Source organism: Haliotis cracherodii, unplaced genomic scaffold, assembly GCF_022045235.1.
Source record: "Haliotis cracherodii isolate W230 unplaced genomic scaffold, xgHalCrac1.p SCAF_19, whole genome shotgun sequence".
Classification (NCBI taxonomy): domain Eukaryota; kingdom Metazoa; phylum Mollusca; class Gastropoda; order Lepetellida; family Haliotidae; genus Haliotis; species Haliotis cracherodii.
Genome location: NW_027266274.1, coordinates 13422187 through 13494275, shown reverse-complemented (window position 1 = coordinate 13494275; position 72089 = coordinate 13422187). Strand labels below are relative to the sequence as shown.

Genomic DNA, 72089 nt, shown 5'->3' with positions numbered 1-72089 from the left:
ACTTACCGTGTGACGTAATAAATATTAATGCGCGCATTCCAGGAAAACTCACAATGTTTCGTTAATATTTGTGAGAGAGGGAAAGCGATTTTGAAGCACAGAATTAAAGAATGACATTATATGATAAAGAGGTTATCACGCTTGTGTGTTTAGGGACGAAAATATCGTCAAGGCTCGCTAAATACAATGTTTATTCCTAATGCAGGATATTTACCATCCCCAAGCATACTCGCGTGATAATCTCTATATACACGTTTATTAGTAATTTTCAACCATTATGCTCTTCATTTAATAACTTTGTTTTCACAATATACATGTAGTGTTACCCGACCCGTCTGTAATACATAATTAAGGGGCAGTACATGTACTCTGGTGTTACTGAGGGAAGCTTATTGGTTATGGAGTTATACCCTGTTTTTCCCCTAGTAATCCTGTTATAACCTGGTGACGAAAAGGCCGCAATTTACCTGGGTATCTTGTATAACCATTCGCGGCACTGGCTACCTGAAGAGGATCATAGTTGCTAATCTATCTCCAAATACCGTCCCGCTGAAGATGACTTTTCTTGATCATAAATCCATAACACTGTTTAAAGCAGCGTTAAACCAAACTGACTCACTGACTCACACACTCACTCACTGACTCACATTATTGAGATCTGTAACTGAAGTTTATCGTAATTTTCTTGAACTTCTTAATTCCGTTGTAAAATTCCGGTCTGCCTCTCACTCTATGATGTTTAGACAGAGGAAATCTATTGTGTTATAAGAATCTCTGTTTACTGATATTTAAGATGCACATATTGTAAAATATTTCCGATATTTTAACGTGTAACTGGACGTATGCAATGCTACGCGAGTATGAGATCGGATGCATGAGGGCGGATATAGTTATAGTTCGATGGATGTTCGGGGGGCGCATGGATCCACGAGGGCCGACGTAGACATAGTGAGATGGTTGCAGTGATATGTTGGGAAAAGGTGAATACGATGCGTGTGTGCGTGGGGATACGAGGGTTGGCGTACATGTAATGTGATGATTGTGTAAGTAAGTTAAGTGGTTGAGGATGTAGTATATGAGTATGGATACATGCAGATTTGGGGTTCACAGCCTGGGTGTGCATATACTGATGTCTTTTTAATGACTTTAGTGTCTCATAGGTCATGATGGCCGGGCACTCTACATATCTACCCGAACTACATAGCATTTGTAATGATGTACAATTCTTCTTATCCACACACACACACACGCACGCAGGCGCGCACAACTTTCTCCTCTTCCTTTGTGGAATAATGTTTTACATTTGGAAAATGATTGCTCTTATCTGTCTGTTCCATCAACTAACTTCCCTCATCCCCTGCAGTTTTCCGTCCCATATTGCCAAGCAGGTCACCCATAAGGAACCATGTGGTTGCTGATGAGCGAGGGGAAGGGTCGCCTGCCCTCGCACAGTTCAGTTGTATACTGTGCCTAGCATAACATGTTGTGAATGAGTAGCCTAGCTGTGGCCAAACATTTTGTAACAATTTAGCAAACAGCAAGTATAATTCAGTTTTATGCCATCTTAATATATTAGTTGAATCCTAGTTGACCAGTGAAGATCTGGTTTAAAGTAGGTCTTTAACAACCCATGGTTGCTTATGGAGTCGTCCATGCTTGTCGTAAGAGGCGACCAACAGGAACGGGTGGTCAGGCTCACTGACTTGGTTGAGGCATGTCATCGTATCCAAATTGCGTAGGTCGATGCTCTTATTGTCAATAACTGGATTGTCTTGTCCAGACTTGATTATTTACAAACCACGGTCATATAGCTGGAATAATGCTGCATGCGGCGTTTAACAACAAACAATAAAACAAAATCACACTGAACACATTCCAACAATGAAAAATTAAAGATAGATATCGTAGCTCTGAACGATCTGGTTTACGATAGTTTCGAAAATCTATCTTATCTTAACCTTAAGATATCTTATCTTTGAACATAAGTTGTTAAGATTTATCTTAGCTACGATCGTTTCGAAATTCTAGTCCCTGATCGATAATGCATAGAACCGACCGGGAGCCATAAACCCTTAGGGCGCTATCTTGTGCCCTAAGCGCTAACGTCTTAACAGCCGCGTGTTGTATTGTTTTTTGGGGGGCACAAAGGCGACTTTCCTTTGCTTACGTTTGCACGCGCGACACTTGGAACATGCCATTGCTACTAACATCTATATTTTAATTCAGATATACTCAAAAAAGGAAACGCAATACGGATATTTTTGGCTATAAAAGCAAAATTAGAAATGAAGAGGTTTAAAGTGTTATAGTATAAGTGACAATTTTTCCTGATCAAAATGATCACAACAGAGGCATGCAAACCATTAGTCGAGAAACACGTACGATTGTGGAAAAAACGCACCCAGTGCATAAACAAAGGGCCTTGGAGCTGCACGTAATGTACGTGCATCGGCACTTTGAATGGTATTAAAGTGCAGGGTTTTTGATTGCCTGGCATCTGCGTCAATTGAACAGCGACAGTTCAACAACATGCCAAGATTAACAGAAGTGCTATGAACCAACGTTATTGGCCGCTTGCAGACAGAGGAAATCCGATCAGCTGTAGCGCTCAGCACCATCACAAGGCCATAGGATCGGTTTCAACAGCATGGGTCAACACGTGATAGGCCAAGGTCGGGACGACCAAGCGTAACCATCCCCGCCAAAGATCGCTACATCCGACTGCGCCAACTTCGTGAAAGGACGACCGAAACCCACGAGCACGGGTATGGTGCTGACAAACCTAGAAACATAATCAGGGCGAACCGGGATTCGAATCCACAATCATAGGTTTCTGGCTTTGTCCAAAGGACGCAACTCTGCACAGCGAATTGCGGCGCCTTAGACGACTGGGCCACGCGTGCCCCCCTACAAGCAAGAGATCCTGTTGGACGCGTCATATTGAGTCGACAACATCATCAACAACGCGACGAATCAAGATTTCTCCTCCGTCGAGGGTATGTAACAGCACGGGTCTACAGACGTCGGGGAGAGCGTTACGCCGGAAACTGCTTACAAAACTAGACAGGTTTGATTGGGGTAGCCTTATGATGTGGGCGGGTATCTCTCATCATGGCAGGGCAGGTTTGGTCCATATCCATGGCAGTCTTACGGCGGTACATCAACGACATTCTCCTACCACACGTCCTCCAAATTGCAACCAACGGCAACGTGTATTCCAGCAAGACAACGCTCAACCGCATACAGAACGGATCACAAGAGCCTGTCTACACAACAACAACCTTGATGTTCTCCCTTGATCCTCCAGATCACTGGATTTTAACCAAACAGAGCACCTATCCTGTGGGCTGAATTAGAAATACGGCTACGCCAACGTCTACCACAACCCCAGACGTTGCAACGGTTGGCTTTTGGGTTGCAGGCCAAGTGGGCTACCATTCCCCATGCTGTGATTCGCATACTCTTCTCTCACATGAACAGGAGATGTCAGGCCGCTATCTATTCCAACGGGGGAAAACGCATTATTGATGGTAGCTGACCTTCACCTTGGACTTTTCTTGTGTGCCGATAACTGAGATGACTACAATAACCACATGTTCCGTCCACAACATTTTGGTTCAATACCGTGTACGGTGTCTCGTTTAAATGTATTTCCCTGCCTCACAAACATCTGGCTTTGCTTTTCTTTTTTGAAGAGTATTTATAATTTACTGAAATTATATTCATATTCGAGATTTCTTCCCACGCTCGATGGTGTTTTCATTTATACAATCGGTAATCTAAAGGCAGGAGAAGTTTATTGTATTGGAGATGCGGGATGCCCTACCAAACATTGAAAAGGAACCTTCAGACCTGTCAGGGACTTACCGACGCTACAGGGAGCAAACCATGCATGCCACTTTATGAGCAGTGTTACATATTCACCACGACTGCTGTTATTGTACGTGTCTCGCGATGTGCCTCAAATCACTTGAGCACTTTAATTAAAAACATTAAAAGATTCGCAAAATATCTTTTGACACCCAGTTGGCGGTAAACTTGCTTTACAAATCTTTCAGCCATGAATTTACAAATTGTGAGCTGCAGTTTCTCGAGATTGAATGAATCAGTGTTGTTCAAGAGGATTGATTCTATACCCCAGATTTCACTATTATATAGGATTGTTGGCTCGAATAATGTTTTGAATATTTTGCATATCTTGCATTTTGGTATATCTTGGTAAAGAATGGAGACTGAAGCTTGTGGTAGGCCTCAGGGCCTTTTTCAGGAGATGTTTAGCACAAGTTTAATATTTGCTTCAAAATGTAATTCCTATGTAATTATATCTGTCCGTAACTAGTGATTTTCTATCACCAACATTTGTTTTGACAGCATTGACCTTTAGGTATATTTTTTGCCCAAAATACATTCAGACCATCAAGAAACGCTTGTTTTTTTTTTATGGAATCGGCAAAGTACTGAGTCATCGGGAAACAACAAACGGCAAATGTTTAAACCATTAAGTGTTATATTATAACTTTTAAATTTGATATAAAGTGGAAATCATTGAGGAATATATTACATAATATGGGAGACAAATATCTTTCCACGATGTTGGAGTTAAAGGATTGCGAAATGCCCTTGTCAGTTTTCACTTCATAAAAGATAAAGTGAAGACATTATTTTAATACATTTCCTCAGATTTTATTTGATAATATCTTTGTTAGGAGTAGTGATCTGTCAACTGAATCAAAGGCCTATTGAAAGTCTACAAAGCAACTTATGTTCTTTTCGTTTTACATTTTGTAGTATATATTACTGTTTAAAGAACAAATACATTATTTGATGTTCGTCATCCCCTACCAAATCTGACTGAGAGTGGTCTTGTTATAGAGTTTTTTTCCACGTGTTCCATGTGTTCTATTATTATTTCATTAATGTCAATTATATGAAAACATATATTCAAAACACTTAATGCAGAATAGAACATATGAATATTATGACTGTACTCTCAATAGATATTTTAACTTTTCATATGTGTCATTCACATTGTGAATATATCCTATAACTACCATTCTTTCTTCTCCTCACTTTGTTTAAAAAAGGCAAACCCAACTCGTTGAGCATCTTACTCTGTGCTGACCACCAGCATAAATGTAAACCATGTGGTCTAATGAAGGCTGACAGTCACTGGTGCTCTACATGGTCCAGCTATGCAGTGTGGGTGATATGGCAGGAGATATCATATTACCTGATTGTGATGGTATCGCTACATTTTCTAGAAAGTAAATACTTGACTTTTAACAAACGGTTACGTCAGTGAGTTGCCTCGATCTATGGTTACCTATTCACACACACACAGATTAAAATGATTTGTTTGTACTATGCTTTCTTATTTTAGTTTATTTAATTCATATTAAGCAATGAGTAATAATTCGCTTGTAAAAAAAGAAATTAAAAAAAATAAAATATTCAAAGAGCGACAATAATGCGACAAATGGCCAAAAAGTCGCATTGTCGCGCTTTCGTTAATTCTGACACGTTTTGCTTGTTTTTTGAAAGGTGACAATGTGAAATGTCCCTTCTAGGATTCCATAGTAATCCGCGCAACTAACACTGAGTGAGTGAGTGAGTTAATATTTAACGTCACATCGGCAGTATTTCAGCCATATCGTGACGAGAACTGACATGAAATACAAATATATGAATGGAAGAAATATCTGTCATCGAAGGACAGTAAAAAGAACTAGAGTATCACAGTGTTGATTTTAAAACTAGTTTAGAACATTAAAAAGAATACATTTTCAATCAACAATACAATATAAAAATGGGCTAGAGATCACCAGCAACCAAAGTTAGGCCACCTTACTGGGGACCGTGGGGACTTACAATACTTTTGCTACCTGCACGGCTCCCCAGCAGGATTTACACCATCCCTTCAGCCACTGGTGATTATATGCAATTTAGCCAACACTTAAAAGAAACAAATATTCTACGTCTAAAACTGTGGCAAGAATAAATGTACTTTGAATGATGTGGTCTTACATATCCTCTCAGGGGGACAATAATTTTACGTTACTTCAACCCCCTTCAAGGATACAGCCACTAACAATCTCAGTCATCAAATTGATTTTACCAATTATAAAAACTATATTATATACAAAACATATCAATCAAAATTTATGTAACAATTCAATTTCTTTTAAAAAGGCAATAATTAAACGAGCATTGATACTAAAAAGATCCTTTAAGGATGAAACTTTGAAATATGCATCCCTTGTGATGGAAAAATCAACACAATCAAGCAGGACATGCTTGACGGTGATTCTCTCATCACAAGGGATGCAAAATGGAGGATCGTCACCATTTAAAATATATTCGTGGGTATACCTACTATGGCCAATACGACATCGTCGCATAATGACCTCCTCAAATCTGGACTGACAACCCAAGTAGGTGTAACCGATGTTTGGTGTAATTTCATGTAATTTATTGATACCTACTTGGGTGTCCCACTTCTTTTGCCTTAGATCTCGGATGTACGATCTAATCAAGGGTTTAAGATCACTGTAGGGGATAAGAAGTGGTGTCACAGATTTGTTGAGTGCTGCTTTTGCAGCAGCATCAGCCATTGTGTTACCAATGATTCCAACATGGCTGGGTAACCAACAGAAAGCGATGTCGTATTGGCCAGTAGCGAGAACATTATACAATTCGACAATTTCGAGTAAAAGTGGATGTGCACTGGACATGTTGTGAATAGCCTGAAGACACGAAAGAGAGTCTGAAAATATTACGAACTGCTTATGCTTAGGTTGATTTTGAATGTATTTAAGAGCTGTTAAGATGGCGTGTGATTCTGCCGTGAAAATTGAACTATCATGTGGCAACCTGAACGATATTGTTCTGGATCCAATGATAGTAGCGCTAGCAACTGCGTCACCATCCTTGGATCCATCTGTAAAAATAGATTTGTATGTATCATATTTAGTTCTCAGTTGATGGTATTCTTTTTGATAAATTAGTGGATTAGTTTGAGATTTCTTTAGTTGTGTGAGTGTCAGGTCTACGTCTGGCTTTATCAGTTGCCAAGGAGGCGAAGACAGAAGGCGGTAAGGAGAAATATTTTCAAGGTGTAAATTCGCATCAGAAATTGCAGTTTTCAACCTTATTCCAAGAGGGGGAATAAGAGAAGATTTCTTTTGGTAGAGGTCCTCATATAGGGGGCGAAAAACGCAATCATATGCAGGGTTTGACTGATGTGAAGATAATTTGGTAATATACTGTAAAGATAATTTTAGACGTCTGAGTTTTAGTGATGGTTCATCGGCCTCTACATATAAACTGTTAATGGGAGAAGTTCTGAAGGATCCAAGGCAGAGCTGTAGTCCTTGGTGATGTATAGAATCCAGAATTTTTAGATTGCTTTTGCATGCACCTCCATAAACGATGGAGCCATAATCCAGTTTTGAACGTATGAGAGATCTATATAGCTGGAGGAGGGTCTTCTGATCACCTCCCCACTTTGAATTGGAAACGACTTTTAACAAATTGAGTGCCTTCAGGCATTTAGCTTTAAGGTATTTGATATGGGGTTTAAATGTCAAATGGCTATCAAAAATAAGTCCTAGGAATTTGGCTTCCTTTACAATTTTGATAGGTGTGCCATCCAAATACAGTACAGGGTCATGATGTGGTTTATATTTGCGACAAAAATGTATACAATTTGTCTTGGCTTTAGAAAATTTAAAGCCATTTTCCAGTGACCATCTTTGAATTTTATTAAGACATAATTGCAATTGCCTCTCAATTGAATGCATATTTTTACCACGACAAGATATGTTAAAATCATCAACGAAAAGCGACCCATCTATGGAATCATTTAAAACCTTAGACAGGCTATTTATCTTAATACTAAATAGTGTAACAGACAAGATACTGCCTTGTGGGACACCCTGATCCTGATTATAATGATCAGACAGGGTTGAGCCCACACGGACTTGAAATTGTCTGTCAGTTAAAAATTTGGATATAAATTGAGGCAAACGGCCTCTCAATCCAAAATCGTGTAAGTCCTTTAAAATACCATGTTTCCATGTAGTGTCGTAAGCTTTTTCTAGATCGAAAAAGATAGACACTGCATGTTGATTGTTTATAATTGCATTTTTAACAAATGACTCTAATCTAACTAAATGGTCAACAGTACTCCGGTTCTTACGAAAACCACATTGAATATTTGAGATTAAATTATTTGATTCCAAGTACCATGTTAATCTATTGTTGACCATGCGTTCCATGGTTTTGCAAACGCAACTGGTCAATGAAATTGGTCTATAATTTGAGGGATCACTGTGATCCCGTCCAGGTTTCGGTATTGGTATTACTATGGCATCACGCCAGGAAGAAGGAAACTTACCTGATGTCCATATATCATCAAAAATCAACAAAAGGGTTTCTAAACACGGTTCTGGTAAGTGCTTCAGGAGTTGATAGTGTACATTATCAGCTCCTGTAGCAGTATCATGAGCTTGACCAAGAGCTGTATGAAGTTCATGGATCGAAAATATTTCATTATAATCTTCCCCATTATCTGATTTAAAATTTATAGTTTTCTTTTCCTGCTGTTTTTGAAATTTTTGGAATTGAGGGACATAATTTGAGGAAGAAGAATGTTTAGCTAACGTTTCACCTAGTTTATTTGCAATATCCGATTTATTAGTTAATAGTTCATCCCCATTCTTAAGATGGTGGACACTACATTTAGAACCCTTACCTTTAATTTTTTGTATCATGTTCCATACCTTGGACATGGGCGTTCGTGAGTTTATCTTGGAAACATAATGTTGCCAAGATTGCCGTTTATTTAGTTTAAACGTACGCCTGGCTTTAGCATTTAAGATTTTATATTTATTCAAATTATGGACCATGGGATGGCGACGGAAATAGTGTTCAGCCTTTTTCCGTGCCTTCCTAGCTTGTTTGCAGTCAGTATTGAACCATGGTTTACGGATATGTGGATTTGTAGAGGACTTAGGAATACATTCATCTGCTATTTTGTTTAATTCATCTGAAAATAATTGTACCGGATCAGGCGCATCAATAAATAGATCAGGTTTTAATTTATTGGATGCAAGCATTTCAAATAAAGTCCAGTTGGCTTTAGTGAAGTTCCATCTTGTTGAAGGAGGAACATCTGAAGGTAAGACAGGCTTTAAAATAGTTGGGAAATGATCACTGCCACAGAGGTCTTCGTGGACGGACCATTCAAATTCGTTTAATAAATCAGAGTGAGTGAGTGATAAATCCAGAGCAGAGTAGGTACCTGTACCGGGATGTAGATATGTGTTTGAGCCATCGTTATAGATACATATGTCATTGTTGGAAATGAAATCTTCCAAAAGTTTCCCCTTATTATTTGTCTGTACACTTCCCCAAATCGGATTGTGCCCATTTAGATCACCCATAATGATACAGGGCTTTGGGAGTTGATCATAGAGAGCTTGAAGTTCAGACTGACGGAGAGAATAAGATGGTGGGATATATAGCGAGCACAATGTAAAAACAATGTGCAAAGTCACACGGATTGCAACAGCCTGAAGGGGAGTAGTAAATTGAACGGGGCTATGGATGACGCCGTGTTTCATTAGAATTGAAGAACCCCCAGTGGCTTTAGCACCAGGAGGTGAAAAGACATTGTAGGAGGTATAACCTCTAATATCAAATTTGTCAGTATCCTTATAATATGTTTCCTGTAAACATATGGCAGATGGCTTAAAATCCTGAATTAAGAGTTGTAACTCATTATAATTAGTCCTAAGTCCTCTACAGTTCCATTGAATTAAATTTGATGAGTGAGTCATGGTGGCTCAATTGGTGATCTCTCACGGGAATGTGAGGAAGAAGAACTCCTACCACTAATGTGAGACGATGGAGTAATCTCCATGTCAAGTACATCGAAGGAGTTGTGGAGAGATATCTCGGACGAAGTTTGAGGATTGGGCATTTGACTTCTGTTCAACTTTTTCTTTTCTTTTTTCTTCAAGTTTCGGTCAGGTCTGTGTGGAGACTGAGGTGGAGACTGAGACTGAGTCTGAGTCTGAGCCTGCGAGGTCAGAGGTGATGCTTCTGAAACAGTTGCTTGAAGGACAGATGAAGTTTTGACAGGATGATCAGATCCGACCCATGTCAAATCTGTCTGACACAGGACAGATGAAGTTTTAACAGGATTGGCTAGTGCAGCAGAGTAAGTCAGATTTGAAGGAGTTGTGGACTGACTGGCAACAAGTTGTTTAGCGTCAGCAAATGAAATGTTTTTTTCGCACTTTAATTTCATGATTTTGGTTTCTGTTTGCCAAATAGGGCAGGATTTGGACGAGGCCATGTGTTGGCCATTACAGTTGCAACATTTCAGAACCTCATGACAATCCATGCTCTCATGGTTGGCACCACAGCGCTGACAAACCACAGGGCGATTACAGGTTTTTGAACCATGTCCAAACTTTTGGCATCTATAGCACCGGAGTGGATTGGGGACATACACATCCACCCCGATGTTAACATAACCAGCTTTAATCGATTTTGGAATTGACGCACGGGCAAAAGTGAATAGATAAGTATTTGTAGGGATAATGTTTGATTTGTCATCTTTGCGAGTAAAACGTTTTACAGATTGGACAGCTTGATTCTGCAGTTCAGAGACAATTTCCTCCTCTGACATATCTGCTAAGGAACGAGTCCAGTCACGGACAATGCCACGAGAAGAGTTCAGTGTTCTGTGTTCAGAAACAATAACGTCAATATTGGCAAATTGATTGATTGATAAAAGATTGAGTGATTGTTGTTTCCGAGCACATTCAACCAGAAGAGATCCAGAACGGAGTCGGGTGACATTTTGAACTTCTCCACAATGCCCTTGTATTGCTTTAGAGATAGCAAAGGGATTTAACTTGATGGGTAGGTGATTTGAAGCTTCGATTACAAGGAATCGAGCCCAGGAATCAAGATTTGTTTCAGCTTCGTTAGATGAACTGGAGTCTAAATGTCTTCTTTTCGAACCAGAGTGATTGTGAGCCATGATGAAAGAAATTTGTTCAGCACCCCTGCTCCCCACCCACCATGGAGTGTCAAAAGGACGATGTTGTAATGCACCGGATCTCCAACATGCAAACACCAGGGATACAGGGGTGGTATACTCCAGTAAATACGACATAAAGAGCTATATTTGTCTACCAATTATAATGTCAGACTGGTTCGGCCTTCGACAGAAAATTGGAGACATACAGAATTCAGAGGTCGACATCACCAGATTGGCCCATGAGCCACCGCCTTCTGGCATTAGACTCTAGGCAATTTGTTACATAAATAATTTGTGAGTACAAATATGTAATATATTGGCCAAGACCAAACAATATAGGTATATAAATCACGAGTGTGCATACACAATTTAATGCACAGGGCTTGGCATGACCAGCCGATTGATAAGACCGGGCCCATCCTACCACCCGTCTAGGCGAAGTAAGGGTCGAAGTAGTGTGTTGGGCAAAGGAACACTGTTCCTCGAACCAGTACCCTCAACTACCAGACTCCCGTCCTCCGCCGACACAGGGACGCAACCCACGGCAAACGGGCTGCCCACTTTGGTCGCCTCTTACGACCAGCAATGGGGTGCTGTGGAAATATTCTACCCCGGTTCCACACGGGGGAAGAGCTATTAGCGCTACCCAGCACTCACCACGAGGAGGTTGCTCTTCACGAGTGCCTCAACTAACACTGAGTTATGAAAGAAGTCTAACATGCCTATTCAGAGATAAAGTGTAAAAATGCGCTATTGCACCTTCTGATTTCAGAGCTCTTCAAGAAGGATTATCAATAATGGGATGGGTGATGAGGTCAACTGCATACCGATGTCAGAGCCTAAACGTTCTGATTATCAATAATGCGCTGAGTCTATACATTTTGCCAAATGAATGGCAAGTATTACCTGTAGAAACATATTATTGATATACCTCCATGTTTTACAGACAAAGTGCTTTACATCCTCGGTAATGGTGAGGACTGGAATCATTGTGTTTCCGTGTTTTGTTCAGGTGAACGGTTGACTTGTGCTTGCAGCTGTTTGTGACGGGTGCCAGCGGTGTGGGAGGATATGCTCACCTTTTCGTGAACAACCGTTATTAGGGCCTGAACCACTTCGGGTTTTTATCCATCAATCTGATACAACGTGATATAACTGAAATACTGTTCAAAGTAGTGTTTAACTCTCCAACGGTATTGTGAGTTACTGCTACTGTCACAATTATCACAGTGGGTGGAGCTTATTTACGGTTGCGCTATAAATAGCAAAGCAAATGGTCATGTATACATGTGACACATTCAATGCATTTGTGGTCAAAGTGTATTGTGTTGTATATTTTTACGACAGAACATCAGCAGAACATCAGTTTCGGTTAATGTAACAGTAACGATACTTAAATACGAAACTGACGACGCGATTCTATCAGTTCAATCCGAAAATTACAGATATTTGTTTAGTTTTGGTCATTTGCATTCAACAGTTTGTATTGTGCCACACAATAATTAGTTTATATTCATAAAACTTAAATTATTACACAGATTTTTCAACTAGTGCTCTGGAAGGGGCCAAATTTGAAGCACCAGAAGTTGCGCCTATATTTCTCTGCCTGACTACATTAGATGAATATGTTACCTGTATCAACATAACAATGCACATAAGCAACTAGTTAATAAGTAACGAAATATACTAGATGTTTTGACCTACAGAAGGCGTATCCAGATAATATTGTACTTACGATAAACGAAAACTCCAATACAAATATTCCATGACAACTTTAATTATGAATTTCCTTTTCTTTCACAGAATTTTCACACACAAAACTGCGTTTGATCATTAGATCCATACTTGTTCCATGTATTTTTTGTTCGGGGTATTTGGATACACTTTGCGCACAAGTTTTAAAATACAATCTGGGATCCCTTTCCCGTTTTGTCCACACCAATTCTTCATCTGCTGAAACGTTTAGTTCCGTTTCTTCAAGTCCAAGTATCTACGATCTCTCGAAACACTTCGTTTATTTAGCTCAGTCCAGAAGCAATGTGTTCCAATCGACGAATTTCTGCAACATGGTGGCCGCACCATTCCCTAACTGCGATTGCCTGTGCCGTGTCACGCATGATTGACAAAAGAAGTGTGAACATACATATTCGGCTTCATCTGGTTCCACAATGAAATCTAGCTGTGACACTGATTCACTAATCCCAAGAATCGGCACTGAATTTATCAAAGTTTCTGTTGCACTTGCAAGGGCGGGAAGAGAGGCGCAATCTTGTCGATTCGAGTTGTGAATCGGAATGATGTCATCTTGAATTGGAACTTTCTCCACGATAAAGTCACCAATGTCACAATCGAAATGAGCAAAGGCTCCCTGATTATCTCGAACAACTCTTCGTCAAATTAGGCTTCAAGTGAAAATGTTTTGTTGCTCATAATGAAGACAAGCGAAATTGCAAAGTTCTTGACAGTTGTAAGCAGCAACTCGATGCGCTTATGGGGCGTGGTTGCTAGGAGATCGCGTGGGCAGAAAGGGGAAAACAAAAAGTTTTAGAAGGTAATAAAAGAAATACGCAGTGCAATCCCAAAGTAACATGTAGTAGTATTTTGTAATAATAATATTCACGAAAAAAAATGCAAATTAATTTATTTATTTATCCCAAGGTCGTAACCCTGATCACGTGGTAGGTATTTGGAAGGAATCTTTGCGATGACGCCGTGAATGAGGCCGTGTGTATTACATTGTTGAATTCAACTGCCCAGGAAAATTGTTGAGGCATTGACATTATGACAGATGTTCGTCATGGTTGGAGAGAAAAATGTATCTGAGAGAAACATTGTTGCTTTGAGCTTTGAGACAAAACATGTGTTACTGCCGAAGAAGCCAGCGACCTGAATGTAAGCTTGATAAAAATAATGTTGAAACCCATTTTCCCGCACATGACAGAATTAATGTGAACAAATATTTATCTGAACATTGTTTCGATGTCTGTGAGGCTGTCCGTATTTTAATATTTTTATCTCCATTCCGACGTGAAATAATATGATATCTTCGTGTCTCAATTTTGCTGCTGCTGTGGAAATTTGCATACCGATCTAATAACAGAAATACTACTAGATCTACCATTGCACCGTCATAAAAGAACCAGGTCAACTTTATCTTTGTTCTGTTGTTTATCAAAAATTCGTTTCCGAAGCAAAGCGAATCGATCTACATCATAGATTAATTCATAGACTAGATTCTAGTACTTCATAGATTATATTCTAGTACGAAGTGTTAAACCTTTTTTTAAATGTCTTAAAATAACTTACATAAATATTGAAAGACATTTTTTGAAAAGTAATATATTTTATTTCGTCCACCCGCTCTCTGGTTAGTTTAGGCTTGAGGGGCGAAACACATACAAAAAATATGGATGGCCTTATGCAAATGACACTTGGCATGCCAATCAACAGGGATCTGGGTCACTGAGACCCGCCAAGTTTCACGGATCGAGTTACTTCGGCATGAGCCGCTACATTGGATAAGTGTGACTTTGTCCAAAATACATTGCTACTGGGCAATAAAAAAATGTCACGGAAACGACAAAAAACTACTTTGAACATATTTTTGACCATTACCAGGGTTTTTTACACGATCGTTGTCATCCAGATTCCAGATGAGGCAAGACGAACACAACGAATAAAAACACTGTTGAAATCACCGATTGCCGTATATATTGCGAGAAATGCTATTTATGAACTGCAGATATACCGTACACCACAGGATAACGATTGGCGCCGTAACATATATTATGTCTTTTGTTCAATTACACTGCTCATATTCATCACCACAAACGTATTTCGTTCTCGTCCAGAGATCTAGAATATAGCTCAGAACGAGAACATCTATAAGTTCTGTGTTGGACTGCGTTGGATAAATCGTGGACATTCTGCGGTATCATTTTATGAAGGTGTGAAGACGACATGGCAGGTAGGTTTTGAAACCAAAGACCAACGCGTTTGTTAAAAAGTCTTGGAATCGTTTGATAGATATGTATTACCATTAAAACTTACGTCCTTGTTGTCAAACTGTCCACGTGGGTGGGTGTTTACATGACGTCACCCGTTTACGCATTAACCAATGAAATGCGTGTGTTATCATGACGTCATATTGACCTGTCAGATCACTCGTATAAGCTCCGCCCACTAGAGTGCGGTAGTTCCCACCGCAGATGCCCCTTTAAGTCAATATGGAAACACAGGTTGTTCTGGTAAATGTATCACCATGTATCGACACGATTTTGATGGTTTTATGAGCAATTGCATCGCGGAATAAAATATTTCCCCCAAAAGAGAGGCTACATGAGCATATGAATGTTCAACTTGCATTTCCGGAACATCTGTTTTAGTTTGTTTACAAGAAATGTATTCCCATAATATCGATAAACGTGGCGGGAGAGATTTCCGAAGTAGTTAATGATCCTGTGGCCATTTCAAGTGTTATTCATGACCGATCAATTGGCAGATCATTGAAAGGTGATTGTAACGATGTGTCAATTTGATACTTAGGTACATTCATAGAATGTTGTTGACACATACATAGATTGATGTAGACTGTCACAGCGATAGTTTGGATGTGCTTATCTTCGATTTGTTCTCTCGGACCAAAAACGCTAAGTTCAAAATTAAAGGGTATAAATGAGAAACGACGCTTCTGTGTGTAATTCTCGTGAGGGAACTCCCAGGGACTAGTCCGTCAGTGTTTACGTCATTTCAAGAATACAGTCTCGTCAGGATGTGTTCTTCATATACACACTTATGAACTTCAGTTTCGTGGTCATGTGACCGACCTCTCTTCCAAAGGAAAAGCCGTATATCGTGTATACTTCACATTAAAAACATATTTACAGTTATAACAAAATAAAACACAACCCATTGTCCGATAGAGATGACTGTGCATATCGGAGGGATGTGGTATCTCAATAAACTTGGTAACATGGTTTGGTTTGACGTCTTGGCGCGTGTCTGAATTCCATCAACAGGTTTCATATCCTTAATCTGACTTATCTGCACTGCGCGCGACAGATACTAGAGCAAGGCATGCCCGATATACGAAACCTAATTCTCCCTAAAGGAAGCCTTGGACATCACGTGCGTCAGGGGACCAGCGCCATCTGATTGTCTGTTAACAGTTGTACAAGGCGGAGCAAAAAGCATCGTTTTCCCGTCCATTTTATGCTTGAAAAACTCGACGCTTTTCCGGACACTTTCTCGACGCTCACAAATTAATCAACCTTAATGAATTTTTGTCCGTTTTTTTTCCACCCACTGACCATACACTTATAACTTACACTTACACAAGCACTGGAACGTTAACGTACCCTTGCACGAGCACTGAGACATGACCTAAAACTTGCACGAGCACTGAGACATGACCTACATGTAACACTTGCACGAGCACTGAGACATGATCTAACACTTGCACGAGCAATGGGACAAGACCTAACACTTTCACGAGCAATGGGACATGACCTAATACTTGCACGAGCAATGGGACATGACCTAACACTTGCATGAACACTGAAACATGATCTAACACTTTCACGAGCAATGGGACATGACCTAAGACTTTCACGAGCAATGGGACATGACCTAACACTTGCACGAGCAATGGGACATGACCTAACACTTGCATGAACACTGAAACATGATCTAACACTTTCACGAGCCATGGGACATGACCTAACACTTTCACGAGCAATGGGACATGACCTAACACTTTCACGAGCAATGGGACAAGACCTAACACTTTCACGAGCAATGGGACATGACCTAATACTTGCACGAGCAATGGGACATGACCTAACACTTGCATGAACACTGAAACATGATCTAACACTTTCACGAGCAATGGGACATGACCTAACACTTTCACGAGCAATGGGACATGACCTAATACTTGCACGAGCAATGGGACATGACCTAACACTTGCATGAACACTGAAACATGATCTAACACTTGCACGAGCAATGGGACATGACCTAACACTTGCACGAGCAATGAGACATGACCTAACACTTGCATGAACACTGAAACATGATCTAACACTTGCACGAGCAATGAGACATGACCTAACACTTGCACGAGCAATGGGACATGACCTAACGCTTGCATGAACACTGAAACATGACCTAACACTTGCACGAGCACTGAGACATGACCTAAATCTCGCACTAGCCCGAAACAAACACCCTAAATGCATGTGTCCTACTCAATTATACTCAGACACAAACACCATACACCCCAAGATTAAACATCCTACACACATGGGTCCGCCTGCTAACATACACCGAGACACAAACACCCTACATGCATGTGTCCACCTGCTCACCTATACCCCCGACACAAACACCCTATACGTATGGCTCCACACGCTCACCTACACCCCAAGATAAAACACCCTGCACACATGGCTCCACTTGCTCACCTACACCCAGTCACCGACACCCTACATTCATGGGTCCACCTGCTCACCTACACCCAGACACAAACACCCTAAATGCATATGTCCACTTGCTCACCTATACCCAGGCATGGCTCCGCTTGTTCAGCTATATCCAGGCATAAACACCCTACACGTATGGCACCACCTGCTCACCTACACCTCAGACACAAACATCCTACATACATGTGTCCACCTGTTCACCTATACCAGGACACAAACACCCTACACGCATGGCCCCACCTGCTAACATACACCGAGACACAAACGCCCAACATACATGTGTCCACCTGCTCACCTATACTCAGACACAAACACCCTACATGCATGGCTCCAGCTGCTCACCTACACCCCAAGATAACACATCCTACATGCATGGCTCCACCTACTCACTTGCACCCGTAGATAAAACATCCTACATGCATGGCTCCACCTGCTCAATTATACCCGAAGATAATACACCCTACATGCATGGCTCCACCTGCTCAATTACACCCCAAGATAATACACCCTACATGCATGGCTCCACCTACTCACCTATACTGAGACACAAACACCTTACAAGCATGGGTCCACCATCTCACCCATACCCAGACACAAACACCCCAAGATAAAACATCCTACATGCATGTGTCCACATGATACAACTTGAAGTGCGTTATCTTGTTATGCCAACAGCACAAGTTCGAATCACAACTCACTCACTCACTCACTCACTCACTCACTCACTCACTCACTCACTCACTCTTATTTTTATAGTTTGAACCATTCAATGTGTGTAGATGAGCGTGTGCAGATTTTACAACGTCACCCTGAAACAGATAAATCACAGCGACATAAGATAGGTTCTTTCTTGAATGCGGCAACCAGAGCGTTAAATTGTGTAACTGGCATGCTGTCGTGCTGTAAACTGGGAACGGGAGTTTTTACTTCCTTGTCAGACTCGTAGCTAAACAGGTTGTGACCAGCGTACAGCGAGGTGTTGCCTAACATCGTGATACCAGGAGCATTGTCATTCCACTTACAAGTTTCTGTAAGGTAAATATACATCTTCTGCATTGTTTCAGTCCTGGACTCTAATTTATAGCTAAGAACAAGGCGCATGTGATATAATACATTACACTCAGGAACCACTCAGGGTGATGTTGGGAAATAATACAAATAATTCACTGAACATTCGGGTCCAAAGGCAAGAGTCTGTAAACGTGATTTTACCCGGGACATATAATTTCTCGTAGCTCGTATGTTATTCTCTAAGTCGTAAATGTTAACTATATATCTGCAAACAGGTTCTGTGTATGATCCTATTTCGGGGTCAGGTAAACTTCCTATTCAATGTGAAGTTCAAGAGTGGCATCCTCCTGCGCCCTACACTTTTCATTTTGTTCATAATAATGTGTATTAATACTGCACCCACTAAAACAAGCTGAAAGGGCTTCACCAAAAAGATAAACATACAGACACCAAAAAGTTGTGAATATAAACTCAAAGAATATGTATATGGGTTACCCTAAAATGTAGTAAAAGTATATATACAGCTCATCACTAACATTCACAGATGTATAGGGATACAGATCCTAGCCAGAGATTTAGGAAGAGGTTTGAAAGTTAAATGGTGATGACGCTTAACGCTGCTTTGAAAGTTCTCTTGCTGAACGATATTTGTGTTTGAGGCAGAATGTATTGCTGTTGAGATCGTAATGCTCGGGTGGGCCTAGAGTTTTGTGGGCTTGGCGAATAACATTAAACTAGATCATGTTCCCATAACATCTGAACGGGGGTATAAGTCCCTCTATACATGCTTCGGCGAGTTATGTTACTAGAAAAGAGAGGCATCATTCAAGAACATGGGTAGTCATTTCGTAATTTGACATTTTTGACGAAGCAATAGTGAATCACGCCATGTTGAGGTTTGTTTGCCTCCACACTTCAGTAACCTTTCTGGAAAGAGATGAAAACAGCACAGGCCATTTGGAGGGTAATGCGACGGAAACGTGTATTCTTAAATAAACCTGTGATAAGCCGTTATTGGAAGACAGATTGATGAGCAATAGAGCACACTGGTTTCTGTCTTTGAAAAGTTCTTGAGCCTAGGACCTAGGATTTGTTTTCAGTATCTCGTACTCGTCTGTCTACATACACATGGTTTTGTTTAAAAGGCTTGCCCCTGTTTCTTTAGTAACAGTCGGTAAAAATGCCTGAACAATATTAATTCATGAAGCTACTCTTCTACATTGTAGGACAAATATGCCGGCATAGTGTATATACTTCACTGTCTTTGGTCTGTATGCCAGTTAAAGGTAGGCAGGAATACTTGTCTGGTATATATTTCGATCACAAATATCAGCATTGTCTTCAGGTCGATCATAACCATATCATAAGATGCAAAAAGGAAGGTAACTTTTACAGTTTACACAGCGACCTTTACATTACCAGAGTCCGATGGGATATGGACTTTGCAGATGTATCAGACAGTTATGTGGATAATGAAAACTTGGTATTGAAAGAACAATGTATTGATACTGTAATCAAATCTGTCAATCTGTTTATCATCGAACATCATTCTCCCAACTTGTTCAGTTTGGAGACAGTAATAAGTAGTGTCTTAAGTGTTAAAAACCCTGCTAACAGCTACAGTAGCAGAGCCTTTAGAGATGTCATTTGATTGTGACGTCATGGTAACAACGACGCCACAATGATCTGCAAAGCATTGTGATGCAATTCCTACAATGTTGATATCGCTTGATCTCACCCAAGCTATATCTCCTGTGGGAGCCAGTTTGGGATGTCATTCAAAGTATATGTATTACTACCACGATGTTAATCGCAGAATATGTGCTCTTTTAAGTCAGCTAAATTTGTCACTAATCGCCAACACCTTAGGAGATGTTGGAAATCCAGCCGGGGTCCATATTGGTAGCAAAGGTGCTGTAAGTCCCCATTGTCCCAAGCATGGTGATCAGGCTTCAGTTGCTGGCGATTTTTTGCCCAATTTTATTATGTATTGTTACATGTAGTGATATATTTTTATGGGTTTATACTAGTTTTTTAATATAAATCCGTCCTATTCTAGTTATTTCACTGTCCTTTGTTGACAATAGTTTCAACGTATTTACTATGTATAACGTTTGATAGTCACGATATGGCTGACATACTTCCGATGTGACTTTAAATTTAAACTCATGTAATATTGTCTTAATTATTCATTCATCCATTTGTAACATTCACTATAATTCATTTTTGTACACACAAAAAATTCAATAACACGTCGTAAAGGCTGTATACGGATCGCCATTTTAGTAAGGCAAGAAAGCAGTAACACCAAGTCTAGTACTAGTAGAATGCCACTGTCTCTGTACACTACTAACCTTGTGAGCATGTCTAGTGCTGCTCAGGCTGCTGGTACCAGTTTCTCAATTGTCGCACTGCAGAATACATCACTAACTTGCTGTTGGCGTGTACACAGTGATCAGCTTGCTTTTTTGAGTATATAGTTTGTCATAATGCGTAATTAAGCTCACCTTGCTTTTAACGGAACTGAACACAAATAGTGGTTCTGGCCTTGTATTTCGTTCCGTCTCATGTCAAAACCGAATATGATCGAACAGACAACCTCTGTTTGTCTGTAGCGTGTTCCAGTTGTTTTTAATGACTGCTTTGGATACTTTGTTTGCTGTTTATTTATCCTTTCCATCAAAGGCTTATAGAGACCATCGCATATACCCTTCGTCTTTCACTTTCCCCTTGGCTTTTGCTTTCCTTTTTTAATACATAGGGTGGCTAAAGTCATACAAAAGGGCATGACTACGGCTGACGTGCTCCTTCATATATGAATAAAGATCAGAGGTAGAATCGCGTAACACAAAGAGTGTCTGTAAAAAGTGACTTTGAACTGTCACCATATTTATCTTGAATGAAGTTATAGTGGAAATCATATTTTACATGTTTTGAGTGATCTAAAATGATGAATCCGGTAAAACAAGCTTGTTTTCTTCAGGTGAACAGACGCCAAGTTAGGATTACCTATTTTGAACTCCTCAAGAGTTGACTTGGCACACAGTATTCTTACATCTTTGGGAGTGTTTATTAACTCTACGTGAACATGCTTACGTACGTTCATCATTGCACGACCACTGAGTTATTTACCAACCTGAAAAATGCTTTTACTGCCTCAGTTTTGTCCTGTTTTCATTTCTCGTTGTTGGAATCAATGTAACCCTTTAGAAAATGAATCTGTTCACACTGAAAAACTCCTCGGATTTCTGTTACTTTCATCCCCTGCTCAAGAAAGAATTGAATTTTCCTGTCGCGAGAGACATACTATTGTTGGCCAAACAGGTTTGGCTCCAGGATCCTCGCTGGTTCGCCTTTTATACACAGTTTAATACATTCTTCGTATGTACCAGAGGGAAGGAGAATATGACAGGTTGCATGCATGGGAACGCTTTCAATTAACGAGAGAGATAAACTCCCCAGAAAAATTAGTCTAAGCGGACCAGCCTGTTGGATAGTCTACCATTAAAATATTTCAATGACAGTTTATTCAAAGGACGGCTTTTCCCCCATTAAATCTTGAAATATTTGATTGGTGTCAACAAGCGCTGGTGAATCAGAGGATACGGGTGGCTGCAGGCTGCAGTGGTGTTAAAAATTCATGGTAACGAAAATATAGTAATATGTAATACTATGTGTGAATATTAACAAAACGCTTAGAGAATCCATCAAATATATAAATACGAGTTGATGAAAGTTTAGAACTGTTGAGGCTCTTGTGTTGATACAGTTAATATATTCTCTAGGTTAAATTCACACAAATGTACAACTACCATTTTAAGTCAAACCATGAGCTCCTATCCCGACTACACACAGGAAATCACTGACCGTCTATGACCTACACAAATAGAATAAGACTGCCTAGCTCTATGGATTTCTGTTACTTTCATCCCTTGTTCGAAACAGAATTGAAAGTTCCTGTCCCGAGAGACATGCTATTGTGTGTCTAACAGATTTCGCCCCAGGATCCTCGCTGGTATACACAGTGTAATACATTCTCCGTATGTACCAGAGGGAGGGGGAATATATCAGGTTACATGCATGGGAACGCTTTCAGTTAACGAGTGAGATATACACCCCTGAACAATTATCCTAAGCGTTCTGGGCTGTTAAATAGACTACCATTGAAATATTTCAATTACAGTCTTTTCAAAGGGCGGCTTTTCCCCCATTAAACCCTAAAATATTTTATCTTTTGAGTGACGTCACTACCCGACGCAACAAGCGCTGGTGATTCCGAGGATATGGGTGGCTGCAGGCTGCAGTGGTGTAAAGTAACATGGTAACAAAAACATTCCTATATATTATATTATATGTGAATATCAACAAAACAGTTAGAGAATTTATCAAATATATAAACACAAGTTGATAAAAGTTTAGAAAAGTTGAGGCTCTTGTGTTGATACATTTAATAGATTCTCTATGTTAAATTCACACAAATTTACAACTACCACTTTCAGTCAAACCATGTGCTCCTATCCAGACTACACACCCACAGTGACGGGAAATCACTGACCGTCTATAACCTACACAACTAGAATTGCCTCTTGTAACGTAGGCTACACAACTTGTAACTTGGCACAGCCACCGATCGTCTATAGGCTACACAAATACATGCTGAATTGCATCTTGTACCTTGGCGCAAGTAAACAGTGATCCAGTCTTCCTATGTACCATCGACCGTCTATAGCCTACATAGATACATGTAGAATTGCATCTTGTACCTTGTTGCAAGTAAACTGTGATTTGATTTGCTGTTTGAGCTCGATTTATTTAAACCAGGTGTCTGATTAGTCGGTCCTGAGGCACCCTCATTAACAGTTTAGCTCTGCAGAAACCTTTACCAAAGACGGCAAATCACAAACTGGCCACTCTCGCTGAGTTCTACAAGCTTCTAGCATGCCAATAGGCCTAAGCTGTTCGTCACTTTGTTGAAGAAATATTCCTATTCTGATCACAAATACTGCATTGAAGCAAGTACTGAGAGCTAACGTGTTTCTGTAGATAATGAAAATCAACAAAGCTAAAGACCTCAACGATCTGACGACTTTTCTATCAAGTGTCAAAATCACGAATGATGCCCATCCAAGTGCATGGTCCATGTGCAATGTTTTGGGTGTGTTGTGGCATTGGGTTTGGTTCCTTCTGTCTCCGACAATTATTTTTTGAAAGATGATCTTATTTCTAAAAGCCGATTTTAGCATTTATATACTACTCTAAATTTGATAAGGATCACTAGGTGATATGTGTGTAAGTTACCACAAATATAACAATAGACATGACTCTGACTCAGAAACGTGTTTAATCATGTTATGAATGAAAATTCATGAACGGCATGAACTTGTATCAATATGGAATGTTTGAAATCTGCAAACACCAAAAGGCATTTCATTAAAAAATGTTAACATCAAACAAGAGAAAGAATTACACAGTTATGAGGGATAGTCCATCATTACACTTAGTCGATGAAGTGTCAATATCGAGTATGACCTCCCCTTGCATCAATGACGGCCTGACAACGTCGAGATATGCTGTCAATAAGCACCCGGATGTTCCCAATGGGAAGGTTGTTCCACTCTTCCACGAGGGCATGTCCGAGCTCTACGGCGTGAAAGGACAACCTGCAGCATGTTCCAGACATGCTCAATCGGGTTCAAGTCCGGCGAGCGCGCTGGCCAATCCATGCGGACAATTGTGTCCTGCTCAAGGTACTGCTCAACCACCCTGGCGCGATGAGGACGGGCGTTATCATCCATCAGGATGAACTCAGGGCCAACAGCACCAGCGTAGGGTCTGACGTACACATCGAGGATCTCATCCCGGTACCTCACCCCCGTCATTGTTCCTCTCTCCAGGACATGAAGATCTGTCCTTCCATCTCTGTTGATTCCAACCCAGACCATGATGGAACCACCAGCATAACGGTCATGTTCACTGATGTTGGCATCATGGAAACGTTCACGTTGTCGTCGCCACACCCGCTGCCTCCTGTCTGTAAAGTCCAAACAATACCTGGACTCATCGGTGAACAGAACTGGAACCCAATCGTTCCGTGTCCAAGTGACATGATCTTCAGCCAATTCCAATCGCTCCGGCCGGTGTCGAACAGTCAGGGGGATTCGGACACATGCCCTTCTCGAGTAGAGACCTGCATTGTGAAGACGATTCCGTATCGTCTGAGTGGACACATTCACCCCCGAGGCGTTCAGGAGGTCGTTACTTAGGCTGGTTGCTGTCCAGAAGGGATGACGTCGTGCCTGAAGAGCCACAAAATGATCTTGGCGTTGGGTTGTCGACCTCTGACGACCACCCCCATGTCGGTGTGCTGCTGTACCAAAATTTTGCTGTCGGGACCAGGCCCTGCTTACAACGCTCTGGCTGACGTTTAGTGCATTGGCAACGTCACGTTGTGAATAGCCAGCATCAAGCATTCCAATACATCTGCCCAGTTGTTCTGTCATCAGGCGACGCCTTACACGTTGAGGGGGCATTGCGTAGATAAACGTAGTGTAAACACTCAATTGAGTTTACAGTTTCAGAATGAATCAGACACCGTTGCCTGATTTGATATCGTGCAATGGTAGCAAAAGCATGAACTGTGATGTGAAACGCATTTCCCATGGCATGAAATGCATGTGCACGTGTGTTGGAGACGTTTTTGATTTCACTTGAACACAATATTGCCAGTTATGCAGTTATTTTGTTTTTTTATTAAGAAAAATATCTACGATCCTTATCAAATTTTGAGTAGTATATTTCACGATGCCTTGCTTTTTGGAGCATATATTTGTACATACATAACTAGATATCAATAAGGAGATAAAGCAACTGTTTATCAATGTTGAGGTTTGGAACTTCGATATGATCCCTGTTGTTGTTTACAAATTAAACATTTGTTGTTATGGAATCGGAGTTTGAAATTTTACATTGAATTAATAAAAGTGACAAAAGCTTTGTCCACCATTAACTGATAGAGCAAGACATGCTCACACTAATGACGGGTGCTACTGGTCGGGCAGGATATGCTCACATTCATGATAGGTGCTACCGATAGAGGAGGACATGCTCACAGCCATGGCTGGTGCTACTGGTAGGGCAGGGAATGCTTACACTCGTGACGGGTGCTTCCAGTAGAGCAGGACATGCTCACTTTCATGACGGCTGCTTCCGACAGGGTAAGATATGCTCACATTCATGACGGGTGCTCTTGATTGAGCAAGACATGATCACACGAGGTCAGGACATGCTAGAACTCATTGCGTATAAAATCCTAAGGTGATTACAACAAACTGCCAAATAAATACTGAAGGAAATTCGTGGAATGGTGTTGAATGTTGTTGGCTGTCACTGTCAGTCTCGGCACTGATCAAATTCGATATACTGTCTCTTGTAAAACTTTAAACGTTAAAAGTGTGTCGTTCATACGCTCTCGTCCAACAGAAAAGCCGCAAAACATGGAAACCTCACATTAAACTCTTTTGATCTACCCGCTTGACGTAAGACGTGAGCCCCCCCCCCCCCCCCCCCCCCCCAAAATAAAAAAACCTGAAAAAAAACCCGAGTGTGATGCAGAAATGGCAGATTCATTCCAGATTACCTAAGAGTATTTTCCCCAAAAGTATATACTCAGTGATTCATGATTTATTACAATAAAGAAAGGCGTATAGGGTTTATTTTTAATTTTATCCATTTTCTGAAATTCTATTTTTTAATGTAACTATTCACATGAAAAGGTGTATAAGCATGTTGGAAATAAAACACAGCATTCAAGGATATGATTTAATACATTTAGATCAATTGTTTCACTAATTTTAAACGATAATGTTATACTGTTAACTAATTAATGGGCAAATGGTTTCTCGCACACAAAAAATTCTGAAATCGACAGTTTCGTGGGTGACATTACATGCACAAAGTTTATGTTCACCACGGTAATCAGTGAACAAACTAACTTTCATACGATTGTTTTTGTTACGCATTCAGAAAAAGAGTGAGTGAGTGAGTGAGTGAGTGAGTATGGTTTTACGCCACTTTCAGCAATATTCCAGCAATATCACGACGGGGGACACCAGAAATGGGTTTCACACTCAGAAAAAGAAGAAGAAGCATTATAGGAGATTTAGAGCTTGATGAGAAACTTTGTTGATTTTTCTTCCTAATTAAGCTGAAACACCGTGATACTGCTACGAGGGAGTCTAGTGGTTAAAAAGTTGGCTTCTCACGCCGAAAGCCGAAGTTCAATTCCCTACATTGATATAAAGAGTAAAATCTTACTCACTCACTCACTGACTCACTCACTCACGCTATCACGCACTCACTCACTCACTCACTCACTCACTCACTCACTCACTCACTCACTCACTATAACTGGAATACTGTTCCAAGCTCACTCACTAATAACACAAAGTGAACAGTGACCTGAATAGCTGCCATTGACGTTTTAGACAAATGCGCATCTCCAATACGCATTACAAGCTTTGAGTTTCCCATCATCAAGTTTAAAATATTTGCTGATCCAGTAAGAAAGATTTGACTTGTTTTGTTTGACATTTCAAACATACATGTGTGTAGATGGGCGTGTGCAGTTGCTACAAAGTCATCCAAAATTAGATGAATCGCGGCAACATAATATAGGCTATGTACATGTATGCAACAAACAGAGCGCCAGATTTAGCACCTGGCATTTTGTCCTGCTGTTTTCACTTCTTTGTCAGACTTGCGGGTAAACAGGTTGTGACGAGCGTCCATCGATGTGTTGCTGTTGCCTAACATTGTGAAACCAGGGGCATTTTCATTTGACTTACAAGTTTATGCACGGTAAATATAGTATTACATATTCAGCATTGTTTCAGTCCTTGGTTATAATTAATAGCTGAGAACAAGGAATGTGATAACAATCATGTGATGAGTTGTGTCTTATATGATGTCTTTTCTGTCACGCTTAACATTTTGTCTACATCAGGGTGGTGACAATGAGACATTTAAGGACACAAAGTCCATGTTTGTATAGTTAAAATCCGAGTAAGTTTTGCAAGACGGACTATCAACTGTCAAGTTATGAGTCCCAAGGCCAGAGACCGTAAACGTGATATATCTGCACACAAGTTTTGTGTATGATCCTATTTCAGGGTCAGGTAAACTTCCTATTCAATGTGAAGTTCCGCCTCATCCGCCCCACACTACCCTCTTTGTTCATTATAATGTGTATTAATAATGCACCATATCCATCACTGAAACATGTTCAAATTAAAGGACCTTATCAAAATGATAAACATATAGACGCCAAAGAGCTGTGAAAATAAACTCAAAGAATATGTTTATGAGTAACCCCAAAATGAAGTCAAAGTATATCTGCAGCTCATCACTAACATCACAGATGTATAGGGATAGAGACACCTACCAGGGATGGGAGCAGAGGTTGGAAAGTGTTAACTGTTGATGACGCGTAATGATGGTGCTGCTGCTACCGGCATAGTCTATATACTTCAATGTGTTGGGTCTGTCTGCCAGTTGAAGGGTGGAAAGAATACTTATCATTTGTAACCTTCTCTATCATTCATTTTTGTACCCAAAACAATTTTACGAATCGTAAAGGCTTCAAACAGATCGCCATTTTGGCAAGGCAAGAAAGCAGCAACACTGAAAACGATAGAGTCCTATAGTTAGAATGCCACTTTCTCTGTACACTACGAACCTTGTGAGCGTGTCAAGTTGTGCTGGTACTCATTTCGCAATTGTCTCACTGCAGTGTCACGAGAACACACCGGTACCTTGCTGCCGGCGTGTATACAGTAATCAACTTGCTCTTTTGAGGTTGAAGTGTATCACAGGGAATTAGGCTCACCTTGCTTTTATTGGAACTGAACATACATAGTAGTTCTGACCTTGTATTTGTTTCGGCTCATGTCAAAACCGAATATAGGCAGCGTGTAGGCTCTGTAGGCAGCGTGTTTCAGTTGTATTTTGGACTGCTCTGGACAACCATTTTGCTGTGAATTTGATCAATAAAGACCATCGCACCTACCCCTTGTCTTTCGCCCTGGAGTTTGGCATTCCTGTTTTAATACATTGGGTGACTAGAGTAAGTATTTTTTATCCTTGATGAAGTTATAGTGGAAATCATATTTTACAACTGTTTAGTGATCTAAAATGTTGTATCCGGTATAAACAGATTTGTTTGCTTCAGGCGAACTGCCGCCAAGTCAGGATTAGATATTTTAAACGCTTCAAGTGTTCACTTGACACACAGTATTCTTACATATTTGAGAGTGTTTGCTAATTCCACATGAAAATGCTTACGTTCATCTTTCCACGACCAAAACTGAGTTGTTTGACAACTTGAAAATGCTTTTTCTGTCTCAGTTTTGGCCTCCTTTAATTTTTCATTGTTCAAATTAATGTGATCTGAAGTGTCAAAATCACGAATGTTCCCCACCCACGTGCATGGTCCATGTGCAATGTTTCTGGTGTGTTGTGGCATTGGGTTTTGGTTCCGTCTGTGTTTGGCAATCATTTTTTGAAAGAAGGTATTTCTTCTGAAAGCCGATCATAGCATTTATATGTCACAATGCCTAACCTTTTGGGAGCGTATGTATGTTCATACATAACTATATATATGAATTAGGAGACAAACCAACTGTCTTCAAAATGATTCATGTAGTTGTTTACAAATTAAACATCTGTAGTTATGGAATCAGAGTTAGACATTTTACATTGAATTAACAAAAGTGACAAAAGTGTCCATAGATATCAAAGTCGTTTCTAAAAGCAGACAACATTGTACGATTCTGACTGAATGAAAAGAATCATAATAGTGTTCATAACTTGATTCGGAGTGACAGACACTATCCACAAGACTGTATGACAAGACTGTTGACTTCAACATTCCAACAGTCATGTTTCATTTTGTGTCCAGCTATAAATTATCGTTTGCTGTCTTTGGTGTTTACATTCCACAACTTTTGAGGTACAATCGAGTATGCTCTTTCCATGAAGTTTTCACAGAAAACATTGTGTGATCAGATTTACAACATTCAAGGCCTCAGGAAAGGTTTTCAAAAGTTATGCGGTTGACATTTGGAGTGACGCATCAGTGACACGAACAAAGTAATTCCCTATTGTCACTTTACCATGTGTTCCCATGTTTTTATCATGTAAACAATGATATGCAGGTAAACTGGTTTGAATGAGCATTCGACGATTCATTGCTGTTTCCTTTCATTTGGACACCAATATCATTTTCATTAGACTAAAACATTTTTTGGAGGTAAATATACACCAAGTCCTGTGGTATAATCAATACCAAAGAACAACTCGGGCGTATTCAATGAGATTTATGTGATGTGCAACGTATTATAGGAGGTCTCTTCTGTGAAGCATAACAACTGGTCTGCAGCCCCATTGGGACATGAATAGTTTTCAAAACCCAAACCAGTTTATAAGGCAGACTATCAACTGTCATATTATGAATGAGATCTACGCGATAGAATGGAGGAACGGTTTGGATTTTGAAGGCCATGTGCAGGTCCACATGTTTCATGTATGGGACATTGTGATAACAGTATCACCTTTTCGTGAACACCTTTTTGTAATCACTATTTGATTGTGATTCACAAATACATGCTCATCCTTAGTCGGAATCGTTTAATCCACACTGCTTTTAGCAAAGATTTCTATTGAATATGAAAAGGATTTTGTCGCTTTTATTGTAAGAAGAATAAAACACTGTTATGAATTCTAAAACCGATTTAAACTGTCGTTCTTAAAGTGCGTGAAAATATCAGGTTAGAATGGTCAGATTGCTGCACCTAATGCAGTCCACTAGTCATGAAAGTCATGATGCATTATTGTAAAGATTACAAATACATGATCAGCATCAACAATGGCATTTATTGATATGAAGATCTTGAAATGAGGTTCTTAGATTGTCACTGAAGTGAAAATGTATCACCAATTTAAAGAAAGACATCCGTCAGAATTGGACGTTCTGTTTTCAGGTGTCAAGTGGGCAGTGATGAGACTGAGCCAGAGAACGATTTTGATAGTGACACTTGTCGCATACCTGGCAATTGTCACAGACAGTCAACTGACAGGTTGGTAGACATCATACTGGATGTAACTCAATTCAAAAGAACGACTGTTACCGTTTGTAGGTATTTACACTAAGACTGAATATATTACTTTGAAGAGCCTTGTGAGATGAAGCACAACGCTCCTTCATTAAAACAGAGTTCTCTCCTCACTATCTGTTTCAATATTAAATATATATATATATACTCCACATAGTTTCAGGTTTACAATTATAAAATGCACCACAATGGTCAAATAAGTGGAAGGCACTGTTAGTAGCAGGTGTTCTGATCTATGTCAGTGTTTGAAGGTGGAAGGAATGCGGTCTTTTCAGTTGATAAAAGTAGATAAAATGCAAGTCAGCTCATTCAAAGGCCCCCGCTCTTATATACATGTAGGTATAGCCAGCCCTCCAGAGACTCGGTCTGTCATGTGTGTGTCATCAACCATGGAGGTAACGCTAAATCACAACTCTAGGTTTGTCAGGACAATACCAGTGCTCGTGGATTTCAACGAAGTGGTAAACGTCTGAGATCTGCATCATTTGGGGATCTCCTCCAACATTAAGCTGACCCCCTGTGATATAACTGGAATACTGTTAAAAGCGGCGTTAAACCCGACTCAATCACTCACTCCTCTTACAATCGGGCCACTACAGCACACATTCTTCGAGCGTCTCCCTCATTTGCTGCTTGTGACAATCACTATATGTAAACTTACAACAATCTCTACTGCCACATACCAATATCCAATTGCGATCTGAACAAAAATTGTCAGAGACCTAGAAATCGTAGGACGGTTGATTGTTGTTTCTCCCATGCCAACAAAATGAGCAGGTGGTCGTGGTTAACACTTTGATTACTAGTGAGTAATTCCTCCAAAATACATTCATATTAATGTAACTGGTATTACCTTTTCGTTCATTATCCAATAACATATACACCTGGTTTGATATTCGCGATGGAAAAGGATGTTTACAATAACGAGAATCCTGTTGAGGGTCATGAATTTTAGTTACAGGGCGCTTCAATCTTGAGAAAGTTATCTAAATAATTTTTTACTGATAAAAATCTTAAGTTCCTCAGTTTAAATACTGGGCCTACATTTAAAATTCTTAGTCTGTCTGACGTGTGTCCTACGGCAATGATCGTTATTACGAAAACATCTCGTGCTGAATCCTGAAGGTACACCCGTGACCCAACAGTTTGTTTAGGTATTGCAATCAACACCAAGTTCTGAGAATGATCGGCACGTTGTCAAGTTAATCGAGGAATACACTTTTAATAATAAATAAAATAAAACAAAATTAATTTAGAGATTTATATATCAATTCTGAAGGAACCAATGTACATGTTATTTCTCTCCATATAACGGTAAAGATAATATCAATGATTCACTGAATATCAGTGATGACACAAGGCGTTAGCGAGAAGGGTAAGCATGTCCGGCTCTAGTGGTAGCACCCGCCACTCACAAGATTTGCATAAAAGGTATCTGTTTGTTGCCTGACGTTTGAATTGCGTCTGTTGTCTATTAAAGTAACGAAAAAAAACATTTTAGAAATATGTTCGTTTTGCAACACAGTAGAGGGCAGAAAGTTTTCTGCTTCCTGTGCGACAATAGTCTCGACACACAGTCTAAGGGTTGATGTCTGATCTCTTTCACAGGATGTGTGGGTGATGTCGTTTTAGTCGTGGACACGTCAGCAAGTGTTGGCGCCACAAACTTCAACAATATGAAGAACGGCTTTGAACTCTTCATCACCGACAGCTTCGCAAACTATCCAAATGTTCGAGTTGGCTACGTCATGTATGGCACATCGGTAACACAGTCAGTAGGTCTCTATGGTCAGGCTAACCAGGCGAGTTTACTCACCCAGCTACGCAGCGCCACCTACCCTGTAAATGCTCAGGAAAATACACACCTTGGCATCAACCAGGCCGCAAGCATCCTGAACACCCAAGCTCGAAGTGGGTCACCAAAGATCATGATTGTCATAACAGACAGTCTCACTGACAATCAGGCAGCCACCACCACTGCTGCCGCCAATGCAAGGGCCGCAGGCATCACCATATATGTTATTGGAATAGAAGCCTCTGTGACCGGCAGTGCCAGTTTGCTTGATAATTTCCGCCAGGAGCTCCAACAGATTGCCTCAGCTCCAAGCATTGTAACCCGAATTTCTGACTACAGTCTTCTTACTAATTCGCTGGGAAACTTGCCAAACTCCATTTGTGCAGGTGAATATTTTTACTTACGAAAGGGCATTATAATATTGTGATATATTTGAATGAGAGTAAATTATTGTTTAGCATATTTCAATGTCAAAAGCGTTTGACCTGAACACTTTAATAATCTCGAATGTTCTAATCTGAAAAACATTCAATCAAGCAAACACTATACACATGTTACTTTTGTTTCAGTTCAAATCATCAGCAACATGGTAAGCCAGACAGTGTTCACAAGTCAAACCATCATCCTCTCAGTGTCCTTGAATCACAACGGCATCACCGGTGGAGTCTGGGCGAAAAATGGAGGGGCTCTCCCCAATGACGGCCGCATTTCTGTTTCCGTGGATAACCATTTTCAGCGTCTCACAATTGTCAATGCCCAACAGAGCGACGCAGCAACATACTCGTTCGCCATTGCTGGACAGTCGCGGTCTGCAACTGTCAGTGTTACAGGTGAGACTCCACGCATGTGGGTGGAATCCTATCACACCGCCCAATTCATGACCATGGAAACTCCCTTTAAACAGTAAATTATTAACCCTGATTATTGGAATAACTGCAGCTATTCCATGAAACTCCTTACCAATCAAACATTCTGATAATGACTTTGGTTCTTTGGTTTTCTCAACTACTTTCATACTGTTTCACTTTACAAACGAAGATGTTTCGTTTTGACTTCATTTAAGCCATTATGTTTTCCAGTTACATCTAGGACGGTTCAGACGAGTCAATTGTGTTTTTGATGTTTTAGCTGGAATCGTCCAATGGACCGTACGTCAGACAAGGACTATTGGTAGTACTGTAACCCTTACGGTGAATTTATTAAACGGCAATTGTAACCAAGGAACATGGACACAGAATTCCCTTACATTTACCCTCGGAGGCAGGAGAAGCTACAGCACAAGCAATAACTGCCTTACACACACCCTGACTATCACCAACGTCCAACTATCTGACCAGGGAACATACCGATTTACCTACAATACACAACAGGTTTCGTCTGAGCTCACTGTTTCAAGTAAGTGGTAACGGTTATTTAACATGATGTGATTAACTATGAACATCGACGCGGTATTGGTATACATATACGTACGTGCCTCCGTCACATTTACAATGAAAGGAATGAGTAGAAACTGTATGGAAGCGACACGTGCAAATTGATACTATGATAAGGCTTGAGCGTAATTATTCTGTCTGACTTTCATCAAAGTATCCAAGCAGCGAGTGTTTATATTTTACGCCGCTTGTAGCAATATCACAGCCCAAAGCACGACGAGGTGATCAAGGAAGAACTGCACACATCATACCCTTTAAAGGAATCCCGCCAGGTTCCCAAGGATAACAAAAGCATTGTCTCTGATTTCTTAGCTATCCTCCAAGCCTTCATGTTTTTTTCTAAGACGATTACATGTCCTTACAGCGAGTTCTGCACCGATCAATGGTGGATTCAGCGAGTGGACAGCATGGAGCCAGCCCCAATGCAGTGTTACGTGCGGCACCGGAGCTACAAAAACTGTCTTCAGATCTAGGACATGTGACAACCCTGAGCCAGTGAATGGTGGTGCGAACTGCACTGGTCAGTTCACAGAGTCGGCAGTGACCAACTGTGGCTTGGTTGGATGTCCAGGTAGGTCCACTGACATAATGTCAGCAAACCAATGTGCAAGAAAACACTCTAAACTAGAAGAAACCGCTTATGTGGCACTGTACTCCTTGCATAAGCGTGCTCTAAGCGCCTAGACATTATTACCCCGGTCAGTAGATCAGTGTGCACTCAACAATTATTCTCAACTCCATGGGGAGTATGCAACCCAAGCTGCCTATGTGGTGCTAGAGGGTTAACAACCGCAATAACATCTCCTCCTGCTGGGTACCCACTCACTACCGGATGAACAAAGTCACTTGCCTAAGGAGACACAACATGTGCTACATATGCTTCAGAGTGGGACAGGACCGAAGCATTGTGATCACTTACGCTAATGGCTAATACAGTTCTGCTGTTGTAGCAAGGGGATTTCCAAAATCTATCAAGTAATCATTACGTCCAGAACCTAACTGAGAAATCAGTAAATGACCTTAAAAGATCAATGAATATTTAATGAATCATACCGAAACGCACATGTTTAGGTTTAGTAGCAAAACAGGCATACAATGGGCCAAATACCTGGAAAAAGCAATAAGTAATTAATCTTAGTGCACCCACGAATGATCAGACATTTGTTACTGTTGAATTTCTTGAAACAGGCCCGTCTCCTTCCTTGAATCTGAATTCGGTTTGGGAATTGGCAGAAATCCGGTGTTTAAAACTGAGTGTCCCAGTCACATTTGGCACAAGTCTGCCCGGAAAAGGTCATGAATCGCCCAATATTGCTCTTAAATAGGTGCTGTCAGCACATCTTAAAACTATCCCTTCCTGAAACGTCTTCCATGGTCATGGTGACACAAGGGCAGATAACTATAAATCATCCTCACCTCTGCCGACAACAGCTGTTGAAATCTAGCTGCGGCAACCGCTCGATATTTTACTAGCACTTCAATCATTTCTTGCCCCCGATAAATGCCGCATGACAGAAAATTACAACATGCATTTAACTCAATTTTGCTTCTTTCGGCCCACACGAATCCGTAACAGTAACGTTCACGCAATTTTTTTGGCTTCCAGTAAATGGTGGCGTGACGCAGTGGACAACTTGGAACTCGGGATCCGTGACGTGCCCTCAGACTTGTGGAACAACAGCACAGAAAATTACAGAGAGGCGCCGTACCTGTACCAGTCCTACACCTGTGAATGGAGGAACATTTTGTAGCGAGACGCTGCTGGAAACACGAACTGAGTCTTGCGGATTAACAAACACCTGTCCAAGTGAGGAAGCAACCAAAGTATACGAACCAGTGTTACTAAAGGAATTGGCTACGATTATAAATACATAAATGAAATTAAGTACCTGGAATGGCAGTGCCTCTTTAAATGCTGTCACCAATTATATATTAGGTCTTGCTCGTGCTAGTTAGTATCTAGGTAGAAGACCCCGGTTACAGTCACTGTTGACTCTGATAACTATCTAGGTGGAATACCTCCGTTACAGTCACTGTTGACTCTGAAAACTATCTAGGTGGAATTCCTCGGTTACAGTCACTGTTGACTCTGATAACTATCTAGGTGGAATACCTCGGTTACAGTCACTGTTGACTCTGATAACTATCTAGGTGGAATTCCTCGGTTACAGTCTCTGTTGACTCTGATAACTATCTAGGTGGAATACCTCGGTTACAGTCTCTGTTGACTATGTTAACTATCTAGGTAGAATAACCCGGTTACAGTCTCTGTTGACTCTGTTAACTACCTAGGTGGAATACCCCGGTTACAGTCTCTGTTGACTCTGATAACTATCTAGATGGAATACCCCGGTTACAGTCTCTGTTGACTCTGTTAACTATCATGGTGGAATACCCCGGTTACAGTCTCTGTTGACTCTGATAACTATCTTGGTAGAATATCTCCGTGACAGTCTCTGTTGACTCTGTTTTAGATTACCCCGATTGCAGTTCGGGCCAGTCGTTCTGTCGTCTTCATGGTACTGTCAAATATTACGTGCATTTGTTATGCGCTGCTTTTCATCCAATATGTGGTTGCTCAAAGCACACCTCCGTCAATGGATTAGTGTGCACTTATTCTCAGCTCCATGGGGAATATACAGTGCTGTCAGGGAATTATCATACCATCTGCCATTGCTTATATGGCTTTCGCACGAAGCGTGTTCACACGTGAACAAGCATTACACGAAGGTCAGGTAATCTTTCACATTTTTCTTTTACTGTTTAAACTGATTTTATCAATCTATTATTGACATTATTTTATAGCTGTTGTCAATGGCGGTGTGTCTGAGTGGAGCGTTTGGACCAACCCAGCTTGTAGTGTGACCTGTGGCACCTCTGCCACCAAAGTGATCCAGAGGTTCAGGACCTGCACCAACCCACCTCCTTCACCTGGAGGTGCTAACTGTGTCGAGAACTTGGTGGAGAGTGCGGTGGTCAACTGTGCTTTGACTGGTTGTCCAGGTAAATCATTCTCCTATAAAGTCATCATTTTTTTTATACGTACTGTGTACATTTTAATAGTGTTGCACAGTTTCAATGTTCTTTAAATGACTGAAATCTACCCCCATTGCAAGCTTTGTAACCAACGAATGACTACGTGTCCATGTACATTGTGCAATGTTATTATGTTTAACATCTTATTTCAGTTAACGGAGGACTTTCCCAGTGGGGCGAATGGAACAGTGCCACAGCTCCTTGCCAGTTTACGTGTGGCTTTACCGCCACTAAAATAGTCAACAGATTCCGTCAGTGTAACAACCCCATCCCCGTCTTTGGTGGCCTGACTTGTCCGGAAAGCCTCATTGAGAGCAAGATCGTCACCTGTGGACTCCCAAACTGCGCAAGTAAGGAGACAGTCCCTGTTGTTGAAAACTATAAAAATAAACATGCAGACATTTGTAAATAATAGAGAAATATGTTAAATTGTATAATTAAACTTATAATCATAAATTTATTTCGTTTATTGTAACTTGGTACTATTTTGTGTTTTGTACATCCGTTTTAATAGAATCGTCACATCAAAAACTGAATATTGTTCATTAAGATGACACTATTTTGCACAAGGCACATTTACTTGAAGCTGTTTGGGTGTGTTGTAGCTGCAGTGAATGGTGGAGTTGGACAATGGTCATCATGGAACACAGCATCGGTGGCCTGCCCAGTCACTTGCGGGGTCTCTGCCGTGAAGGCGATCACCAGAACAAGACAATGCAATAATCCTCCTCCAAGCAATGGTGGCAGACAATGTCTGGAGAATTTATCTGAGAGCACTCAAGTAAACTGTGGCCTTATCGGGTGCCCAGGTAAATTGGTGATACTTGAAATTAAGTTATAACATATATCATTGAATTAAAATTATACGAAAATGCTGGACACTGACTCTTGCGATATACGATGCCCTTTATATATTAGCTATCTAGTATTATTATTATCATTGTTATTTACAGATTAAAATATAAAATGCAGCAAAGTGGGTTTGGGTGATCCTGGCACAGTCAGGCCGGTTAGGCTCATCAGCTCAGGGCCCTTACCCCCTCTACACGCAGCCCAGACAGCGAATGCAACTTCTCCCTCACCACGCAGCCCAGACAGTGAATGTGACTTCTCCCAGGAAGCGATGCCAAGTCAAACCCATCCAGAACTTTTCGGAGAATGTGAAGACTCCCCAACACTGCAGCCTTCTGCATTACCCCGGTTGTCAGAAGGGCTGTATTTCTGTTAGCACCCCTGGGTACTCTACCAATGTCAGTCAACAAATTGGGAGGTACCAAACCTTAGGCGGAGTCGGACAACTTGGTACTTGGGATCCAAGCGTGACTTTTCTAAAGCGAGGTCTGCATATTTTCTAATGATGATGATGATTATGATTATTATTATTAAAATAAATAAATGCAGCAAAAAGGGTTTGGGTGATCCTGGCACAGTCAGGCTGACTGGTTAGGCTCATCATCAGCTCCGGGCATTTGCTCCCTCAACACGCAGTCCAGACAATGAATGGGACTTCTCCCAGGTCTGCCTAGTCAAACCCAACCAGAACTTTTAAATTGTTTGATAGGCATTACTGAGAAGTTGACGGAAGACAAGATAGACACAATTTTTATGGATAACAATTTCTTTAATACTGTGAAAAGCGACGTTTCGGTAGAGATCCTAAACGCAACTGCTACAGAAAAGCATGAAATGTTGACTTTTCTATGCTCCATGCTCCATGCATTTCACTACCCAAGGATGGGTATAAAAACATGTTCGTTAACGGGATTCCATATGCATTGTTCAGCATCGTGCTGACAACAACCAGCTCAGAAAAACAGCCAAATTATGCAATTATTCAACATTACGAAATGCCATGCCTGTCCGAAAATGAACGTCTGCGAGCCATTGGTATGCTTGATGCAGGATCGAGTCAACGTGATGTTGCAAGACAATGTAACATCCACAGAAACGCCATTTGGTGTTTATGTCAACGTTAGCAACAGACGAATGAAGTCAGAGACTATCCTCGGAGTGGCGGGCCACGCGTAACCAATAATCGACAAGACAACTGGATTCGAACAACACACCTACGAAATCGATTCCAGCCAGCAACAGTGACTGCAAAAAGCATCCCTGGCCTTCGACGAATATCTTCACAAACCGTACGTCGTCGCCTCAGATGTGCAGGGATTGTCGCCAGAAGACCCGCCAGACGTCCCATTTTGACAGGAAACAACCGTCAAGCACGTCTACAGTGGTGCAGACAGCGTCTATGCTGGACGGCCATGAAGTGGGGACAAGTTCTATTCACTGACGAGTCTCGTTTTCACCTCACGGATTGAAGTGTACCGACGTCGAGGTGAACGTTAGGTCAATCATTGTGTCATGGAAGAAGATCGGTTCGGGGACGGCAGTGTTATGGTATAGGATGGGATTACAGCAAGACAGAGGACCCGTTTGATAGTGGTAGAGGGAAATCTCAATGGACAGCGCTACCGCGACGAGATCATCGGCCCTGTTGTTCTACCGTTTTGGCGTCGTTATGGCCCAGGCATTACCTTTCAACATGACAACACCCGGCCTCATATTGCTCGACTTGTTCAGGATTCTCTTCAACAAAACAAAGTCAATGCCATCCCCTGGCCGGCTCGCTCCCCTGATCTCTCACCAATCGAGCACATGTTGGATGAGATGGATCGTCGCCTTCGACGTAAACCATGTGTCAACATGCTCCAGCAGATATGGACGGATATCCCACATGACTTTGTGCAACGCTTGGTCCATTCCATGAGACGAAGATGTGTGGCTTGCATCGCAACCAGAGGTGGAAACACACGTTATTGATTTGTAAATTGACATTTTGGCATGTTCATGTTTTTATGAGGGGGGCACGGGTAGCCCAGTCGTCTAAGGCGTCGCGATTCGCTGTGCAGAGTTGCGTCCCTTGGGCACGCGAGAAACCTATGATTGTGGGTTGGAATCCCGGTTCGCCCCGATTATGTTCCTAGGTTTGTCAGCACCATACCCTGTGCTCGTGGGTTTCACCGAAGTGGTAAACGTCTGAGACCTGCATCACTTCAGGCTTTCCTCCCACATTGAGCTGACACGCCTTGAAATAACTGGAATACTGTTAAAAGTGGCGTTAAACCCAACTCACTCACTCACTCACACATGTTGTTTTTTTAAATCACGTATTTTCTAAAGTCAGTATGACAAAATAAACCATTTGAACACCAACAGGAGTCTTTTATCTGTTGCAAACCGAAATTGTTTCAGATTTGGTAAAAAAAAATAACTTTGCTTTAAATCTTATTCAATGTCACAGGGACTTTTGTTCTGTACATTAAAAAACATGCATACATGTACATGTGTAAATGGAGAAAAATATCATCTCTTTAATTTAACCGATAATCGAACCGATTTTTAATACGGCACATTTATTTAAAGCTTTGTTGGTGTGTTGTAGCTGCAGTGAATGGTTGAGTTGGACAATGGTCATAATGAAACACAGCATCGGTGGCCTGCCCAGTCACTTGCGGGGTCAATTTTGAAGGGTTGAGTAGTTTACTCATCCATAATTTACCGATATATTTTTCAAACACTATCATCTACGTTACTTCCAGTCGATGGCGGAGTCTCCCAGTGGGAGTCCTGGAATACCAACAGTGTGCAGTGCCCACTTACATGTGGTTTGACTGCGACTAAGTCTATTGAACGTATAAGACGGTGTAACAACCCTCCTCCCTCTAATGGTGGCGCATCCTGCACACAGGGCCTTGTACAGACGTCTACGGTATCCTGTAATACACCAGCATGTGCAGGTAAATAATTCAATAAATGTTTCCTCTCTGAAGATAGATAATACAGATAAGGTAGTGTGTAGTTTCATGGCTTTCATCTGAACAAGTATTTAAAAAGCGCAGATCGTTGTTATGTTTTTATGTTGCTGATTTATTAAATATGATTGTAAAACATATTTCGTCAACTTGAGATAAAGCTGGTCACTATACTTTCAGTTTGGGTGTCTATGGTATTTTACGTTATAACTGCCTAATGTAAAAAATATACTTGAGTACCCTCACAACACGTTATATATGTTTTTATAAGTTGTTGTAAACGGCGGAGTATCTCAGTGGGGAGCCTGGAGCGATACAGCCTGTGCTGTCACATGTGGAGAAGCTACTAAAGTCATCAGAAGAACAAGAACGTGTACTAATCCAACACCATCAAACGGAGGACAATTTTGTGTGGAAAGTCTGTCTCAATCAGCACAAGTTTCCTGTGGTCTAGTCGGATGTCCAGGTACGTAGAACAATGCTCCCCACATGGGTACAGTGGGTAAAGGCCATTACTGGCATCCCCGCCCTGTTATTGCTGAAATATTGCTGTAAGCGCCGTAAAACAATACTCACTGACTCCTACACAAGGTTTAACTTGATTTTTACTTAATTTGTATTATTACGTTTGTTATTTGGTAGTCTTCACCACACGTTATACTGAAAACAAGTTCATATTTGTTTTCTTATTAATAAATATATTCAATTTATTTCGTTTAGTGTTGTATGTTTAGTTCAGCCAAGATACTTCTTTATTCTAATCATCAGCAAACACTTTTTTACACGTGGAGATCAAAGACTTCAGGTTTGTGATAATGTCAAATGTAGAGATTTGTGTTGTGACAAAGAATGATAATTTGGATGGATTCTGATTTCAGTGAATGGAGGGATAGGCCAGTGGGGTCAGTGGAGCGCGGTGACCTGCACCGTTTCGTGTGGGTCTACGGCCACCTACCAGGCTACAAGAACAAGGCCATGCAACAACCCCATCCCAGCAAATGGAGGAAGCTTTTGTACCCAACCTATTTCTGAAACCACATTCCTATCATGTGGCCTTCCTACTTGTCCAGGTAGGAACAATGGAAATCTACTCACTTTTGTCCATTTAGAGTAGAAATGTGTTTATATATTACCTTTTTGACACATATTGATGACGAACTAAATGTCATTTTGATACAATGACAAAACTAACTGTTCTGTGCCTTTGTCATGGACTGTGTGTATTGAAAGATGTGAATAGAATATGCTGATTAACAAAAAAACACACGAATATATGCGATGTACATGTCAACTGCTGGAATGGATAAACGTAATCACAAGTTCAATTCGTTTTTTTCTGCTGCCTAGCGGAACTAGCCTGTATAGTGAACATACACAACAGCCTTTGTATTAGGTCATGACAAGTGCGTCCAGTGATCAACAGTTGAATGAACGATGACATTGTGTTTTCAGTTGCTGTCGATGGAGGTGTATCGCAATGGACCCAGTTTTCTAACCCAAGCTGTTCTGTCACATGTGGATCTACTGCTACCAAGTTTATAACCAGAATCAGACTGTGTAACAACCCAGCACCCAGAAACGGGGGCAGAGATTGCTTAACAATAGGCCTCCCACTCACCCAAACTAATGAAGTTAACTGTGGACTTGTTGAATGTCCAGGTAAATTTGCCCACATAGCATCAAAATGAACGGTTGGTCAAGGTAAACACGTCTGCTAAACAATCTATAATTCTCTCTTGCATTAATCCTCCAAAAGTTGTCAATTAACAAAAATACATTAATATTAATGCAAACGGAATTTCTTTTCATTTGACAATGCTCATATAATCATTTCCCAAGTTTATTTACTACCCTTAGCATTCTTAGTCTTTGTGACATGAAACCTACGGCCGAGATCGTTCTCACGAGATGTTCTGGTAAGGAATCCTAAAGGTACTCCCGTGACATAACTACACATGTATGTGTTGCCCTCATGTCTATGCCCCCGTTAAGATCAGGGTTAGAATTGATCTTTAGCAACCCAAGAGGCGACTAACGGGATCGGCTCGCTGACTTGGTTGATGCATTTCATCCTCTCACACTGGATAGTCTGGAGCAAATTCAATTATTTTCAGGCAACCATCATATGACTGGTATATAGTGCGGCGTTAATTAACAGATCTACACAAACAAATGTTGTCAGTGTATGATACATCCGCAAATTGAAGAAACAAAATTCAGTCATTTTGTTTAGGATAATAAATACCTTCGCCAATTAATAAGGTTTTTTGAAATTCTTAACATAAGTTTCATTTAAAAATGAATATTTTGACTCCATTGCCTTCATTATATTTGTTAATAACAACTAGGCGGTTCAGACCAATCAATTGTGTTTTGCTATTTCAGCTGGAATCCTCTCATGGACCGGAAGTCAAACCAGGGCTGTTGGCGGTACAGCAAGAATGACACTGAACTTGGCAAACGGTGATTGTAACCTAGGCACATGGACACGGAATTTATCTGCCTTCGCCATCGGAGGCAGAATAAGCTACACAACAAGCAATAGCTGCCGTACGCACACCCTTACTATCACCAACGTTCAAGAATCTGACCAGGGAACCTACCAATTTATCCACAACGCACAGCAGCTTACGTCTGAGCTCACTATTACAAGTACGTGGTATCACTATTTAACATTCCTTGATTAACTAGGAAGCTCGAAGCGAAACTGAATATTCGTTAATAGCTCTACTATAATATAGTAGGTTATTTCTCTCATTTGAAACGAGAGCATATATTGTACTCATTGTTCTCAAGGTAATAATCGCAGCCAAGTCTTTGAATACTAAGCTAACACACCAGCCCTCAAAAGACGATTACATGTCCTTACAGCGACTTCTGCACCGGTCAATGGTGAATTCAGCGAGTGGACAGCATGGATCCAGCCCCAATGCAGTGTAACGTGCGGCACCGGAGCTACAAAATCTGTCTTCAGGTCTAGGACATGTGGCAACCCTGAACCACTGAATGGTGGTGCTAACTGCACCGGTCAGTTCACAGAGTCGGCAGTGACCAACTGTGGCTTGGTTGGATGTCCAGGTAACGTCTGCAAATATATATAGCTTTAGAAGCCATAAATATTCGAACAACGATTGCCATACAAGAAGGAGAGGGGTGATTTTGTTGCTTTGTGTGAACTTGCGTCAAACAAGAATTGTGTGACTGATACAAATTGGCCATCAGATCTATTTATAACAGACAAATACAAAATTCATTTAATTTGTATATATATTATATAAGTTAGGTATACTGGAAGCCTTAACAGTAACGTTCACGCAATTTTCTTTGCTTGTAGTAAATGGTGGCGTGACGCAGTGGACAACTTGGAACTCGGGATCAGTGACATGTCCTCGGACTTGCGGAACAACAGCACAGAAAATTACAGAGAGGCGCCGTACTTGTACCAACCCTACACCTGTGAATGGAGGAACATTTTGTAGCGAGACGCTGCTGGAAACACGAACTGAGTCTTGCGGAGTAACAAACGCCTGTCCAAGTGAGGAAGCAACCAATGCATACTAGTCAACGTTGCTTAATGGCCACTGATTAAATATACATATATGACGCTGAAAAGTAAACCAGAGCTCTTTTAAGCTTGTATTTATACTGTGTGAGTCGTCCTTGCGTGGCGCATATGCGGGATACCTTCTCTGCTGCTATGGCTGTTGTCCGTCGCAAGCTGATATTTACAATGCATGGTACACGGCTCTTCATAATTTCGTGGGCTCCTAAACCAGTATTTTATTAATCGCTTGCACGTTAGAAATACATGCTGACGCGAATTATAGAAAAAAGAAAATACCTTGAACATGGATATATATGTTAATAGGATTGTTTTCACGTCAAAGGTTAATATAATTGCTTTAGATATGAACATTGTTATAGGTAACCTGCTCTAATACAACATTTTATACATATATACATTTAGCCCTGACGGATTATGCAAATATTTGAAACTAATTAATGCTTAATTTCACGCTGTACCGTCATATTATGTCCCCGTAGCTGAGGTCGACAATAAGACGTCCTCAAATCCAACGATGTGGGTTCAAAACTTGTTGGCGACACATGTTTCTCCTACAACATTTCAAATAATTCTCTTGTCAAAATATAAAAAAAGTTGTTCCGTCTATTCCAGTTGTAACAAATTCAAATGTTGGTTCAAGATAATGTATAACTGTCAAACAACTGTCCATTCCTGAACGGGGGCACGGGTGGCCCAGACGTCTAAGGCACCGCGATTCGCTGTGCACAGTTGTGTCCGTTAGGCACGCCAGAAAGCTATGATTGTGGGTTCGAATCCCGGTTCGTCCCGATTCTGTTTCTAGGTTTGTCAGCACCATACCCGTGCTCGTGGGTTTCACCGAAGTGGTAAACGTCTTAGACCTGCATCCCTTCGGGCATTCCTCACACATTAAGCTGACGCGCCGCGATATAACTAGAATACTGTTAAAAGCGGCGTTAAACCAGACTCTCTCACTGACTCCATTCATGAACAATAATGGAGCAGTGAAACAATAGACGCACAGATGTGTTTTAACTTAGTAAAAGACCCAGCTTATAATCTTTGTTCACTCACGATATTGGTAGAATACACTGATAACAGTCTCTGTTGACTCTGATTATGATCTTGGTACAAGGCCCCGATTACAGTCGGTTGAATCTGTTTACTATATTGGTAGAAGGGCCCGATGGCTGTGGTGGTTTTTACAGTACTTTCTGGTAGAAGGGGGCGTTATCATATTATCTGCAATAGCTGCACCCTTGCTCATATGGTTTTATCTGAAGTGTGTTCACACGTGAACAAGCAATACACAAGCGTCAGGTAATCTTATGTTTTTTTCCTTTATTGTTTAAATTGATTTTATCAATACATCATTGACATTTTGCAGCTATTGTCAATGGCGGTGTGTCTGAGTGGGGCGTTTGGACCAACCCAACCTGTAGTGTGACCTGTGGCACCTCTGCCACCAAAGTGATCCAGAGGTTCAGGACCTGCACCAACCCACCTCCTTCACCTGGAGGTGCTAACTGTGTCGAGAACTTGGTGGAGAGTGCGGTGGTCAACTGTGCTTTGACTGGTTGTCCAGGTACATCCTCCTCCTATAAAGTCATCATTTTTTTATACGTACTGTGTACATTTTACTAGTGTTGCACTGTTCCAATGTTTTTTTAAATGACTTAATCTTTCCCCAGTGAAAGCTTTGTAACCAACGAATGTATCCATCTGTACTGAACCGCGGAAGATACGTCACCATTGATAGATATACGAGAAACCGTATTTGTCCAAACACTGTAAACTTACTTTGAGACACATTAAAAGGATGAAACTTGGCAAAACTGATCATCAAGTTTTAAATTAAAGTGTCAAATGTTCTTAAAGTGAAACACAACGCTAGTCTCCGAGAAAATGGCATCACAAATCAGTATCTTGTGTGTCCGCCATGTGCATTGTTGACTGTCGAGGAACGTCGATACATGGAATGGACGAGGCGGTTGATGAAGGCCATAGGCACTTGAGCCCACACTCCGAGGAACGCCTGACGCAGTTCAACTATAGTTGTCGGCCTGGGTCGAACGTCATTCAGCCGTCTTTGAATCTCGTCCCACGGGTGCTCAATGGGATTTAAATTGGGACTGAGGGCAGGCCACTGCATGGTTCTTATGCCATTCTGCTGGAGGAAGTCTCTTGTTACTCTCGCAGTGTGGGCACGGGTGTTATCATGCTGAAACTCGTGGTTGCAGCGACGTGTCACATGAGGTATGGCGTGTGGTCTCAAGACTTGATCAATGTACCAAGCTGCTGTGACACCATTGCCTCTCCCTGGACTGATGTTCGGGAAGACCACAGGGCCGACCCTCTGTGCAAGACCAAGTCCACACAACACCATGATGCTCGGATCACCCAACGAAACTCTCTCAACAGCACAAGCATCGGACTAACGTTCCCCACGGCGTCGCCAGACTCTCTCTCTGCCATCTGCTGTTGAGATACAGTAACGGCTCTCGTCTGACAAGAGAACTCTTCTCCACTGCTGGTGGCGCCAATGCTGGTGCTGTGTTGCCCATTGAAGACGGTCCCGGCGATGACGTGGTGTCATGGGTCAATGGGTCATCGGTGTGGTCTGTGACAGTGGAGGTGTCCGCACTGATGTGTCGCTGGTGTGTCCCCATGGTCTGTCGAGCAGTTTCTGCAGCAGTAACAAAGCGATCTTGTAGATGTTGTCGCACAATCTAACGATCCTGACCTCGGGTAGTGACCCTTGGTCTTCCACTACGTGGTCGGTCATCTGTAGTGTTGTTGGTCTGGTACCATTGCTGGAGCCTGTATGTGGTCTTTACGTGGGCTTGAAATGCACTGGTTACTTGCCGGGCGGTTTGTCCAGCTTGCCACTGTCCAAGGGCTTGGTGTCGCTGATTTCTTGTCAATCTTGTCATGTGGAATCAATTCAATAACGATTAAATATTATCCGATCTGGGTGGATTTTTACAGGGCAAGAAATTTGGGGAACGCATGTGCATCTCAATTTGTACGGAACCCACGTACCATGGGGTTACCATGGCCTTTGACGTGATGCGTTTGGGCGATCTGTTTTATTATTTTTATTATTATTTAATAACCAAGATATTTAAATGACAACTTTTCATGCAATGTTACTTGGGTGACGTTTCTTTTGCGGTTCAGTATATATTGTGCAACTGTATTATGTTTAATATCCTTTTTCAGTTAACGGAGGACTTTCCCAGTGGGCCGAATGGAACAGTGCCACAGCGCCTTGCCCGTTTACGTGTGGCTTTACCGCCACTAAAATAGTCAACAGATTCCGTCAGTGTAACAACCCCATCCCCGTCTTTGGTGGCCTGACTTGTCCGGAAAGTCTCATTGAGAGCAAGACCGTCACCTGTGGACTCCAAAACTGTGCTAGTAAGGAGACACTCTCCGTTGAAAACTATAAAAAAAACATGCAGACATGTATAAATTGGGAAATACAATAAATTGTATAATTAAACATATAATCATAATTTATTTTCGTTACAGTGTATAGTAACACGGTACTATTTTGTGTTTTGTACATACGTTTTAATAGAATCGTCACATCAAAAACTGAATATTGTTCGTTAAGATGACACTATATTGCACATGGCACATTTATTTAAAGCTGTGTTGGTGTGTTCATTAAGACAATATTTTGCACATGGTGTGTTGTAGCTGCAGTGAATGGTGGAGTTGGACAATGGTCATCATGGAACACAGCATCGGTGGCCTGCCCAGTCACTTGCGGGGTCTCTGCAGTGAAGACGATCACCAGAACAAGACAATGCAATAATCCTCCTCCAAGCAATGGTGGCAGACAATGTCTGGAGAATTTATCTGAGAGCACTCAAGTAAACTGTGGCCTTATCGGGTGCCCAGGTAAATCAACTTCTTAACAAAGTTAAAGCAAATATCTTTCATCACTGTATCTTATAATGAAATAAAATGATATGCGAAATGCTGTAGACTGATGCTTGGGATATACGTTGGCTTGATATACTTTTGAGATAGCAGATTAGCCATCAAAACTAATTATCTAAAGAATGTAAATGTTGAGAGGAATACTGCGGCTCCACATACATATTACATCAAACTCATTCAAGTTAACAATTTTGAAGGGTTGAGTAGTTTACTCATCCATAATTTACCGTTGTATTTTATCAAACAATATCATCTACGCTACTTCCAGTCGATGGCGGAGTCTCCGAGTGGGAGTCCTGGAATACCAACAGAGTGGAGTGCCCGGTTACATGTGGTTTGACTGCGATTAAGACTATTGAACGTATAAGACGGTGTAACAACCCTCCTCCCTCTAATGGTGGCGCATCCTGCACACAGGGCCTTGTACAGACGTCTATGGTATCCTGTAATACACCAGCATGTGCAGGTAAATAATTAAATTAATGTTTCCTCTCTGAAGATAGATAATACAGATAAGGTAGTGTGTAGTTTCATGGCTTTCAACTGAACAAGGATTTAAAAGGAGCAGATCGTTGTTATGTTTTTTGGCTTATTTTTTAAATAGGAGAATAACATATTTTTTAAACTTGAGGTAAAGCTGGTCAGTTTGAGTGTCTATGTTTTTTTACGTAATAACTGGCTGAATATCAGTAAATACTTGACTACCCTCACAACACGTTGTTTAGTTGTTGTAAACGGCGGAGTATCTCAGTGGGGAGCCTGGAGCGATACAGCCTGTGCTGTCACATGTGGAGAAGCTACTAAAGTCATCAGAAGAACAAGAACGTGTACTAATCCACCACCATCAAACGGAGGACAGTTTTGTGTGGAAAATCTGTCTCAATCAGCACAAGTTTCCTGTGGTTTAGTTGGATGTCCAGGTACGTAGAACTCACCACAATATAGTTTGTTGAGGATCCACCTCATGGAGGGCGGTGGGGTAGCCTAGTGGTTAAAGCATTCGCGTGTCACGCCAACGACCCGGTTCGATTCCCTACATGATACAAAATGCAATGGCTATTTCTTTCGTCCCCAGCCGTGATATTGTTGGAATATTGACTAAAATTCACGAACGTATTTCTACACAAGGTTTCACTTGATTTTCACTTACTTTTAATACTGAAACACAAGTTGATAGTAAATACATTCAATTGATTTTAGTTAGTGTTTGTATGTTTAGTTCAGCCAAAATACTCATCATTAACAAACACTTGCTTTTACACATGAATATTAAAGTCTTCAAACGTGTGATTGACCCGTGAAGATCCTGGGTAGAATAGGTCCTCAGCAACCATTGCTTGCCGTAAAAGGCGACTATTCTTGTCGTAAGAGGCGACAAACGGGATCGGGTGGTCAGGCTCGCTGACTTGGTTGATGCATGTCATCCACCCCAATTGAGCGGATCGATGCTCATTATAGTAATCACTGGATTGTCTGGTCCAGACTCGATTATTTACAGACCGCCGTCATATAGCTGGAATATTGCTGAGTGAGGCGTTCAACAACAAACCAACCAGCCAATCAAACGTGTGATTATATCAAATGTAGGCATTTGTGTTGTGACAAGAATTAGATGGATTCTGATTTCAGTGAATGGAGGGGTAGGCCAGTGGGGTCAGTGGAGCGCGTCGACCTGCACCGTTTCGTGTGGGTCTACGGCCACCTACCAGGCTACAAGAACAAGGCCATGCAACAACCCCATCCCAGCAAATGGAGGAAGCTTTTGTACCCAACCTATTTCTGAAACCACATTCCTATCATGTGGCCTTCCTGCTTGTCCAGGTAGGAACAATGGAAATCTACTCACTTTTGTCCATTTAGAATAGAAATGTGTATATATATATTCCCTTGCTGACACATATTGATGATGAACTGTTAATACAATTACAAAGCTCACTGTTCAGTCCCTTTGTCATGGACTGTGTCTACTGAAAGATGTGAATAGAATATGCTGATTAACTTCAAACATCATGAATATATGCGATGTACATGTCGACTGCTGGAAGAGATAGACATTGTGTTTTCAGTTGCTGTCGATGGAGGGGTATCGCAATGGACTCAGTTTTCTAACCCAAGCTGTTCTGTGACATGTGGATCTACTGCTACCAAGTTTATAACCAGAACCAGACTGTGTAATAACCCACCACCAAGCAACGGGGGAAGAGATTGCTTAACAATAGGCCTCCCACTCATCCAAACTAATGAAGTTAACTGTGGACTCGTTGACTGTCCAGGTAAAACTTGCACCTACATATTATCCTTTCAAGATTCATCAATGTTGTGTTGATAGATGTCACTTCTAACAGCTCTCAGATGGACGAAAATGAGTCCACTTGACATTCATCTCATAGATATTACCGATGGGCCTATGTTATGTGTGATACATATATTGTCTGTTTCAGTGGCTGGTGGTGTGTCTCAATGGGGACAGTGGTCGATCCCTGCCTGTACCGTCACCTGTGGTGTGTCAGCCGTCAGAGTAATCACCAGAACCAGAACCTGTACCAACCCACCACCGAGCAATGGCGGAGCCTTCTGTACCGAGTCCTTAAGCAATACGGCATTGCGAAGTTGTGGCCTTGGAGCATGTCCCAGTAAGATAGCATGTCTGTTATAATTGTGCTCAGCCATCTCTTTTTAAACGATGGAATGTGTGTTGCAGTTCTAGTTTGTTGTGTGTCTCTAACCCAATGTGAATTTGGTAGTGTTTAAACATTTGACTCTCAAACACACTGCTGATAAAACGTGTCTTCTTCAACTGACTAGCAATGAGGATACTGAATAAATTCTTTGTCATCCCCTGATTCTGTCTTTCTAGTGCCAGTGAATGGAGGACTCTCTCAGTGGACACAGTGGAGTATTGTGCCTTGTACCCGAACATGCGGGTCATTCAACACACTGGCCACACGTGTACGGCAATGTAACAGTCCCGCTCCAAGTAACGGCGGAGCGGATTGTGTAGGAGACACATTCCAGACACAAACTAGGTCTTGTGGACTGCCAATTTGCGCAGGTCAGTTTTGTTTCGGATTTACTTCATAGATAAGCATCAACACGCTGCATAACGTTCATACACTTGCATTCTGGAACGTACATTGAAAAAGGTCTGAAAAAGTGTGTCTCTAACCCAATGTGAATGTGGTAGTGTTCGAACATTTGACTCTCAAACACACTGCTGATAAAATGTGTCTTCTTCAACTGACTAGCAATGAGGATAATGAATAAATTCTTTGTCATTTCCTGATTCTGTCTTTCTAGTGCAAGTGAATGGAGGACTCTCTCAGTGGACACAGTGGAGTATTGTGCCTTGTACCCGAACATGCGGGTCATTCAACACACTGGCCACACGTGTACGGCAATGTAACAGTCCCGCTCCAAGTAATGGCGGAGCGGATTGTGTAGGAGACACATTCCAGACACAAACTAGGTCTTGTGGACTGCCAATTTGCCCAGGTCAGTTTTGTTTCGGATTTACTTCATAGATAAGCAACAACACGCTGCATAACGTTCATACACTTGCATTCTGGAACGTACATTGAAAAAGGTCTGAAAAAGTGTGTCTCTAACCCAATGTGAATGTGGTAGTGTTCGAACATTTGACTCTCAAACACACTGCTGATAAAATGTGTCTTCTTCAACTGACTAGCAGTGAGGATAATGAATAAATTCTTTGTCATTTCCTGATTCTGTCTTTCTAGTGCAAGTGAATGGAGGACTCTCTCAGTGGACACAGTGGAGTATTGTGCCTTGTACCCGAACATGCGGGTCATTCAACACACTGGCCACACGTGTACGGCAATGTAACAGTCCCGCTCCAAGTAATGGCGGAGCGGATTGTGTAGGAGACACATTCCAGACACAAACTAGGTCTTGTGGACTGCCAATTTGCGCAGGTCAGTTTTGTTTCGGATTTACTTCATAGATAAGCAACAACACGCTGCATAACGTTCATACACTTGTTTTCTGGAACGTGCATTAAAAATGTCGAATTGGTTCATATCCCTGAGTGCTGTTATTGGATTACAATAGATAAATTTTAAAGAACCATGTAATTATAAATCCTGTGAAAAGAATTATATACTATAACACAACCGACATTGGTTTTAACAGGTCAACGTTGAATTATCAAACTATTTCCATACATATGGTTTTGTTTCAGTTGATGGTGGGTTGACCCAGTGGACTCAGTGGTCAGGTCTAACGTGTACAAGAACGTGTGGAGTTTCCGAAACTGGAACTGTAGTCAGAACCAGGTCCTGTACCAACCCAGTCCCTCAGAATGGCGGAAACAACTGTACCGGATCAACGTTTGAAACCCAAAACAGGAATTGTGGATTTTCGGCGTGTCCAAGGAAGTCTGACATGTTTACGCAGTTTCCAACACAGCATGCTAATCTGAATTACTATGCACTGTACATGTGTCGCCATCATTTGTGATGTTTTCTTTCTTTTTTTGCTAATACATCTTGTGATCAGCACTGAGATATTCAAACAATAACAACCTGGGTACACATGCACATATGTGCTGTTTTTTTTGTCCGTGCCTTATGTAAAAGATCTATTGATTACATATATCGAAACACATAACAGCAAGATGGCATGCTCATGTTGTTTGTACAAAGATTGTTTGTATTGCTCACATATCATGAACTACAATTCGCGAGCAGTCGATGGAGGTTTGGCCTTTTGGACACAATGGGATGTTCCATCCAGCTCCAGAACTTGTGACTCAACAGCCACATTAATTGTAACAACATCCCCTTCATGTACAAACTTACATCCCCAGTTTGGTGGTTGAAATTGAAGTATTTTAGACTGCACTTTGGAATTGTGGACTAGCGCTTTGCTCAAGAAATTATTTCACAACGATGTCTGCTGATTTACTAAACCTTTACTCTTTACAATAATGATAACAAACTTATATTACCAAACCTGAATTTAATAATCTATCAATTGATTAAAATAACATACCGATCGTCTTTTACTCATTTAAAAAAATAGACTAACATGACCATTTAAAAACGATGATAATCTCTATGTACACGACTGTCAGTACACGTGTGGTAGTATATCTACGTGGTGCCTTTATCTATTTAAGTATTTTAATCAACCATGCAGGCATAACTAATCAATAAATATTTTAAATATTGTGTTAACTCATGTGAAACTCAAGTCAATCTTGTGAAATAAAGATCATACTTGTGTTGTATGTTATGAAAGTATTGGGCGAATGTATGGGTAGTTCATGTCTGCACCACCATCTCATGTAATTTCATTATGGCATAGATCATAATCTGAATGTCAATGTGTACTTTGTTGTTGTATGTGTCATGCTGTTCATTCTTGTCTGTTCAATTTAGCTGCAGCAATAAATGTGGCGTTAAGCAGTTCTCACTAATTTACTTACATCCATGTCAAATAGTTTTGTGTCAGTTTCACTGTTGAAATACGTTTGATGTTTGAAATAAGATAATTATAAAGGAAATTCCCAAAACATACATCTACTCTCTGAAAAAGGCCCAAAAATATTTTTACTGTTTATCCCAGTTAACGGAGGCTTGACACAGTGGACTCAATGGAATGTTCCAAATTGTCCACGAACCTGTGGTTCAACAGCAACCCTAACTGCAACAAGAACAAGATCATGTACAAATCCTGTCCCTCAATTTGGTGGTAGAGATTGTACAGGTCTAGGGAACGTGTTCGAGGACCAAGTCAGGAACTGTGGATTATCGGCCTGTCCAAGTAATTAATCTCTGCTTTATTTCAAATAAAAATATCAAACTAAACCATTGTCGTAAACATTCTGTTACTTAAGTAGCCTGCAATTCACGTTCACAAAGCTATATGTGTACTATGTCTGTTGTTTCCATTAATATGTATTTGTATATGTGTTGTAATGCAGATGTTCATCCTTGCCAAAGGGCATGGTGTTTTGGTCATTGTAAGATTTTCTGACACTAACCCTCAGTTTTAATTTTGGTGCAGGTGAAACACGTCCATGTGATCTTAAAACAAAGTACAAATAGTTGCACACAATTTCTTTGTTTAATAAAAATAACACTATTACTGTGCCTGAACCCATTTTGGACAAGAGTATTACTTACTTACAATACTCTCAATTAACTACTCTCTCACTTTATTGACCCTGGGTAGAATAGGTCTTCAGCAACCCATGCATGTAAAAGGGGACTATGCTTGTCGTAAGAGGCGACTATCGGGATCGGTCGGTCAGGCTCGCTGACTTAGTTGATGCATGTCATCGTATCCCAATTACTTGGATACATGCTCATGATATCAAACACTGGATTCCCTAGTCCATTCTCGATTATTTACAAACAGCCGCTATATAGCTAGAACATTGCTGAGTGCGGCGTTAAACGAGAAACAAAACACTCTCATTTTATTTCTAACATTTTCACAAACAATTGTTTAATTGACAAACAGTTGACGGAGGATTGACTCGGTGATCTCAATGGAATACTCCAAATTGATGAGATAATTACAAATTAAATGACCAAAACATGTACCTAGACTATGACCCTATTTCTAACATTTGCTCCAACAAGTTTCTACCCAGTTAGCTGAGGCTTGTCACAGTGGACTCAATGGAACATTCCAAATTGTCCACAAACCTTATGGTTCAACTGCAACCCTCACTGTAACGAGAACACGATCATGTACAAATCCTTCCCCTCAGGCCGGTGGTAGAGATTGTACAGGTCTAGGGATCTTGCTCGAGAACCAAGTCAGGAACTTAGATTGTCGTCCTCCCAAAGTAATTAGCTTTCTGTTAGAAAATAACAAATACCAAAACAATCAGTTTCAGTAAACATACCTGAACTTAGCTAATATGAATTTCTTTTCATTGATTATGACAATTAAGATAAAAATAAGATATCTGAATATTGTAAATATACAAAAATAACGCATGCATCAGTGACCACAAGTGAAGAAATGCAGTATTCATGGTGTAAATCTAGTAAATAAGAAGTGTGATCTCATTTTATAGCGGATGGCGGATTATCACTATGGACACAATGGAGCGTCCCATCTTGTTCTTTTACCTGCGGAGTGACTGCTACCCGTGTTGTTACTAGAACCAGGAGCTGCACCAACCCTCCCCCTAGTGATGGAGGTAGAGACTGTACTGGTCTCGGAGTCACATTTGACAGCGAAACGAGAAACTGCAATTTCAGTCCCTGTCCAAGTAATGGTTGTCATATATCTTATATTTTTACTCAGCTGTTTAATGCATAGTTTTATTTAGCAAGAAATGGTAATGCTTAGATATTACATAAACTGAATATTTTGTATACGGTGACATCATCTCACAGTAGTTCGTTCTGAATCCACAGACGATGGGGGCGTTCTGATCACAGTGGGGTATTCCATTATGTTTATCCCAATACGGGACAACAACATCTCGCACATCGATATTTAGATCAAGCAGTAACCCGCCTCCAAGCAACGGAGGCAGGAACTTCACTTAGAGCCTCGTGGACACCCACATCCGATACTGTGGACTAACTCCATGTCCATCTAACTTTGAACTATAACCAAGTGACAGCAAGTGATAGCAGAAAACCGACAGTACAGTCGGTGTGGTGCAGCACACACATGGACGAATTAGGCAATGCATACATGGGGTGGGTGCTTCATACCAGGTTATATGAGGCACTGTAGCCGACCATACACCAGGATGGGTCCTTCTCATGTATGAATGGTTCTACAGGCTTCACAGTTCTGTATTTATGGTCGGTTGAATTAGGCATGCCGGCAGAATTTATATCCACCGAAACAAGTGGAGTGGAAAAATATTGCTCTGTCACGTGTGGCGGGGACGCCAAACGTATGGCTACACATTTCCGCAAGTGTACTAATCCTCGTCCCAGTGACGGTGGTAAAGACTGCAGGGAAGTTCTGTCAGAAAGAACGTCGAGGACGTGCGGATTTGGTCCATGTCCAAGTACGTAGTTACGCATGGGAATTAGACGTGAACATGTAGTGGACACAGTACCAATAAGTTCAATAATGTTCAAACCTCGATGCTGAAATGCATATGCTTACAACTGAAACAACATGAATTATTACCCTGGTGTAAGAAGTGTAAAACTTAATGTTTTAGGTGAGGGTGGCATGACATCATGGACTGAATGGGCGGGTGAACCGTGTGTGTTGACAGTCAGCAGAACAAGGACCTGTACAAGAGCAACTCCCACCACAGGTGGTCAAGGTTGTTCAGGGGATCTTTTCCAGACCACAACTCGCAGGTGCAGTCCAACTGACTGTAGAAGTAAGCATGGTAGTATTGTTGTCAGGCAGAACGAAAGACATTTTCAAAGTCCAGTATCCCCTGAAATGAAGGGGTAGTTCCGAGTTTGTCCCCAATAGTTGCAGGAATTTTTGTTTTACCTGAACCACATTAAAAGAAGTATTTATATGCCCCTATTTAAGTATTATCCTGCCCATGTGTGCGATACAAAATATACTTGTTATTGAAATGTGCGTATGCTACATCTTCTCCATTATGATAATATATATCACATGTAAACGTGTCAGAGATACGTTGTATATATGTGTTGTTATCAGTATGTGACTTTATAACATTACCAAGGATAATGTCACAATCCCGTCCTGATATTATAATGGAATTTATATCCATGTTAACATAAGAACTATCTGCTCACTATTCATGTACCTTTAGGGCATGATAAACAATTTATTTGATAACTGTTCAAGTGTGCATTTGTTAGATGTATAACGTTTATGTAAAACTATTAAAGTGTACCCCCTTACCTATATTGCATAGTAAGGTGTACGCCCAGACAGTTTGACGGTGTGAATGGCTGAGCGACAGTGGAAGTTTGCAATATGAAAAGTGATGCTCACTGCATGTTGCGCAAGTTACCAACGTATACAATCATAGTTTTACCTGAGACTTAAAGTTTTCTTACTAACTTATTTAGCTTGCTTTTATTGCTATGTGATGTAATTAATGCTGCATCAGTTTGGGTGACATGCTATTGGTATTTACGCATTTCTATATCAAACATTTACTATGATGCAATACAACATAACCTTTTGGATTGTCTTCTGTATTTATATGTCTGCACTTAAACTAACATTCGATAGATTCATAGCTAGCTGTGTCAGGCATGTGTATAATGTGGTCTGTTCACAATCTTTGATGAGCTATCTTTTGAACTATTCTGTACATGAGTGCTCTCAATCTTTGCTATGCTATTGTTTCAATCATTTTATACATGAATGTACACAATCTTTGCTGTGCAATTAGTTTAGATTATGCTGTGTTTGAATGTATGACACAATAGTAAGGTGCATCTCTAGCAGAAGGCACAAGAGACACGCCTTGCTACAAGATGAAGATTCAGCTGCAGAGATGTCAGTCCAAACAGAAATGATGGAGGGTAGCCATCTGAATACGGTGAATGTTATCTTAGATGCTCGTGGTTCTAAAACGTAAGTAGTGTGTTGTTGCTTTGACAAAAAGAGTGGCATTATTACTTCCGGTCCAAGATATAGTCTTCGCCTTAATTGTAACGTTTCCCCTTGAGCTAAACAGAAAACAGATAAAAGATTCAAAATTAATTACATTTACATATATGCATATATATTTGTATATATATTGTTTGTTGTTTAACGCAGCACTAGATGACGGCTGTCTGTAAATAATCGAGTGTGGACCAGACAATCAAATAATGGATATCATGAGCCTCGATCCACGCAACTGGGATCGATGACATGTATCAACCAAGTCAGCGAGCCTGACCACCCGATCCTGTTAGTCGCCTTTTACGACAAGCAAAGTCGCCTTTTACAGCATGCATGGCATGAATCAACCAAGTGCTCTTCATTCCGCTTGGGTAAGTAATGTTATTTAAGAAGTTTTAATAATTAAGGAAACCTATCCAACTTGATAATCAAGGGTAGGCTGATGTACTGCATCAACATTGAACAAGATTCAGTCACTAGCCATTCACATGTAGCATCTCTCTGTAGTCATTCACCTTGGCGTGAAGGAGAGACTGTGTTTTTATGCTATTTCCATCAACATTCCAGCAGTATCACGACAGGGGACACCACAACTGGGCTTCGCGCACATGGGAAATCGACCAGCCATAGGCTTGATGAGCTTGGCTACCTCACAGCCCCAAGCATCTTTGAATTCATGTAACATGTAAGTTTTGGGTAAAAAAGCGACAAAACCCTTTCCATAAGCATACGCAATGTTTAAAAGCACAGTCCATTGTACGATTCGGCCTGTATCATAAGCATGTGTGGTGTATGCTACCTTATCCGTGGTTTCCCAACCTTGGAAATGTCCTCCTATACTATAAAACATTTTGAAAGGTTTACTAATTGTACTACTTGTCGCGGACCACCCGCTACCCCTTTCTTCACAGTGGTACGCGCCAGTAGGCGGACCTCATGCATAGTCATACGAGGTCACAATACAACTTATCCTGGCTTATTATTTGTAATTTCAGTTGGTTTCTTTATTTCTATTGTCACATTCTTGCTGTTCTAGGGCTTCCACATCCATCATTATACAAAATGAAAACAACTGATATTGTCTGCGCTGGGATTTTGATTTGTTCGTTTATTACTTTCGAAGCTGCAGTTTGTACGATATCAAGGGTAAGATAATCCGCAGATGGATCACGCTCATGTATTTATGGATTTACGTGCCAAGTATGCATGCCAAGTATATAGTACATGTGCTTAGTTGTGTAACATTTTTTATTGATTTGACAATACATACACACACACCCAACACACCTACACATACACAAATACCCTACACACACCTACACATATAGACATACCCTACACATACAAACGCATACACACGTACCCTACACATACCCATGCATGCACCCTATACACACATACACACATACCTATACACACCTACGCATATAGACATACCCTGCACACACCTGCACACAGACAATACCCTACACATACAGACACATACACACATACCCTACACACACCTACACATATAGACATACCCTGCACACACCTGCACACAGACACATACTCTACACACACATACCATACACACACCTACGCATATAGACATTCCCTGCACACACCTGCACACAGACACATATCCTACACATACAGACACATACACACATACCCTACACACACCTACACATATAGACATTCCCTGCACACACCTGCACACAGACACATATCCTACACATACAGACACATACACGCATTCCCTATACACACCTACACATATAGACATTCCCTGCACACACCTACTCTGTATCTCCATGTGTGCTGATAACAACTCACACACTAGAGTCTTCTACCCTACACACATGTCACACTCGTATATACTCTGTATCTCCATGTGTGCTGATAACAACTCATACACGTAAGTCTGCTACCCTACACATATGCCATACTGGTATATAACCTGTATCCCCATGTGTGCTGATAACAACTCATACACGTGAGTCTTCTACCCTACACACATGTCATACTGGTATATACTCTGTATCTCCATGTGTGCTGATAACAACTCATACACGTGAGTCTGCTACCCTACACACATGTCATACTCGTATATACTCTGTATCCCCATGTGTGCTGATATCAACTCATACACGTGAGTCTGCTACCCTACACACATGCCATACTGGTATATACTCTGTATCCCCATGTGTGCTGATATCAACTTATACACGTGAGTGTTCTACCCTACACACATGCGGTACTGGTATATACTCTGTATCTCCATGTGTGCTGATATCAACTCATACACTGGAGTCTGCTACCCTACACACATGCCATACTGGTATATAATCTGTATCCCCATGAGGGATGATAACAATTCATACATGCGAGTATGCCGTCCTACATACATACATTACTGACCTGTAATCTCTATACACTACGAGTACTGTTAACGTATATTCAGTCCCTTCTCCATACATTCTAGAATATGGGTCATGTATTTACTCCACATCATCCAATGAGCAAACGTTTATTCAATCTTACCCTTCCACTCAAACGGGACTTTTAAAATGACGTGCCGTTTGTACTGGAATAGTTCCTCCCCACTCAATTCCAGACCATGTGTCGTTAATACTCCAAACCAGGAATATCAGCAGTACATCCCTCTGAATGACCAGGAGAATATGTGGTTTGTTTATGTGTTGTCTTAAACAACTCAATCATCAATGTCCCAGCAATAACGTTTACAAAAGAAGTTTGACAAACCAGTGGTTAATAGTATGAGCAACGTCCCGCGCCATTAAGGTACGATGACAATATAGTTGCATTGTTTAGAGTCCATTCCTACGGGGGTTGAGAAGAAAAAAAGACGGTAAAGTAATGTCCTCCTTGCAGTTTACTTGGTTCGTAACCAAGTTCAGGCAATCTCCATGTTATACTCAATTGCATCTGTTGTTGGAGGGGTTGCAGGCATTCAACCACGTGTAAGTTGAATATTCGATAAAAATCTCCACAAACACTAAACTTTGGTAGCGTTGAATAGTGCCACAGCAAAGGAGTATTGTCTGGTGGCAGATTGTTTAAACATCTAAAGCAAGCTGTACTGGGCGTGAAGGCAACACAGACGACTTCTCAACTGATGTGGTACCTATCGGAAAACAAATATATATACAAAATACATCGGTCAAACTATTGGTCTATTGATGCTCGTAGCTTTGTGACATCACTGATTGACGTATAACGCTGCATTGAGCAGTTTGTTTGGTTATGCGTGTGTGCGTGTGGCTGTGCGCATGCGTCAGAACAGCAAGTCGCTGAAAAGTCTCCTCCACTAAAATCATCTTATACCTGTATCATTATCAGATATTGTGACACAAAAGTCATGTAAGGTGATTATGATGATACCTACAATGGACTCATGTTAGTGAATCATGAAGATGATTTTGGGTTTTGCTTAAAAACAAGTGTCCAAAATGTGTAGAAATGTGAAGGAGAATTTACACAAGTGGACCAGTGCTGATTGACTGAGCGTCCGATTAATCAACAAACAATGGGCAGCCCAAGCAGAGTCAGTGAAGCATTGAGTAGCTCTGTCAGCGAGGAAGATGACCTTCGATACGCTACACAAAGTGTGGATGATATAGACAATGACATTTTCAATGAAATACACAGACGCCTTGGACAACTAGATCGAATTTCTTTTGAAACTGAACTTTTGGACATATACAATGATGATGAAGAAAAACTAAACGAAGTGAGACAAAGTCTTTATGACGTAGCCAAGGATACTCGACACGATACCCCAAATGGATATCTACCAAAACGTGTACAAAGAGAACATTCCAGGAAGTCTGTAATTGAGAAATATGCGTCTGATGTATATTGCCTATATGGTTTTATTACACAGACAATCCCCTCTCATATACTGGAAAAACAAGTACTCAGCAAAGGCAAATCAAACGCACGTCCCACCAACGTACCAGGAGATAGTTTACTGGATACACAAAGAGGTAATGATCTTTTGACCCTAATCTATGCAAAAATGATGGAAATGCGGGATTCTGTGAGCGAACATAATGCCAGTCTGGACAGAAGAATTGAAGAATTACACAGCAAATTCGACACTGAACTCAGGAATATGAAGCGGACCATCGAAGAGAAGAACAGCGATCTAATAACAGCGTCAAGGGAGATAGAAAGGTCTAAAAACGTAGAGCTCAAGCTACGTGGAGACGTACGGATACTAGTCTCTCAACTACGTGAGAAAGATTCACGGATACACCACCTTGAAAGTGATCTGAAAGACAATATTAGTAACCTAACGCGAAAAACCAATGCTATAGACGGCAAAATAGACACAGTAAACACTCGCAACAAGCTTATGTACTCTGAGGCAGTTAGAAGCCCCCCGCTGCTCAGAACTGTGAGCTCCAGCGCACAACCAGGACATGAGGCTGACAGTGTTCTGACCAGAACAGCAGAGACCAACCAAACAAAAACTCCAAGTGTTGTGGACATTTCTATTAACCACGAGAGGAATACTATTGGAGACAACACCGAGAACGACGAGGGCGGCGACAGTGACACTATATGTACAAGTCCTACTCAACATGACAGAGTCACCGATGACCATATCAGGGATGTTGGATATGATGACGTTAGCCATAAACAACACGAAGACAATGCTCAGAGATCTGTGAGATTCGACAGTGAATGGTCCAGAGCTTTTAGAGGTGTTTCACCAAAATTTAAAACAAAAAGGTTTGTGCTATCGTATGTTAGAGCGGATAAACCACTAAAGACAGTGCAAGATGCCATATGTGAATATGCTAAACAACGTGGCGTCCATGTGAGTTACGTTCGTTTGCTGAGGCACTGGGAAGGCTACAATCCCACCTACACACTGAGAGTGAACATTGACAGTAGGACAGCAGAACAAGTTACTGAGAATGAAGATTTCTGGCCGCCAAATGTAAGATGTCGGGAATGGATACCACAGTCACACAGAAACAGCAATGGTGCACGCTAACTCATCTAACATGATAGCATTGAACACTTGCCTAATACTTATTATCATGCTAAGTATAGGAACATGGAATGTAAGAGGTGTACTGTATTGTCGCCAGTACTTAGAGAAACTAGCGAGTGACTGTGATGCCCTTGCAGTGTGTGAACACTGGTTGAACGATAGAACGCAGAGCTGGTTTGACTGTCTAAATGATAAGTTTGACGTCGCGTCTAAGGTTAAGGCTAACCAGCGAGGATGTAGAGGGGAAGGCGGTGTGGCAATTTTAGTTAAGAAAAATATGTACAGGTACACTGATATATGTGAATGTGAGTATGATAGTGTTGTAGCTGTGAGACTCTCCCGTCCCCAGTGTGCTGATATGTATGTAGTGTGTGCTCTGCTCCCCTCCACTAATCACAACACAGCAGTGTATGAGGAGAGTGTCAAGGAAGTGTTCGACGTGGTTGATGAGCTATCAGAAAGCAGTTATGTTGTTCTTTGTGGAGATTTTAATACAGATCTTGTAAATTACCCAGCATCCCCTCGCTCCACTGTACTGCAGTCATACTTGGATACAAGAAACATGATACCATCATACAACTGTGGTGTCACTCTAGGTCATCTCAAGACATGGTGCAACAAGGCTGGAACACAGTCATCTCTGATTGATTATATTTTCTTGCCAGATGCTCTTCAATCATCTGTGCTGACGACCTCTGTCAATAACAACATCGATTTCGAGATATCGGATCATTCACCAGTAGTGGTATCATTCCTTAGCGATGCGTTCTTAACAGAGCAAAAGCTATGGACTCCCCCAACTTACAAATGGCAGAAGGCGAATGGCCTTGAACTGAAGATGTACTCATCTGAAGTTAACAAAATACTTGGGGACACCCTTCCAGACGTGACACATGCTGACAGCGATATGGTGGAATATTACTTTGATGCTATAGTGAGCTCTCTCCACACGTCAACAGCAATGTACATCCCAACAGGATCATACAGACCATACCTTCGGCCCTATTGGAGAGGATCTAGTCTAGACTACTACCACTACCAGATGCGTCATGCTAGACGACAATGGATATCTCAAGGTAAACCTAGAGGAGATGCACATGGCTCTTATAAACAGTATAAAGCAGCTAAATGCAACTTCCGTCGACAGAAAAGAAAAGCCGAACGGCAATGGGACAGACACAAGTATACAGAGCTGAACTCTGCCTGTGAAGTGGACATTGGTGAATTTTATAGAACTGTCAGGAGACAGAGGAAGACTAATGTAACGTGTACATCTCTACAGTATAAAGACAAGACGGCCAGCACACCCGAAGACATCTGCAATATGTGGACTGATTACTACGGAGATCTGCTGTCTCCTCTCGATAGGCCTGAGTTTGAAACGGACTTTTATGAGGAAACAAAATCAAAGGTTTGTGATATAGCAAACAGTAACATATCTGAGAACGATCCAATCCTGGCGACAAGTATTGCATCTAATGAAGTGAAATCAACCATTAAGAGGCTGAAAAAGAATAAGTCTCCTGGACCAGACTGTATTACTGTAGAACACCTCTGTAATGCTGACAATCTTCTGTTTAAACATCTGGCACACCTCTACAATATGATGATCAGTACTTGCTACACGCCTGTCATGATGAGAACTGGAACTATTATTCCCATCTACAAAGGGAATAATAAAGATAAATGCAACCCAGCTAATTATCGCGGTATCACTCTAACATCCGTGATTGGGAAGGTATTTGAGAGGCTGTTGCTAGACAGACTGGAGTCCTACATCAAATCTATTAATCCTGATTTCCCACATCGTCTCCAATGCGGCTTCCGGAAAGAGCATGGCGCCAGTGTTGCTACATTTGTGTTAAAAGAGGCTATTTCCTATTATCAAGATAGACACTCAAATATATATGTTGCCTTTCTGGATAACGAAAAGGCCTTCGACAGGATATGGCATGAGGGGCTGCTACTGAAACTATACAATGTTGGTGTGAAAGGCCGTGCATGGCACATTATCCGTCAATCTTACCAAGAAGCAAGTGCTTGTGTTAAATACAATGGGAGCACAGGTGATTTGTTCAATGTTCAACAAGGAGTAGGACAAGGTCGCGTGCTCTCAGCATGGATGTTTCTAGTCTATATCAATGACCTGATATCCCAGCTTGATAATCTACAATGTGGACTAATTGTTGGTAAGGAGCACATCCCAACGGTAGTACTGGCTGATGACACTACTGTTGTGAGTACGAGTGTACATGGACTGAATATGTCTCTTGATACTATCCACCAGTATGCTCGGCGCTGGAGACTGACATATAACGCCAATAAGAGCTGTGTCTTGTCTTTTTGCAATAACAGAAGACATTGTAATAGACCTGTGTTCAGAATTGGAGATGTGACAATGAAGATCCAAAGCAGTACGATTTATGCCGGCTCTCTGATACACACGGAAAAAGCAAGTGAACGAACTGCTAGGGCTTGTGCTAAGGCGCGACAGACAATCAACTCCTTAAGAAATGTTGGTCTTAGAGCTGGAGGATTGAGCCCAGTATCTTCATCGAATATCTGGCAACGAGTGATCTTCCCCACTGCCTTCTATGCATGTGAGCTCTGGCCTAATATCAACAACCGTGAGATCAGTGAGATGGAAACCCTACAGCGCTACTTTGCACGACGAGTCCAAAACCTTCACAGGAGATCCTCTACAGCTGCTACAACCCAGGTTCTAGGATTGTGGTCAATGCTGGGCAAGGTGGAGAAAATGAAGCTTCTCTTTCTGGGAAGACTCTGTAGAGCAGCAGGCACAACCATTGTGAAGCCGATTTTCTATCTCAGACTATCCCAGTATGTCACCACGATCTCACACAGTGCCAGATCCATAACACATGATCTACTGAATGTGGCTCAAAAGTATGGATTCTCAGGCGTCTTAGATAAACTAATCAACTCTGGGGAATTTCCATCTAAGAGTGTATGGAAGAGCATGGTACAACGAGCTATTAGTGAGTCTGAAAATATGAATTGGAGAAATACTTTGCAACAACGTCCAGACATGCATAGGTTTAGTGCTATCCACACCCGCCTTGCCCCACATCGTCTCTGGTCTCTGTGTATATGGTATGATATTACTCCCCCCCCTGTATATGCTCTTGTAAAGCTCGGCATATTACCTGTAACGTCTGGACTATGTCTTATCTGTAACAGTGAATGTGATGACATTGTTAAGCACCAATTGCTTTACTGTGCTGGCCTAATGAAACAGAGAAATGTGCTTAGTGAGTCTCTATTTGACAATGTTAGCCTTGAAACATATCTCAGACTTGAGGACACGTCTAGTGATGCCGTCAAGATTCTGACATACCTCGGTGCTATTACAGATGTGGTCCAGGACATGACACTTGACAGCTGGGCAACATTCATGAGTATCGTGGCTAAACATGTCAGCTCATGGAACTTAACATCCATATTGTATTTGTGAAGCTATGTCACACATCATGTAAATAGAGTTTCACGCATCACTTCATTACTGCTTACCCAGCTCAACCTGTTGTATTCACATGTATTTTGTCATTGCCGTTGTCAAATAATGTAATGTAATTGTATGTACTACTCTCCAAATCATTGGGGGAAATAAAGAGTATTCATTCATTCATTCATTCATTCATGCCATACTGGTATATACTCTGTATCCCCATGTGTGCTGATATCAACTTATACACGTGAGTGTTCTACCCTACACACATGCGGTACTGGTATATACTCTGTATCTCCATGTGTGCTGATATCAACTCATACACTGGAGTCTGCTACCCTACACACATGCCATACTGGTATATAATCTGTATCCCCATGAGGGATGATAACAATTCATACATGCGAGTATGCCGTCCTACATACATACATTACTGACCTGTAATCTCTATACACTACGAGTACTGTTAACGTATATTCAGTCCCTTCTCCATACATTCTAGAATATGGGTCATGTATTTACTCCACATCATCCAATGAGCAAACGTTTATTCAATCTTACCCTTCCACTCAAACGGGACTTTTAAAATGACGTGCCGTTTGTACTGGAATAGTTCCTCCCCACTCAATTCCAGACCATGTGTCGTTAATACTCCAAACCAGGAATATCAGCAGTACATCCCTCTGAATGACCAGGAGAATATGTGGTTTGTTTATGTGTTGTCTTAAACAACTCAATCATCAATGTCCCAGCAATAACGTTTACAAAAGAAGTTTGACAAACCAGTGGTTAATAGTATGAGCAACGTCCCGCGCCATTAAGGTACGATGACAATATAGTTGCATTGTTTAGAGTCCATTCCTACGGGGGTTGAGAAGAAAAAAAGACGGTAAAGTAATGTCCTCCTTGCAGTTTACTTGGTTCGTAACCAAGTTCAGGCAATCTCCATGTTATACTCAATTGCATCTGTTGTTGGAGGGGTTGCAGGCATTCAACCACGTGTAAGTTGAATATTCGATAAAAATCTCCACAAACACTAAACTTTGGTAGCGTTGAATAGTGCCACAGCAAAGGAGTATTGTCTGGTGGCAGATTGTTTAAACATCTAAAGCAAGCTGTACTGGGCGTGAAGGCAACACAGACGACTTCTCAACTGATGTGGTACCTATCGGAAAACAAATATATATACAAAATACATCGGTCAAACTATTGGTCTATTGATGCTCGTAGCTTTGTGACATCACTGATTGACGTATAACGCTGCATTGAGCAGTTTGTTTGGTTAAATCACGGCTGCCAGCAGAAGAGCCCAAAGTGATGCAGGCGAAACCTATGAGCATGGGTATGATGCCAACAAAACCCGAAACCCGAAACTCAAAACATGGAGGATTTATGATTCCAATCGCAACCAACATACTTTACTGGCAAGGATACTGTGTCACAGGAACGGACAGTCGAAACAAAACTGAAGCAACACATGTATAGAAACATGTTCATGGATACTCACATTGAAAACTTGTAATGTTGTTACCAGTTACTGGGTGGACGCGTGAACGGCCTATTCGATAGTAAATAGAGGCCCAGGTTACTATGCAGTTACCCCTATTAACTTTCCTCAACACAATCAGTATGAGTATAAAAAGTTTCTTCTTCGTATTTTTGTAGGTATTGTCCATCGGGATCCTTAATAACACGACCATGGTGGCCAGTTTACGCAAGACGAGAATGGTGCCCTGTTAGACTGCAGAGAGATACTATTGGGATACAGCAGAGTGATGGGTTTTGATGCTGATGAGATCATTCTACACAGGAAGAATATCACTTTAAATCCTTTGGTCAAGGTAGGTGATAACGGTTTCTATTTTTTCTACTACCATATTTCATCGAAAATGTCACGGTCTTTTTCTGACACTGTGGGAAAGTTTCGAGTATCATACGTAGACAACAGATGTGCCCGAAAATGTAAATGTGCTTTAAATGCCAACGCATTCGAATTGACGCGTCAATACATGATAACAGCATCACCCAGTAGTTCGTGTGTGACAACACATGTGCCTTATTCCAACATTCCACCAGCTCACACTGTTGACTGGACATTGCACGTTATTACGTCTGTAGTCCTTTAATCTCCCTGGCCGCCTCCGTGGTCTAGTGGTAGAGCGTCCGCCCGGAGAACGGAAGGTCTGGGGTTCGATTCCCGGCCGCGTCATACATAAAGACGTTAAAAGATGATACTTGTTGTTACCCTGTCTGGCGCTCGGCATTAAGCGGAAAAAACAAGGGCTGGTCGGCTCGGAGTCAGTATATTGTGTCTGGGTGGGGTATTCATGTTAAACTGCGGCATGGTATCTCAGTGGGCTAGCACTATACATCGGCATCAGTCGAGAGTAGTACAAGCATCCACACACACACACGTCACTACATACGTGCAATAATCTTGGAAGTGACGTGAAACCCCATTTTACCTCAATTTACCTCACCTTAAATCTCTGTGACATAGGAACTATCAGCGAAACAGTGTTCCACTTGACAGTAATTTCTTCTACTCAAGTCACGGCAAAACCAGGGACCATTCTTCTGGCATGGAACACCTCGACTACTCCAGGTCTACCACAATGGAGCTCCATCAGGACCTCTGTTTTCCTGACATAGTGACGGTTCCAGAAACGCTTCTTGTCAAGGCCGAATTCCCCTACTAAGTGTAAGTCGTCAGGGACGTCAGTGGCTGTAGTGTGAGCCAAATCAACTGGTACAGAGTCAGGATTATCCGGTTCAATGTAGTCATCGCCATCAGGTCAGGTTATATAGAAGTACAGTTATATGTAACAGGTTATTAATAATACAGCAGACCAAATAGGAAGTCTTAATTTGACAAGACAGTGTTACATGTACACAAGTAGTTTATAGTAGGTATCCACACATATTTCTGGGGGAACAACAGAAGCGATGTAGCCAATCATGGTCCATGAAACTCAATTTGCAATTATAGATTCAGACAAAGTTTTTTTTCTGGCCCTTGCACAGGACAGTGTTCTCTAGCAATTTAATGTATGAACCTTTAATGTCAAACAATGATTCACCTGCTTTAAGGATCCTTCATTATTATATTTTCACAATGGTTGTCCTATGAAAGTCAGTAGGAACGTAGGGGCGGTCGAGTAGCCTAGTGGTTAAAGCGCTAATTCGTCACGCCGAAGATCCGGGCTTGATTCCCGACATGGGTACAATGTGTGAAGCCCATTTCTGGTGTCCCCCGACGTGATATTGCTGGAATATTGCTAAAAATGCCGTAAAATCAATTTTACCCACTCACTCAGAACGTGGATACTGTAATCACTTGAGCATAATTACTAAACAATTCTGTTTTCTTTCAGACCCCGTGAGTCCCAGCTGGTGGCGTTATTCATCACCTACGTTTGTGGCGTTTGCTTCCATTCACACTCGGTTACTGACTCGGGCACCTCTCAGAAGCCCATAGAGAAGAACAGACGATGAAAGATGTCATTTTTGACCATTCATCTTCATTTGCTGCTCTGCTGGTGTGGACCCCGTTTGTGAGAGGACAAGTGATGTTGATACCAACGTCCAGATCAGACTAGGCGTTATCACGGGTTTCCATTGAGATGCCAACAATTTAGGTTAAATTCAAATTGTAAAGTGGCGAACAGTTGATGTCATCCGATGTTTTGTTGCGTAATTTGTGATCTGGCGGTTGAATAAACACATTGATCACATGTCTTGATGACTGTGTGTCATCGTACCATGACGGGGTGACATCCTGTTGGTTATTTACAGGCGCACGTGATATACCTGTTACAGTACTGATGTAAACTGACGCTTATTTACCAATATACCACCAACAAATTTGGTATAAGGAGAAGGGACGTTAAGAAAATTCCAAATGAGGATGAAGTTTGAGTGAGTGAGTGAGTGAGTATGGTTTTACGCCGCAATATTCCAGCAACATCACGGCGGGGGACACCAGAAATAGGCTTCACACATTGTACCCATGTCGGGAATCGAACCCGGGTCTTCGGCGTGACGAGCGAACGCTTTAACCACTAGGCTTCCCGACCGCCCCGATGAAGTTTGATGCAACGGATTAGCCACACATGATATCATATGAATAACAGAATAAAAACCAGTGTATACTTGTGTTCTTTACATTTCGAAACAAACAGCCTGTTGGGGCTTCAGAACAGCCTTGAGATATCGCGAAGTGTGGTTATTGTCTGAACTCATAAAAGTTTCAAGATCACGGGAAGTATTAAAGGGGGCAAATCACTCTGGGATTAAAAGACGCGGCACTGTAAGCAGTGTAAAATTCCCACCCAACAAGTGAGAGCACGGTATGCATATGATTCGAAGTATCAAAGGTATACACCTGGAAAAATGTTAAGCACCCCAGACATCTGGTGCTGTGATGACGGACGCGGATACAGGAACATGATCTGTTCCAACACCCTCCTGACAATAAGATACTGTTATATGGCAGTGTATTTGATTTCTAAACAATGATTGTAACTTATATTGACATCAGGTAGAAGCTCATTGTATTGTATTTGGACAATGATTAGTTGTCAACCATGAAGTTTTTTAATGTAAGCAGTGGTAAGGAAGATACTATATTTAGATGCTAGTGTGATGTGTAAACTTCCGGAAGACTGTGGAATATTCTGTAATGTTCAAATGACACTGGAGCCTTACAGCATTGTGGAGAATATCCTGGAAGCTTGTTAAAGAGAGAGTCTCTCCCGTCTCTCACACATTTCATTACATCACGACCAGCATCCATGTGAAGATTCCCCAGATTCCCCGCCTAGGTCCACCTTGGAAACTTGAACACTGTCGCCGCTTGGTGAAAATAGTATTATCACTGACTTTTGCAGACACCACCGTATTTTTGTATTTGATACTGACCACTGTCATCATGTTATATACTGCCATTGAATATTGCACTTCCACTCTATTGTGTACTGCCATTGCAATTGCTGTGCAGTAATTTGTATTGATTTGTAAACCTAGTGATTTTGTAATACATGTGGTGATTGTATACCATTTGTTGGTTGTTTGTTGGTTTCACACTCAATTCCTTTCCGTACATATTTCTAACACATTGTTTCAATTTGGGAACTGACACTTAAAAATACCACCACCATTGTTAGTTTAGGTTAGTATTTAATCACGATAATGTAGCAGTGCGACAAGTGATGGTTTAACCCGAAAACAATATATCTTTAAGTAAAGAGATGCAAACATTGTACGACGATTTCAAGTGTGGTCATTTCTTGAAACAAATGTCAATTGGAGTCCCGAGAGGACGCCTGTAGTTTAATAGTTCAACAGCTTTCTATGTCCGGATGATGGCATCCATCCTGCTTCTCCCATGAACTGAGGTGATGTTGCGAATAGGTGGTTGTCGAAATGGGGGACAACAACTGGTTCCAGAACATCCGGGATGTGATGATTACGTATGCCTTGTATACTGACCGATTCAGTGGTGTGTGATACACCCAAAAACATTACCGCGCCCTCCACATAAGATACAGTTGCCCTTTGTTCCTTGGGGAAAAGAATGTATGCCTGTGCCAAGCCATTAGTTGTCCATTCGTGACATGAAGCAAGAACATGCCTTCATCCTACCTTTGCATTTTTCGCCAGCTTCTGAGATTCCAAGCATGTCATGCTAAGTAAACACCATGCCCATCTGAACCTCAGATGGTAATCTGGCAATAGGGGGCATTTTATGACTCTCTCCTGGACGCCA

General features: G+C 41.2%; 1 protein-coding gene and 1 long non-coding RNA gene across 2 annotated transcripts; both read left to right on the top strand.

Annotated features, from left to right (window-relative positions):
* The first annotated feature begins 27319 nt into the window (after positions 1 to 27319).
* On the top strand, positions 27320 to 52763 carry LOC139466965 (SCO-spondin-like). Its single transcript, XM_071248680.1, has 29 exons — positions 27320 to 27402; positions 30582 to 30677; positions 32322 to 32894; positions 33078 to 33338; positions 33637 to 33903; positions 34306 to 34512; positions 35548 to 35748; positions 36747 to 36944; positions 37130 to 37327; positions 37583 to 37786; positions 40580 to 40777; positions 41064 to 41258; positions 41671 to 41862; positions 42245 to 42451; positions 43178 to 43444; positions 43664 to 43870; positions 44127 to 44327; positions 45724 to 45921; positions 47559 to 47756; positions 48042 to 48245; positions 48556 to 48753; positions 49013 to 49207; positions 49917 to 50108; positions 50354 to 50560; positions 50729 to 50920; positions 51145 to 51339; positions 51585 to 51779; positions 52025 to 52219; positions 52486 to 52763. Exons 1-29 carry the CDS (start codon positions 27396 to 27398, stop codon positions 52761 to 52763), a joined length of 6126 nt encoding a protein of 2041 aa, XP_071104781.1. The 5' UTR covers positions 27320 to 27395.
* A 3697-nt stretch (positions 52764 to 56460) lies between these two features.
* LOC139466768 (uncharacterized) lies at positions 56461 to 68839 on the top strand. The gene is made up of 4 exons (XR_011653624.1): positions 56461 to 58213; positions 58410 to 58527; positions 67988 to 68163; positions 68823 to 68839. It is a non-coding gene; the product is annotated as an uncharacterized lncRNA (long non-coding RNA).
* Positions 68840 to 72089: the final 3250 nt, after the last annotated feature.

What these genes read in the sequence shown, in the direction of transcription:
- LOC139466965 (XM_071248680.1), top strand. An exon ending in TGGTCTAGTCGGATGTCCAG is followed by an intron (nt 41,259 to 41,670) that starts GTACGTAGAACA and finishes TTCTGATTTCAG; the next exon opens with TGAATGGAGGGATAGGCCAG. An exon ending in TGGCCTTCCTACTTGTCCAG is followed by an intron (nt 41,863 to 42,244) that starts GTAGGAACAATG and finishes TTGTGTTTTCAG; the next exon opens with TTGCTGTCGATGGAGGTGTA.